Source organism: Arvicola amphibius, chromosome X (assembly GCF_903992535.2).
Source record: "Arvicola amphibius chromosome X, mArvAmp1.2, whole genome shotgun sequence".
Lineage (NCBI taxonomy): Eukaryota > Metazoa > Chordata > Mammalia > Rodentia > Cricetidae > Arvicola > Arvicola amphibius.
Genome location: NC_052065.1, coordinates 110,243,434 through 110,304,381, shown reverse-complemented (window position 1 = coordinate 110,304,381; position 60,948 = coordinate 110,243,434). Strand labels below are relative to the sequence as shown.

Sequence of the window (60,948 nt, the reverse complement as noted above, 5' to 3'; positions counted from 1 at the left end):
CTCAAGAAATCTGAGACAAACATTAGCTTATAGAACCATGTCCACTCAATTCATAGTTCTTGCAGTGTGCACCCAGTGAGATACAGAAGCTAGAGTTCTCCAGAGGTTCATCCAGAGGCCATGCAGTTGCTGTAAATGCTTGTCCTCATCCCTACTAGCACCTGTACCATCTTGCTTGCTCCTCTACTCCCTTCCTCAAGGCTTTTGTGGACTTGGTTGGAATCCAAGTTGGATCCATTCTGCACATGCTCCCTAGAATCACTTTCAATGGGCATGTATCTCCTATAGGTATTGTGGCATGGAAAGAGGACAGATGTGAAACTTGCTAAAAACCCACATGATGCAAAATCATTTCAATCCACAAAGCTTTTATGGTGATGACACTATTCTTTTAGGTCTCATCATGGCTTTCCAATCCCAACATGTGGACCCCAATTTCTACAAACTGTATGAAAATGAGATTGAGGTGACCCTTGATTTTGAAGAAGAGGCCACTGCAGCAACAGAAAGTGTCATCTTTGGTGAAGGTTCTCTAAATGGTTCAGACAAACTAGAGAACCAGGGAATCCCACACAGCAAGGATGATGTGACCCAGGTTGTTAACTTCAACTATGTTGGTGATGACATCAAGCATGAGAGCCATGGGAGCCACCAAGGGTACAGGAACCCACAGTTGAAGGAGCAGGAGGACGTGGCTGTTGCCAGAGGGCCACAGGTCCGGCGCACAAGGCCACGGATCCAGTTTGGTCTCACACCCAGGCAGCTGAATGAGTTGGAAGACGTTTTTGAAAAAACTAAGTACCCCAATGAGATCATAAGGTATGTCACTTGTTTCAATAGCTATTCAACCTCCCATCCTTCAGCATCTCATTTGGAGGTGGAGGTGTGTTCTTCCCACTGTGGAACCCTATCTGCTTTGAGCCCCAAGCATGAGGTCTTTGAATGTTTAGTTGCTGGGTATGGGAAGGATGTTTTGGGAGGTCATAGTCAACATATATATTGCAATGTTGATTCTAGAAACTGGTTGGTGCCTCTCAATTTCTTTTTTATGTTTTCTTTTTTTTCTCCTCCTACTTATCCTCTTCTTCTTCATGGACTGTGTTTTATAATGGGAATTGAACTCAAGACCTAGTGGTTTCTAAGCAATCCCTCTACTAGTATAGCATATCCACCTTGTGTCTATTAATGTGGTTATTTTTTGCAATACAATAGAGATCAATGAAAAGCCACTTCCGTACTTTAGAGCTCACCATCTCTATATAGATTTGTGTTGGACTGTGATCCATCTCCAGAAGTCTCTTCATCTTGCCAAGCTGAAATGCTGTATTTTACTAACAGCTCCACTTTCCATCTTCTTCCCACAGGAAGGACCTTGCAAAGCGCTTGTTCCTGGGAGAATCCAGAGTGCGGGTCAGTAAATCTGAAAAGGCTTTGGGCAGGGCACTCTGCTTCAGGGCATGGGCCATTTTCTTGTACCCATTATGAAAAGCGAGTGTGGGTGAGAGGTGTCCTTGTCTGGTTTATAATAGTAACTGAGCACTGAGTCTTGAAGTTTTCCAGAGGTACAAATGGAAAGGGCACCCATTATGTATCCTTTCCCATTATTTGAGACAGCATAGTCTCTTTTTTCATTTTTCTTCTTCTTGTTGTTCTTCTTCTTCTTGTTCTTCTTCTTCTTGTTGTTGTTCTTCTTGTTTTTCTTGTTCTTGTTCTTCTTGTTGTTCTTGTTGTTCTCTTTCTTGTTCTTGTTCTTGTTCTTCTTGTTCTTCTTCTTCTTCTTCTTCTTCTTCTTCTTCTTCTTCTTCTTCTTCTTCTTCTTTCTCCTCCTCTTGCTCTTCTTCTTCTATTTTATGTCTTTATTAAGGTCTAAGAGAGTGGATTGGTTTTTCAGCAATTGCTGTATACTTCTTTCCCATTTTTTTTACAATATGCTCCCTGATTATTTACATGAATTAAAACATGCAGAGAAATTACGAAATCATTGCCCCTACCACAACCAGGTTCTTTGCACAATGTTGACTCCAGCAGCTGATTGCCTACCCCATTCCTTCTGCAATGTACACAGTAAACTATTCTTCCCATTTTGGTCTGAGGAAAGAATGCTCCACATGCAAAGCCTTTTCCTGTGACTGCACTGGATAATCATCTACATGAATCAAACGGATCATTTTAATACTCTGAGGTGGTACAGTCATAAGAGTTTTTAACATTAATATAGCATAGAGGACAGCAGGGACATTTGCCTGGAAATTAACAAAGTCAAACCAAGGCCACCTGAGTCAATATAAGAGACCTTGTCTCAGGAATATTTTTATAACAGGATCAAAATATAGCTGCTCAGAACTAATTTGCCTTCCCATTGAGAAATCACTTCACACACATAGCAGATTACTAAGAAAACTATCTTTAAGTGTGGTACACATCCCTCTCTGGCTAATCTGGATACAGGAACCACCTTAGACAGATTTTGCATTCCATATCATCAAGTGTCTTTTATGTTCAGGCTCCAGGTTACACTTTGAACAATTTCAATAGTAACAGGCAACTGACCAGTCTAGACACTTAGGCAGATAGGAGAGTTACAGAGCAAAGATGGACCCAGAATAATTTCTTTTCTTATAAGTTTTTTTTTTTAAAAATTTCTGCCTCCTCCCCGCCTCCCATTTACCTTCCCCTCCCCACCTCTACTCTCCCTCCCTCTCCTGTCCGAAGAGCAGTAAGGGTTCCTTGTTCTGTCGGAAGTCTAAGGTCCTCCCCCCTCCATCCAGGTCTAGGAAGGTGAGCATCCAAACAGGCTAGGCCTCCACAAAGCCAGTATATGTAGTAGGATCAAAATCCAGTGCCATTGTCCTTGGCTTCTCAGCTGCCCTCAATGTCCGCCATGTTCAGGGAGTCCAGTTTTATCCCGTGCTTTTTCAGTCCCGATCCAGCTGGCCTTGGTGAGCTCTGATTAGATCAGCCCCATCATCTCGGTGGGTGGGTGCACCCCTCGTGGTCCTGACTTCTTTGCTCATGATCTCCCTCCTTTTGCTCCTCATCTGGACCTTGGGAGCTCAGTCCGGTGCTCAAATGTGGGGCTCTGTCTCCATCTCCATCCATCGCCAGATGAAGGTTCTATGGTGATATGCAAGATTTTCATTAGTATGGTAATAGGATCTGGCCATTTCTGGCTCCCTCTCCTCAGCTGCCCAAGGAACTAGCTGGGGGCATCTTCCTAGACACCTGGGAACCCTTCTAGAGTCAAGTCTCTGCCAACCCTCAGATGGCTCCCTTAATTAAGATATGTATTTCCCTGTTCCCACATTCACCCTTCCTATATCCCAACCATCCCATTCCCCCAAGCTCTCCCCATCCTCCTCTTCACACTTTTCTCTCCCCATCCCCCCTTACCCCTATCCCACCCCACCCCCAAGTTCCCAATTTTTGCCCAGCAGTCATGTCTACTTCCAATATCCAGGAGGATAACTATATGTTTTTCTTTGGATTTACCTTTTTATTTAGCTTATCTAGGATCACGAATTATAGGCTCGATGTCCTTTATTTATGGCTAGAAAACAATTATGAGTTAGTACATCCATCTTCATCTTTTGGGGCCTGGGTTACCTCATGCAGGATGGTGTTTTCTATTTCTATCCATTTGCATGCAAAATTCAAGATGTCATTGTTTTTTACTTGCTGAGTAGTACTCTAATATGTATATATTCCACAGTTTTTCCATCCATTCTTCCACTGAAGGGCATCTAGGTTGTTTCCAGGTTCTGACTATTAAAAATAATGCTGCTATGAACATACCTGAATAAATGCTTTTGTAATATGATAGGGCATCTCTTGGGTATATTCACAAGAGTGGAATTGCTGGGTCCTGGGGTAGGTTGATCCTGAATTTCCTGAGAAACCGCCACACTGCTTTCCAAAGTGGTTGCACAAATTTGCATTCCCACCAGCAATGGATAAGTGTATCCCTTACTCCACAACCTCTCCAGCAAAGGTGGTGTTTTTGATTTTAGCCAATCTGACAGGTGTAAGATGATATCTCAACGTTGTTTTGATTTGCATTTCCCTGATTGCTAAGGAGGTTGAGTATGCCCTTAAGTGTATTTTGGCCATTCAAACTTCTTCTGTTGAGAATTCTCTGTTCAGTTCAGCGCCCAATTTTTTAATTGGGTTAATTAGCATTTTAAAGTCTAGTCTCTTGAGTTCCTTATATATTTTGGAGATCAGACCTTTGTCTGTTGCGGGGTTGGTGAAGACCTTTTCCCAGTCAGTAGGCTGCCTTTTTGTCTTAGTGACAGTGTCCTTTGCTTTACAGAAGCTGCTCAGCTTCAGGAGATCCCATTTATTCAATGTTGCCCTTAATGTCTGTGCTGCTGGGGTTATACGTAGGAAGCTGTCTCCTGTGCCCAAATATTGTAGAGTACTTCCCACTTTCTCCTCTAACAGGTTCAGTGTGTTCAGATTGATATTGAGGTCTTTAATCCACTTGGACTTGTTTTGTGCATGGTGATAGAAATGGATCTACTTTCATTCTTCTAAAGGTTGACATCCAGTTATACCAGCACCATTTGTTGAAGATGCCCTCTTTCTTCCATTGTGTACTTTTAGCTCCTTTATCAAAAATCAGGTGTTCATAGGTTTGTGGGTTAAGATCCGTGTCTTCTATTTGATTCCATTAGTCAACTTCTCTGTTTCTATGCCAGTACCAAGCTGTTTTCAATATTGTAGCTCTGTAATAGAGTTTGATGTCAGGGATGGTAATGCCTCCAGAAGTTCCTTTATTGTATAAGATTGTTTTGGCTATCCTGGGTTTCTTGTTCTTCCATATAAAGTTGATTATTGTCCTCTCAAGATCTGTGAAGAATTTTGATGGGACCTTGATGGGGATTGCATTGAATCTATAGATTGCCTTTGGTAGAATTGCCATTTTTACTATGTTGAACCTCCCAATCCAAGAGCAACGGAGATCTTTCTATTTTCTGGTATCCTCTTCAATTTCTTTCTTCAAAGACTTAAAGTTCTTGTCAAACAGATCTTTCACTTCCTTGGTTAGAGTTACCCCAAGATATTTTATGCTATTTGTGGCTATCGTGAAAGGTGATACTTCTCTGATTTCCCTCTCTGCTTCCTTATCCTTTGTATATAGGAGGGCAAATGATTTTTTCGAGTTGATCTTGTATCCGGCCACATTACTAAAGGAGTTTATCAACTGTAGGAGTTTTTTGGTGGAGTTTTTGGGGTCGCTTATGTAAACTATCATATCATCTGCAAATAACCAAAGTTTAACTTCTTCCTTTCCAATTCAAATCCCCTTGATCCCCTTCTGTTGTCTTATTGCTATTGCTAGAACTTCAAACTCTATATTGAGGAGATAAGGAGATGGTGGACAGCCTTGTCGTGTTCCTGAATTTAGTGGGATGGCCTTGAGTTTCTCTCCATTTAATTTGATGTTAGCTGTCGGCTTGCTGTAAAAAGCCTTTATATTTAGGAATGACCCTTGTATCCCTAATCTTTCCAAGATCTTTATCATAAAGGGGTGTTGAATTTTGTCAAATGCTTTTTCAGCATCTAATGAGATGATCATATTTTTTTCCTTCAGTTTATTTATATGATGGATTACATTGATAGATTTTTGTATGTTGAACCAGCTCTGCATCTCTGGGATGAAGCCTACTTGATCATAGTGGATAATTTTTCGAATGTGTCCTTGGATTCGGTTTGCCCATATTTTATTGAGAATTTTTGCGTCAATATTCATGAGTGAGATTGGCCTGTAATTCTCTTTCTTGGTTGAGTCTTTGTGTGGTTTAGGTATCAGGGTAACTGTAGCTTCATAAAAGGAATTTGGCAATGACTCTTCTGTTTCTATATTATGAAATACCTTAAGGAGTATAAGTATTAGGTCTTCTTGGAAGTTTTGGTAGAATTCCACATTGAAACCATCTAGTCCTGGGCTTTTTATGGTAGGGAGGTTTCTGATAACAGTTTCTAATTCTTTGGGACTAACGGGACTATTTAGATTGTTCACCTGGTCCTGGTTTAACTTTGATATATGGTACTTATCTAAAAAATGTCCATTTCTTTTACATTTTCCAGTTTTGTGGCATACAGGCTTTTGTAGTAAGATCTAATGATTCTCTGAATTTCCTCTGTGTCTGTGGTTATGTCCCCCTTTTCATTTCTGATCTTATTAATTTGCTTGTTCTCTCTCTGCCGTTTGATTAATTTGGATAGGGGTTTGTCAATCTTGTTGATTTTCTCCAAGAACCAGCTTTTTGTTTCATTGATTCTTTGGGTTGTTTTCTGTGTTTCTATTTTGTTTATTTCAGCCCTCAGTTTGATTATTTCCAGTCTTCTACTCCTCCTAGGTGAGTCTGCTTCTTTTTTTTCTAGAGCTTTCAGGTGTCCTGTTAAGTCTCCAATGTGTGCTTTCTCCGTTTTCTTAAGTGGGCACTTAGTGCTATGAACTTTCCTCTTAGCACTGCTTTCATAGTGTCCGATAGGTTTGAGTATGTTGTGTCTTTATTTTCATTAAATTCAAGGAAGACTTTAATTTCTTTCTTTATATCTTCCTTGTCCCAGGTGTGGTACAGTAGTTGACTGTTCAGTTTTCATGAGTTTGTAGGTTTTCTGGGGGTGGCATTGTTGTTGAATTCTAATTTTAATCCATGGTAATCCGATAAGATGCAGGTGGTTACTAATATGTTTTTGTAACTGTGGAAGTTTGCTTTGTTACCGAGTATGTGGTCAATTTTCGAAAAGGTTCCATGAGCCACAGAGAAGAAGGTATATTCTTTCCTATTTGGGTGGAATGTTCTATAGATGTCTGTTAAGTCCATTTGGTTCATTACCTCCATTAAGTCTCTTAATTCTCTGTTAGGTTTCTGTCTGATTGACCTGTCAATTGGTGAGAGAGGAGTGTTGAAGTCTCCCACTATCAGTGTGTTTGGTTTGATGGCTGCCTTGGGTTCTAGTAATGTTTCTTTTATATAAGTGGGTGCTTTTATATTAGGGCCATAGATATTCAGGATTGAGACTTCATTCTGATGGATTTTTCCTGTTATGAGTATAAAGTGTTCCTTTCCATCTCTTCTGATTAATTCTTGTTTGAAGTCAACTTTGTTAGAAATTAGTATGGCCACATCTGCTTGTTTCTTAGGTCCATTTGCTTGATAAACCTTTTCCCAACCCTTTACTCTGAGTAGATGTCTGTCTTTGTGGTTGAGGTGCATTTCTTGTAAACAGCAGAATGTTGGATCCTGTTTTCGTATCCAATCTCTTAGCCTGTGCCTTTTTATAGGTGAATTGAGTCCATTGATATTAAGTGATATTAATGACTAGTGGTTGTTAAATCCAGTTATCGTGTTTTTTTTTTTTTTGGTAGTAGAGTTTGTGTGTTTCCTTTCTTTGAGATGTGCTGGTGAAGGGTCGCTAGATGTCTGATTTATTTTGGTCAATTCTGGACTCCTAGGTTTGTGATTTTTCTTCTTTTACTTTCTGTAAGGCTGGATTTGTGGCTACATATTGTTTAAATTTGTTTTTATCTTGGAATATTTTGTTTTCTCCATTTATAGTGAATGAAAGCTTGGCTGGGTATAGTAATCTGGGCTTGCATCCATGGTCTCTTAGTTTCTGCGTAACATCTATCCAGGACCTTATGACTTTCATGGTTTCCATAGAGAAGTCAGGTATAAGTCTGATTCGTTTACCTTTGTAAGTTACTTGACCTTTTTCCTTTGCAGCTCTTAATATTCTTTCTTTATTCTGTATGTTTTTTGATTTGATTATTATATGACGAGGGGATTTTTTTTGATCCAGTCTATTTGGTATTCTGTAAGCTTCTTGAACCTTCATAGGAATGTCTTTCTTTAGGTTGGGGAAGTTTTCTTCTATAATTTTATTCAATTTATTTTCTGGACCGTTGAGCTGTAATTCTTCTCCTTCTTCTACCCCTATTATTCTTAGGTTTGGTCTTTTTATTGTGTCCCAGATTTCCTGAATGTTTTGTGAGGAGAATTTGTTGGATTTTGTAGTGTGGAGCTGCGGGCCGCCTTCCCGCCGCCCCAGCTCCCAGCCACCGGCTAGCTTTACCCGAAATAATTACACGGAAACTGTATTCTTTTAAATACTGCCTGGCCCATTATTTTCTGCCTCTTACTCACATCTTGATTAACCCATATCTAATAATCTGTGTAGCACCACAAAGTGGTGCCTTACCGGGAAGTTTCTAGCGTACATCCATCTTGGGCTGGAGCTTCATTGCGTCTGGCATCTCTCTGAGGAGAGGCACGGCAGTCTGCCTAACTTAAGAGAGGCGTGGCATCTGACTGAGCCATCTACCTCACTTCTTTCTTCCTGTTCTGTCTACTCCACCCACCTAAGGGCCGGTCTATCAGATGGGCCAGGCAGTTTCTTTATTAATTATCCAATGAAATCATCAGATAGATAGAAGACACACCTACATCAGGATTTGCTCTTTTCTTTGATCAGTGCGTTTATTTTCTCTATAGTATCTTCAGAATCTGAGATTCTTTCTTCTCTCTCTTATATTCTGTTGATTATGCTTGTTTCTGTAGTCTCTATTGTTTATGTAGATTTTCCATATCCAGCCAGCCCTTGGCTTGTGTTTTCTTCCTTGCCTCCATTTCAGTTTTCAAGTCTTGCACTGTTTCCATTATCTGTTTGATTTTTTTTTCTTGGATTCCTAGGATATCATTTACGGATTTACTCAATTCTTCAAACTTTTGGTTATTCTTCTTGTCCATTTCTTTAAGAGAGTTTTTCACCTCCTGTTTAAGGGACTCTATTACTTTCATAAAGTCAATTTTTTCTACTTCTTCTTGATTAGTGTGTTCAAGTCCTCCTGTTGTAAGTTCGCTAGGTTCTGGTGCTTTCTTGTTGTTTTTCAAATTGTTGGAGGAATTCTTGCATTGGTGCCTGCCCACTTCTTCCTCTAAATAATCCCCTATGGGTCTTCTTTTAGAAGTTCAATTCTCCTTGCTGGCCAAGCGGCTTGCTGACAAAGGGCCTACCTTGCTGCAGGCAGGCTATTGAAACAGAGGACCTCCCACCCGCCTGGGTGCACTCAATTCCTGGTCCCAGCACCCAAACAGGCTGAGCTATGGGATTTTATGGCCCCAAAGATGGGAGGATGAAGGGGAGGTTCTCAGTGCAAGCTGGGAAGGGATAGGAAGAAAGAGGCAGTATCCGGGGAGAATAGCCCCTGCAGGAAGACCAGGGAGTGTAGGGGGATTGGGGGAATGTCTGTGGTCCCTCTCTGGGCGGCTGCCGCGGTTCAGGCACTCACTCACCCCAGTGAATGATGGATCTTCTGGTAGACAATCAGGTCTCCTTGCTGGCCAAGGAGCTCACTGACAAAGGGCCTACCTTGCTTCAGGCCGGCTATTGAAACAGAGGACCTCCCACCTGCCTGGGTGCACACAATTCCTGGTCCCAGCGCCCAAACAGGCTGAGCTGTGGGATTTTATGGCCCTGAAGACAGGAGGATGAAGGGGGGTTCTGGGTGCATGCTGGGAAGGGACAGGAAGAGAAAGGCAGTATCCGGGGAGAATGGCCCCTGCAGGAAGACCAGGAAGTGTAGGGGGCGGTTGGGGAATCCTCCTCTTCCTCCTTTTCCTCCTCCTCCTCCTCCTCCTCCTCCTCCTCCTCCTCCTCCTCCTCCTCCTCCTCCTCCTCCTCCTCCTCCTCCTCCTCCTCCTCCTTCTTCATAGTATGAGTAAAAACCACTTAAGAATGAGTACATATTTTATTTGTCTTTCTGGGTCTGAGTTACATCACCCAATATGGTGTTTTCTAGATCCATCCATTTGCCTGCGAATTTCAAGATGTCATTATTTTATTTTACTGTTGTGCAAATGTACATTTTCTTTTTTCCGTTCTTTCTTTGAGGGCCATCTATGTTTTTTCCAGGTTCTGGCTCTTATGAATAATGCTGTTATGAATATATTTGAGCTGATGTTCTAGTGGAATGATGGAGTGTTTGGGGGGTACATATCCAACAGTGGTAGTGCTGGGTCTGGAGATGGATTGTTTCCTAATTATCTGAGAAATCACCATACTTATTTCTAAAGCGGCTGTACAAGTTTACACTCCAAGCAGCAATGTAGGAGTATTCCCATTACCACAGATCCACTCCAGCATAAGTTGTCATCAGTGTTTTGATCATGGTCATTCTTACAGGTGTAAGATGGAATCTCAGAGTTGTTTTGATTTGCATTTCTCTGATGACTAAGGATGTTGAACATTTCCTCAAGTGTCTTTCAGCCATTTGAAATTCACAGACTACTTATAATCAGTATGTAAACATCATATATATAGACAGCATTGAATATTATAAGGTCATGCATATAAGAAAACATAAATGTTTACTGGTATGTGTACAGTGATTAATACTGAAGTCCTGACACTCAAGTCATTTCAGGGTACTTATGTGTAGGATTGTAGTAGGACTCTAAGTGACCTTGGGGACATTCTAATTGATGTAGCAAGCAGTAGGAGAAAAAGAGGGCTCAGTTTTAACAAATAAACAGTTATAAGTGAGGTCAGAGAGAAACTCAGTGTAACTAACCTGTGTTTAATTTATCCAAGAGTCATGTGGGAAGACACTCACAAGTGCACATGGTTGGCCCTCCACCTTTGTTGAACTTTAATGTTCCCCCATGCTGTGTTTAGGGTATCTAAAATAATGCCAAAATAGTCATGTCAGTGTTTGGAGAAGTCTGGTGCTGACAGTTTTAAAGATTTAATTTTGTTACAATTTAACAGAAAGAATAACATTTAGTTCATTTCAGTTAATCGAGTTAAGAGAACGTGATGAAGGGAAGTTATAGAAAGTCAAAATGCAGGTTGGGACTGAGGAGAAGGCCCGAAGGATAAAGCGCTTGCCACATGAGTCTGAGGATCTGAGTTGGGACCCTCAGCATAAAGTTTAGCAGGTGTCAGCTCACCTGTAGTCAGAATCTCTTATGCAGGAGGCAGAGACTTTAGATCTTTAGGGAGACCTAGATTAGCTTAGTTGCTGAGCTGAGGTTCAGGGAAGACCCTGCCAACGTAAATCATGTGGGGAGCAAGCTAGGAAGATGCTTGACTGTGACCTTGGTCCTCTCCAAGCACGAGTGAGCATGTGCACATAGATCCACATACACATCACATATCTTTGCAAGCTTTCATGTGTTTGCACATACATAAAAAAGCAAAGGTACCAATACATGGTCAAGTGTGTCTTCTGTTGACTAACTTGAAAACTGAAAGAATTCTTTTCCTTTAAAGGAGACTATGTTGAAGATGTGGGTTTTTTGAAAGTGTGAAAAGATAGAGCTCACTTGAAGGAAGAGTTGTAGCTATCTCATTTTATAACAAATTTCTTTCCTTCAGACAGTAAAGACTAATGTTTAGATCATGGAATAATAACTGAGGTCATGAACCCAGAGAAACTGACTGCTACATGGCAAAAGAGAAAGGGGAAAGGCAGTGCAGAGTGCTATTCATGCTAATTTCCTTCAGCATGTATCAGGGCAGTCTTGATGTAAGTGAGCTCCCTACCTGCAGTAGTAGCCTGTGCCGAATAGCAGTCCTGCCTAGCAGCCCCTGAGTGCTGGCATCCTAACACCACGAGGTGTAAACTAGAGTAGGATCACGCTCAGGTGAGAGAAACTGGGAGAGAAGAGGGAGTTTCCCCCAGGGTGGAGAGGAAGAGTGAATGGAAAAGAAAAGCTGAAAGAGTGAGGAATTCTCCCTGTGTTGAGCGGATAGGACCCTCTACTTCAGATCCAGAGAGACAGAGGTGCTGCAGCCCCAGAGAGTGATGTGAGGCAGCTGTGGAGACACAGATGCACTGCAGCTCCAGAGAGGCTGATGCACTGCAGCTCCAGAGAGGCCGAAGTACTGCAGTTCTAGAGGCTGCTGCACTGAAGCTCTAGAGGCTCATGCACTGTAGCTCCAGAGAAGCTGATGTACTGCAGCTCTAGAGGCTGATGCACTGTAGCTCCAGAGAGGCTGATGCACTGCAGCTCCAGAGAGGCAGATTTACTGAAGCACCAGAGAAGCTGATGCACTGCATCTCCAGAGAGGCTGATGAACTGCAAGTCTAGAGGCTGATTAACTGCTGCTCCAGAGAAGCTGATTTACTGCAGCTCTAGAGGTTGAAGCACTGTAGCTCTAGAGGCTGATACAATACAGCTCTATAGAGGCTGATGCACTGCTTCTACAGAGGGGCTGATGTACTGCAGCTCTAAAGGTTGATGCACTGTAGCTCCAGAGAGGCTGATGCACTGAAGCTCTAGAGATGTTGATGCACTGTAGCTCTAGAGAGGCTGATATACTGCAGTTCTAGAGGGGCAATGCACTGCAGATCCAAAGAGGCACATACACTGCAGTTGTAGAGGCTGAAACAATGCATCTCTGGATGGCAAGCACTGTGCTCTAGAGGCTGAAGCACTGCAGATCCAGACAGGCTGATGCACTTCAGCTTTAGAGGATTATGCACTGCAGATCCAGAAAGGCTGCTCCAGTGGCTGATGCACCACAGCTCAGGAGAGGCTGATGCACTGCAGTTCAAGAGTTTGATTCACTGTAGCTGCAGAGAGACCAATGTACTGCAACACTAGAGGCTGATGCACTGCTGCTACTTAGAGACCACTGGTGATATGGGAATACCCTCTGTGTGTGATTGAAGGTGTAAGTCACAAAAAATCCCACACAAGTTTGGAATTATGATTAATAGGATGGTTATTTATTTAAAGGGGAAAAACTTACAGATCACCGTCCCAGCCAACAGCCCTCTGCATAATCAGGAAGGGAGCCTAGTCACCAGAAGCAGAGCTGGAAGCCAGAGAGCGAGCGGAGGGAAGTGACTGCTTTTTTTTAAAAGAGAGAGACAATGCCCCAAGGGACTGGTATCTCAGCGGCTATTGGCTGAAGGAGCAGAAGGAGCTCCTGCAACATGTGGTGATTAACATTAATGAATAAAGAAACTGCTTTGGACATATAACAAGGCAGAAATTAGGTTGGCAGGAAAGCTATGCTGAATGCAGGGAGAAAGAAAGGCAGAGTCAGAGGGAGAAGCCATGGAACAACCACCAGAGTCAGACATGCCGAAATTTTGCTGGTAAGCTACTGTCACATGGAGATACACACATTAATACAAAGTGGTTAAATTAATATGTAAGAGTTGGCCAATAAGAAGCTAGAGCTAATATGCCAAGCAGTGACTTAATATAGTTTCTGTGTGATTATTTCTGGGCTAAGCTAATCAGGCAGCTGGGAACCAACAAGCGGCCTCCTCCCAACACACTGGGGCTTTGGTTGAGTTCATGGAGGCATCATGTTGGTAGCTTCGAGTTCCCCTCATGGCTTCTGGTCCTTTGGTTGGTCTTCTTTAGACCATACATTCACATAATATAAGGGGCCAGGCAGGGAGAGAAAGGACATGGACTCAAAGATGTGCAGTTTGAGAACTTCCCAATATAATGGACCCTTATTCCCTAGATCCTGAGAGGATGGTGACATCTAACATGTAATGTGACTGTATTTCCATAGCTGGCTATGTATTAAGGAGGAGGCAGTTTTACTATCTATTCTCCACATTGTTGCAGATCACATTCCTGAGTGGAGGTTCAGCCTAAAAACTTTGGATCTCCTGGTAGAAAAACAGAGCCCAGGATGTCCTTCATGTTGGGCAGGAAGTAGGGCATCACTATCTGTAGTGAGGAGCTGCGGGCAGGCCTGTTTTTCATCCTGCATGGTTTCCGGCCTCCTGGCTAGCTTATGCCCCGAAATAACAACACACAAACTGTATTCATTTAAACACTGCCTGGCCCATTAGTTTAAGCCTCTTATTAACTAATTCTAACATCTTGCTTTAACCCATATTTAGTAATCCGTGTAGGACCACGAGGGGTGGCATACCAGGAAAGATCTTAACCTGCATCCATCTTGGAGAGGAGAGGCATGGCAACTGCCCGAGGCATCTGCCTCACTCCCAGCAATCTGTTCTGTCTTTTCCACCAACCTAAAGGCTGGCCTATCAAATGGGCCAAGGCAGTTTCTTTATTAATCAATGAAATCAACTCAAACAGAAGACCCTCCCACATCATTTCTTCTTTTTCTGTTTAAACAAATAAAAGAAGGCTTTAACTTTAACATAGAAAAATTACATATAACCAAACAGTTATCAAGTAAGAATTACAGTTACAATATTTATATCTACTTTATCTTTTATCATAACTAAAGAAAACTATAACTATCTATTATTCTTCAACTCCATCAAAGATTCCAGAAGGACACAATATTACTTAGGTGAACAAGAAGTAAGCTACTCCCAAAACTCTAGAAATGACAGTGACATCTCGCTGCCTGGAAAGTCACCCAAAGTTCCTCTGTACCATTGGGGCATCCATCTTCAACCTTCAGGCCCATAATATCCAGCAGACATTTCCATGAAGCAGGAAAATTCAAAGACAGTTCAGTCACTATCTGCCATGTCCTGAAGAATGTCTCACAGACTCTTTCATGAATCAGGAACCCTGAAAGACCATCTTACCTCTAGGCAAGTTCAGCAGTCCTCTCTCTACGGGTTCTCTGTGTCCAGTTTATGCAACAGTCCAGGCAAGAGCAGTTTCTTGCCCAAATGGTTATTAAACTCAATAAGGAGCCTCTTCAATGCCCATCTTCCTTTTGAAGTAGATTGGTGCTGCCAGGAGCAGAGGTGTCTCATTGTCATGAAAAGCTCTAAGTTATTAAAACATTAAAATGCTCTATTCTGTAGTCTTTGAAAGATATTAGGAATGCCTATCTAACTGAAATATATCTCTATATATCTAGAAAATCTAACTAACATGACTATAAGCTTGACTATTATCGATGATTATCCATTAACAACCTATATACATTACTTTTTTAAATGAACTACACAATCACAATACCTTAATCAGTATCAGAAATACATATACATATAACAAAATTGACCTTAAATTTATATCAATAGAGTAAATTTATACCAATGTAAATCATTCATATCTATATCATTTCCCCCTTTAAATGTAAAAGAACATTTATAAACAATATTTGGGAATATGGACGTAGTTATTTCTCTCCAAACTGCTTCCTGCTGAATGGGGGCACTGTTAATCAGATCTTTTATGGTGTAACCTGTGTGCTAGATTCATATCAGTCGGCAGTTGAGCAAAGTAATTTCTTGAGGGTGTTCATAGTAATTTTTAGGAGGGCGTGGTCTATCATACCATATTGGGATAGATGCAATCCACAGAGTCTCATCCTCTGTGAAAACAAAAGAAGAATCTCTTCCAAAGTATCACATCCTTAGATCCAAATTCTGAAGTCAAGGTATTTTCAAAATGTCTATGTTGTATTAGTACAGCAACATTTATTAACAAATATCTTTTAGCATCTGTTGCTCCTTCCTCAGCATTCGAACAGTTCAAAGAGAGCATAATAACATACAGTATCAAGATTCTCCATGTATTTTCCATCTTTACATGGCTTTACTTAACCTCTATTTCTTTTATTTTTACTTTTACTTTTTGAGACAGGTTCTCTGTATATCTTTGTCCTGGAATAACTCTGTAGACCAGGCTGTCCTTGAACTCACTGATCCCTCTGTCTCATCTCTGCCTCCCAGGCATTGGGATTAAAGGTGTGTCCTCCCACACCTTGAAGTCACAGAGGTCAATCTACCTCTGCCTCCCAAGTGTTGGGATTAATGGTGTGTACCATCACACCCAAACTACTTTCTTTCTTTCTTTTTCTTTTTTACTTTTAAGAACTTTAACCTTTAGCCTGCATATACTTTTAACACATAGTAAACCATTTAGGGGTTTTCTTCAACTTTGAATCTATCTTTACTGTATATCTCTCTCTTTTTCTAATCACATGAGTCTTTAATTTACCAAGCAATATTGGTAGGACTAAAGCTGTGGCTTTGGCAGCTGGATACAGCCCATTTCTTAGCTTTCTGCAGTCTCATGGAGGTGGGTACCAGCTGTAGCCATGTTTATTGCCACAACTCTATAGTGTTTCAAGGTCCTTGCTAGCAAGCAAGTGTTAAACAACATTCAAAAGCTCCATAGTCAGGACCGCCTGCTTGAAAGAGTCAGAGTTTGCCCTGACAGGACATCTTAAAAGAGCTGCAGAATTTTACAGCTAAAGCTGAGTCAGGAAGCCTCTCTTAGATGAGAGTGCTCTCCTCCCTCTAGAAAGCAGAGCAGACCCAAGAAATTGCTGCTACCAAGAAAACATGCTTTACTTTATTCTTTCCCAAGCTTTCTCAGGCTTTCTGTGGATTCAGTTATCCATGTGGGCACCATTCTGTAGTGAGGCAGGCCTGTTTTTTATCTGCATAGCTCCCAACTGCATGACTATCTTATGCCCCAAAATAACAACACACAAACTGTATTCATTTAAACACTGCCTGGCCCATTAGTTTCAGCCTCTTATTAACTAATTCTAACATCTTGCTTTAACCCATAGTTATTAATCAGTGTAGCACCACGAAGGGTGGCTTACGAGGAGAGATCTTAACCTGCGTCCCTCTTGGAGAGGAGAGGCATTGTGACTGTCTGAGCCATCTGCCTCACTTCCTTCTTCCTGTTCTGTGTACTCCACCCACCTAAGGGCTGGCCTATCAAATGGGCCAAGGCAGTTTCTTTATTAACTAATGAAATCAACACAAACAGAAGATTCTCCCACATCAACTATCAAGCTACAACTCTCATTGAGAACATTGCCTTTGACCTGAGCCCAGAAAACTTAGGAGGGCATGGAAGAGCAGGAGTGCAAAAGTCCAGAGGTGACAGTGACCTCATCCTATTACCTATTTTATAGAAACAGGGAGTCCCAAGATACCTGAATGATGTGTCTGAATTGGCTCATTTCCCTAATCCTATAGATGACAACATCACATCTCTGTGCAGGCCTCCCTTGGAGTAGTGTTAGCTCTCCCAAGTCAATTTAGGAGGGATGTTTGTTTGTTGTTTGTTTGAGCTGGGGCTAGGATGTGACTTTTCACACTCTTTAGACAAGTGTGATTCCTTGTAATAACCCTACTGCCTTAAGGTGCTGGAGCAATAAGAAGCCATCCAGCCATATATGGTGAGCCAAAATCATAGGAGTAAAGCAGTTTACCGGGGAGAAATTATGTGTTTTGATAAAGAAAAATATTCCAGAGGAGATCCAGAAACACTGGAACAGAAGGACAAGATGCTGGAGGGAGAAAGAGGAGAGAGGAATGAGGAGGAAGAAGAGCTGGAGGAAGAGGAGGAGACTGGCAATGAAGGAGATTGTTTTCTGACAGTTAAGGGGAGGTAGGAAGCAGGTATCCCACTATCCTAAGTGGTGAATCTCACAGAACCCCTTGTCCTTCCTGATATGGGCCACTTGTGAGCAGCCCCACTGGGAGTTAGGATTGAGCTGTCTATATATGGCAGCACAAATGAGTATATTGTTGAAGTGCATTGATTTCATTTTGGTTTTTGACCTTTTGTACAGAAAATATATTTTGTTCCCTTAGAGTCATCCATCACCTTTGGATCTTCCAGATTTTCTGCTTCCACTTCTGCTTTGATCCCTGAACCTTGACAGTAGGAGGTTATGAAGATATTCCCTTGAGGATAGAGTACTCCAAAGTTGTTAGCAGAAATGACCACTTACATGGTCTGTAGCTACTGCAAAGATTTTATTCCAATGACTAGGATGACACCCAGGTATCTGGGAACCTAGGCATGGCCCCGGGTGTCTAGAACATGGGGGGTATAAGGGCATCTTAAAACCTAGATGTCCTAGTATTTAGCTCAGCAGCTGCAAATGCCTTTGCAGAGGTAAGCACTTTGGAGCAAGCTGTTTACTGAAACTAAGATAAGCAGTTAGCTGCGGGAGGGATACATATAAACAGGCCATTGAACCACAGCTAAGTTAGCTAGAACATTCCTGATCTTTTGTCCCTAGAGTAGACTTAATTAATTTCACGTGGGATTCTCCATCACAGAGATCAAAATTCTATATCTACCTGAAATGGCTTCAACAAGAATAAAAGATGGAGGAACCTCTTCACTGGCTTGCACTGTCACATTTCCCACTATGACAAATCATTGACTCATCCTGTTCTAGGAGAGCATAGTTGTTTCTAGAAACCAGTAAATTAGATGAGTTGATTTTCTGTTTGAGGCAGTTGGCCAGGCAGGTGAAGAGGGAGGGTTCCACCGTTAGTCTGATAAGGACAAGAAGCAATGGTCCAGCTGATGCTGACAGTAATCTATAGGGACCCAGTCACCAGAGACTGATAACAATGTCCTGATCTATGTCTTCTTTCTTTACTTCCTTTGAGCTTTTCTCTCTCCCTTTCTATTCCTCTTCGCCTTCTGTTCTCTTCTGCTTTCTTTCTTCTTTCTATCGACTGTTCTTGTCCCCTCACTTACCCATCCACCTTCTTTTCCTCATAACCCCCAGTCCTTTCTCCTCTACTTATTTAAAAAGCAGTTAATCATGCATGCACTCCAGGGCACTGGCAGCCCGTTCCCACCACCTCACCTTCACTCTCCTCTCCTTCCTTAGAGCAATAGGCTTCAGAATTTCCAGGAAGCCTGCTGAAAACCAGACTTGGACCAGGCATTGGCCCATCACTTCCCAGCAGCTTCCTTTCCTGTGCATAGGAGATAAGAGGTCTTTATGGGAGGCCACAGAAACCTCCACAGTCAGCCAGAAAGGTGATCTATCATGGATAAAACTGGACATGGTCAGACGGAAAAAAATAGAAATAGTTTCATCTTTCTTGCTCTTCAACTTAGGTCAGAAGTCTCGGGATCATCTCCAACAATCCAAGTTGAGGAATCTATGGCAGTTGTTTCAGCTGTTCCTGAGCCTATTTAATTAGAACCAGAATTGGGACCCATTTGGCCTTTGTTATCATTGATTCAAGGCCAAATATGAGCTCTCCCTTCTGCTCTATTATAGGCATATATCATGAGGATTACATAGACAAGAATACATGCAATGGGGTGTGACTTTCCAGGGCGCCAGGGAAGGTACATATAGTCTAAGCAGTAGTCCACATAAGCCTTATAATTCAAGGGCATGATGCAAGTACCTTGTCCTTGGCAGAGAATGTGTAGATTGAAATCCCTGAAGACCTTTTCCTATCCGGTCTTCTCCATATCCAGATTTACTGATCCCTGGTCTCTTTCTTAGATCCGTATTTTCCCATTTCCTAGACAGGACATAAGAGAGGAAAGGTAGACCCTAAAGAATTTCATATTTCTGGTTGTTCTGAAATCTGATTTCCAGGGTTGGGGTTCCTAAGGATTTTGTGTGTCGCTGTTTAGAAAACTCTGGTCAATCTAAAGCCTCACTGGCTCTTACTGTTACACAGAGTTGTTTTTTCCACTTGTGATACTGACTGTTGAATACACCAAAGCCATCTCTTTCACTGTGTTATTGCAGCACTGGTTTAAGCAAAGAAGAGCCAAATACAGGAAACACCAGCAGTCTCAGGAGCTCCAGTGTGCATCTGCTGATGGCCAGGACACCTTGCAGGAAAGCTTTTGGAGGAGTCCTGAAGCATCACCCTGTCCAGACCCCAGATGAAGACAGGATCTTCAGGTGTCACTGACACCTTCTAATGGCTGTGAAACTGTATCCCTTCAGCAATAAAGAGTTGTGTTGTAGTGATGAGGCGAGCAGGCCTGCTTTTCGTCCTGCCTGGCTCCCACATGGTTATTTTTACACACAAATAACAACACATATATTGTATTATTCTAAACACTGCCTGGCCCATTAGCTCTAGCCTATTACTGGCTAACTCTCACATCTTGCTTAACCCATTTCTAATAATCTTTGTAGTACCACGAAGTGGTGGCTTAACAGGAAGATTCTAGCCTAAGTCCATCTTGGGTTGGACCTTTATCCTGAGTGCCTCACTGCCTTCTTCCTCCCAGCATACTGTTCCGTTTACTCTGACTACCTAATTTAATGTCCTATCAAATGGACAAGGCAGTTTCTTTATTAACCTATGAAAGAAAAACATAGACAGATGACCCACCTACATCATTGTGTATTCAAAATATTCCATGTGCCTTTTGAGGGTCAGTAAGGTGTGGATGTCCATTATTGAGAAAATATTTAACAAAAGAAAAAAGAAAGGGAACAAACTCTGAGACATCTTTACCACTCCACAAGTCATGAAAGTTTCTCAAGACCCACAGCAATCCTCTCTCAGACGTATATTCTTCTCTGTTGTGACATTGTACCATCGTCACCTTAACACGACCCTGTGGGAAGAAACACATAAAATCAGGAACAGGACAAGTCCCCAGTGAGAAGATTGTTCATGACTAAAGCTGTTTCCCCCAAACCTATGCGGCCACTCTTAAACTGCAACAAATACAGAAAGACAACTTTCTGAGCCTTCATCAGAAGGGAGTGTGACCAGTCACCTAGGCTGCCTTCAGGTCTGTTCACTGTCCCTCCTATCAATGGCACAGTTATGGTACTAGGAGTCCTCCTGCCACAGGTCCTACTGTTTCAAAGGAAACACAAGAGTCCATCCCATGCCCATTAGAAAGAGGCTTCCTCTCTTCCTCCCCACCTATGCCCGAGATGCACAAGAGGCATATCGATCAATTCCTCCAAGGTCAGGCAGGAGAGGCAAAGGATTCTCAGCAGGTGAACCAGGCCAAGTTACTGGTAGACATAGGTTGCAGGGAGCATACAGGGAGCAATCGGCTGTGTTAGCCCAAGGTTGATTAGAGGAGAGGCAGTGTTGAAAGCCTATAGAGAGAGTTATGCCGGAGTTCCAGCAGGGAGGACACATCAGGGTGGCATTAGCATGGTGGTGTATGTCGTGGGGTTAGAGCACATGACCTGTGAGAACGTGGCCAAGGCATGAGCTGCTTTTGATGCTGTGACTACTTGTGAGATGTGGCAGACTCTAGAAAAGAGGGTGCAGTAGGATGTGTTAAAGCCGCTTTCTAAACTGAGTACAGGTAACGAGGGAATCTGGACTTTGCAGTAGAGAAGATGGGTAAACAGGGCTGTGTACTGAGGACACACATCCAGAAGTCTGGTGTGACAGAGGAGGGGCAGATAGACTGGCTGTAGTACAACCTTGTATTAGGAAAGTTTGTGGATGATAGAGGCACGGCAGAGAGATGGAGGACGTGATCCTCACAGCAAGAGTGTCCAGATGCCAGATAACATGTATGATTTTGTGTGTCATCCTGACAAAGGCTAGAGCCATCAGAGAAGAAGGAGCCCCAGTTGAGAAAATGCCTTCATGAGGTTTAAATCTAAGGCATTTTCTCAATTATTGATCAACAGGCAAGAGCCCGGATTTCAGAGGGAGGTGCGATTCCTGGGCTGGTGTTCCTGGGTTCTATAAGAAAGCAGCCTGAGTAAGCCATGGAAAGCAATCCGGTAAGCAGCACTCCTCCATGGCCTCCTCATTAGATCCTGTGTCTGTGAACCTGCCCTGTTGGGGTTCCTGTCCCTACTTCCCTCAGTGATGAACAGCAATGCTGAAGTGTATGTCATATAAAACCTTTCCTCCCCAACTTCCATTTTTCATGGTGTTTTGTCACAGTGACAGGAACCTTGAGACAACATCCTTCTATTCTAAGAGGAACTGGGAACACTGGTGCTGGGATTATAAACACCGAGGTGGATGCTGGATTAGGGACAGGAAAAGGAACTAGAAGGAAGGTAGATTCAGAACAGATGTGGGGTGTGTGAGTTGGAGCTGGAGAGAAAGACTCCCTGTGGTCTACACAGAATGCAGTCAGGCTCTTAATATTTTCCTGAGAAATTGACAGTGCCTGGCCACACAAAGTAGGCCTATGGATCAGGGCCCTACAAATGCAGAGGAAGATTCCTCTGTAGAGAACAAAGCACAGTGAGGGAGGGGCCCATTGCTCCTAATCAGGTCTTGGTTTGGGGCCAGATAGAGCACCCGCAGCTACTCATTCATGACAGTTGGTCACATTTGTGTCTAATATACACATGAGAAGATGACCCCATTGGGATGTGTATCCTTATCCAGCAAGTGTCAATCCTACAACATAACATTCCAAACTAACGCACATCTCTTGGGGCCATAGAAATCCCAGAATAAAGGCATAGAAAAATGGCACAGCAATTATGTGATGTGGGATTCCCCTCTGTATGTTGTGGATATAATTGGTTAATGAAGAAACTGCGTTGGGCCTATAGCAAGTTATATGAGAACAGAGCTAGGCAGGGAAAACTAAACTGAATGCTGGGAGAAAGAAGAGCAGAGCAAGAGAGAAGCTATGTAGCTCCTCCAGAGATGGATGCCAGAACTTTAGCTGTTAATCCAAAGCCACGTGGCAATACACAGGTTAATAGAGATGGATTAGATAAGGATATGAGTTAGCCAGAAATACGCTTAGGCTATTGGCCAAACAACATTTGTTTCTCCAATTCCCTCTGCCCAGCTTCAAGAGCCTCCCTTCATGTTAGTTTGATTTCCCCACCTTCAAGGGAAACATTGCCTGAAGCAGTTGTCCCCAAGTATGGGCCATGAACCAAAGGAAACCTAAACTACCACCTGATTTTCCCCGATGGCTGCATTCAGGCCCGTGCATCCTGATGCATCTATACAGAAGTTCCAAGAAGACCCGACCCCATGAAGTGCCAAAGCCTGGAGTAAATCTGCAGGAGACCCTGATCCAGACAGCTGACTGCAGGGAACCCACAGAAGAAGGCCTGAGAGCTGAAGCCAGCGGCGTTTGTCTCCCCCTGGAGGACCAGATGTGCTACAACAAGACCAAGAGGGGCAAAGACAAATCTCCTGCTTGGAGCCCAGACAGCCTCAGGAGGTTTCCTGTTTTAGTCATGCTCTTTCTTCACAGTCATATGACACATTACCTGAGCCACACTGTAAACAGTGACTTCCTCAGGTAGAGCATCAGAGAACAAATGCCTCTCTGCATTATTCCTTCAGCAGCCCCCATTGCAGCCTGCCAGCATGAGACTGTACTTACAGATGGGTGGAACTAAATGGAGATGCTGTACCTGGGCTGGGCCGGGTTCCGAATGTCCAGCGCCTTTTCCCACTTCTAGTGACTCTGAGCCCTTGGCGTCCCCTCTGACTCCGTGGATGAGAAGCCTGAACAGGAAGAGAAGCTGGCAGTGTTTTTGAACTCCAAAGCCTACCTTTCCTATCTTCGTCCTGATGCAGTTCAGGGGTGTGACCATGAGAGGGTGTGCCCCATACTTTCCCATGGGTACCTCTTCTCTCGGTGTCCTTACTCCATCTCCTTGAGGAGAAGCGAGAACAGCAATGAGGGGTCAGGAAGAAGGTGGAGAGGGTCGTAAGTGTTTACATCCTTTCTCATCGCGCTTTTAGAAAAGCCCCCTCCCCCAAGTTCCAGGGGTTCAGACAGAAATAGAAGCCAAGGCAGAGGGGCTGAGACAGCTGAGGCAGAAATGCAGCAAATATACTGTGTCTCCATCATCACCGTAGGTGGGACAGGAGCTGTGTGCACTAGTGTTGTACTGCAGTGCAGAGAAACCTGTTTTATAAGGAGAAACAGCTTGGAGATGGTAGTGGGGACTGCCAATACTGATACACAGGTCCTTGTCCCAACAGCTTCAGTTAGGGGTCACTGTCATCCGCTAAGTTTCCTTCTGCCTTGTGTATTGTCACATGGCATTGGGCTTCCAGGGCAGCAGATCACCCTGCCCGAGTTTCCCTGGATTGTCAGTGTTCTCAGTCCCTCACTGTGACTTTCTCAGGTCTGAACGTGGCCTGGGACATGATTTTAGGGAATCGTGTTCTCTTCCTCCTGCATCCCATTGTTCCCATAGTTTCCTTGTCACCTGCCTGTCCCTGCTTTTTCTCTTGATTAACAGAAATAAATCTTCTAAACCTTTATTGAAGTTCCAGGGCAATAAGAGAGACCAAACAGAAAAAAACCTTCCATGACAGAGTCCACCGCGGAGATTGGGCAAGTGCAGAAGAAAGGATACACAGAAAATTCCTCGGAGGCCTTTACCAAGGAGCTTGTCTCTGCTGTTTAATCCTTGATCTCCATGAAATTTTCCTCGTGCAGAAGAACCCAGTAGATCATTCAGGCAGGTTGTACATTAGAGAAGCAGATGCCAATATAAATACTACAAAGAAAATCATGGAAATTGGAAGGCATCTGAAAGTAAACTGAACTTGAAAATATGAATACATTATTGTATGTGAGACATCATTTTTATGTGTAGCCACATGGTCGGGTGCACGGATGCACATTGCTGTTGTGAGTTCCTGTATGTGTATGCTTTGTGGATGTGGAGAGGACAGGGTAGATTTTAGTGTCATTCTTCAGGTGCAATCCACATTTAAAAATGTTTCATTGAAAATAGATTCTTCTCTCATACAATACATCCTGACCACAGATTTTCCTACCTCCACTTCCTAACTTTTCGACCTCACATCTCCCCCAGATCCCCTCTCCTCCATTTCCTTTTCAGAGAATAGCAAGCCTCTAAGAGAAAACAGTCAAACAGGATAAAATGAGATAGAATAAGTCTAGGCAAAAGCCGTCATACAAATGATGGACAAGACAACCCAACAGGAGGAAAACATTCACAAAAGCAGGTTAAAGAGTCTTCCACTCTAAGGAGCCCCTCAAGAACACCAAGCTAACAGCCACCAGATTCACACAGGTGACCTAGTACAGACCCTTGCAGGACCTTTGCTTGCTGTTTCAGTCTGTGAGCGCATCTGAGCTATGCTTAGTTGATTCAAAGGACCATGTTCTCCTGGTGTTGTCCATCTTCTCTTATAGTCCACATTCTTTTCCAACAGAGTTTCTCACAGCCCCCTGCTGTGTTTCCCTCTCAACTTGCTGTGTGATTTTTGAAACATAGATTTACCTCTCGGTTTTATTCTCCCCAGGTATAAGATTAGGGGATGAAGGCAACATTCTCATTCCTGGCTACATGATACTAGTCACTGCTTCAGACTGGCTTGGTGCTCCATTTACTAATGAGCCTTGGCAATCTGACAAGGCTGGCCTTTACCTGTTCACTGGATATACCCTTATAGCTCTCAAGTACAGCTACCTGTACAGACTGAGGCTAATTTGTGAACTTTCTTTGAGTTTCACTTCTCAAAACACCTGGTGCAGGTACCAGCAAATAGGTCTACATTCATCTGTCTACTGTAATCATGACCCTGCCCCTGTTGACCACTCACCTGCCTTTGGGGATCAAGTGCTGTCTCTTGGTTTTAGTTACTCTAAAATCCAAGTAGATTCATTGCCTTTGACTTATTCTCTTGAGAACCCTGACTTCTACTGGGAAGTGTGACACGTGAGCAAGAGCCATGTTGATACTCTTCAGTCATGCTATTCGCAAGTCTGCTTTCTACAGTATTCCAGAACAACAATCCTCTGGGTCTTCCCTGCATGCAGATGTCTGTTATAGAATAGACTGGTGCCAGCATTCCAATCTCCCTCCACTGTTGATTCCCTTTATCAACATGGAGTAAGACATGCTCATGCACAGTGGCCATCTCCTTACACTTGTTTCTAAAACAATTAATAAACACCAGCACCTTCTTTTAAGGATTTGATTATTTTCATGTGTATGAGGGTTTTGCCAGCATGTAGGTGTGTGTGGCATGTATCTGCCTTGTATCTGTGGAGATCAGAAGAGGGTGTCAAATCCCTTGGGCCTGGAGCTTAACTGAAGCTATAGATCTCTCTAACTCGCCATGTGGGTGGTGGGAATGAGCCTGTGTCCTCTACAAGAGCAGTAAATGCCATTAACCACTGAGCCATCTCTCCAGTCCATACTATCATTTAAAAAGATGTGCAAACTGATCCATGAAATTCAGGACGATTTCTCAAGGGACCATTGATGATTCCTTTACTTTGATGTAGTTTTTGTTCCCCTCCAAATTATCCCCTCCCCTCAAAGAATGTGGGTGTGTTCTCTGCTACCATGCATGAGGAAACTTCAGGATTCGACACCTGCCTATTGTGGAACATTTCTTTACACTGTGGACATGTGTCACTTTCATAGGTTTAATAGAAAGCTAAGTGACCAGTCGCTAGGCAGGATATTCAGGGTAGAGAGAATGCTAGAAGAAGAAGGGCAGAGACATTGTGAGTCACCAGTCAGGTGCATAGGAGGCATCATGGGCACCAAAATGTATAAGCAATTGACCCACATAAAAGAATGTAGATCAAAAGGAGTGGGTTAATTTAAGTTGTAAGCGCTAGTTAGAAACAAGCCTAAGCTATTGGCTGAGCTTTCACAATGAATAGTAATTCTCAGTTTTGTGATACGGGAGCTGGCAGGAGAGACAGAAAAATCTTCCTACACCTACCTGCCTTTTCTGTTTCTCCTCAGTACTGTCATAGTGGTCCAGAGCAGTGTGGATGAGGATGCAGATATTAGAGATGACCTACAGCTGCTGTTCTCAAACTGTGAGTACAACTCCTTTTGGGACCAAAGAGCCTTTTCACAGAGGTTGACTGTGTAAGACCATTGATAAATAGAGGTATTTCCATAACTACTCATAATAGTAAAAAATGACAGTTATACAGTAGAAATGGAGTAATTTTATGGTTGGGGGTCACAACATGAGGAACTGTATTGAAGGGTCACAGTCTTAGGAAGGTTGAGAACCCCTAGCCAGACACATATATAGTCAATTCCCAGGCTTTTCTCAGCTCCAGTTTCTTATTAGAACCGTGCTTACTTTAACTATGTGTGAGCATGGCACACGTGAACATGTGGATGAAGAGGGAAATCTGAGAGTCTGTTCTCTCCTTCCCTCATGTGAGTAACAGGGCTTGGAATCTCATCTTCAGGAATGCCATCGGGTCCTTCTAAGCACTATGCGATCTCCCCTGGCTGCACTAGGGGTTCTTTATCTCTTTGAACTATTAATTATTTTTCCCAGCGTGGCCACATTTTCCTCTCCTTCCCTCCTTTTCTCCCAGTCCCTCTCCTCAACCTCCCCCCTCCTTTCCCTTCAGAAAAGGGCAGGCCTTCCATGTGTATCACCAGCCATGGCATAACAACACTAGGGGGCCCTTAAACAACCTTTAATGTTTTGACAAGATTAGGTCACTTCTAATCAGTTCTCTCTGAAAAATGACAAAATGAGAATTTGCTGGAAGAGGCCTTTATATTGCCCAGGCTGCACCATGACCCTCGAATACCAACATGACCTCAAGTGTTGGCCCACAGTACAGTTTCTGCACAGACCTTGGTGGCAACAGGAGCCACAGACATCAACACAGTCCCCCTCAGCTTTGTTAGGGCCTTGCCAAAGATATTGCCCCTAAAACTTGTATCAATATGCAAAATGTCCTAAACTGAGGTTGAAACATGTATATATACAATCTGACAAGTTAACTTGCATAGGTGCACAAATATTGTAAACAGAGATAACAAATATAATTTGATCAATGTACATATAATTTGTATCACTGTACAAAAAGTATACCAATTAAAGTATACTTAAATAATAGCTCACAAGAATTCACTCTATTACCCATTATTATTATCCCAGCATTTAATTGAACAAACTTTTTTCCACCCCAACCCTCTGCCTAATACAAGTAAAAATCAAAAACCCCTAAATGGTGTTCTCAACCCCGAGGACAAACATTTTTGGAGAGGAGGCATTGTCCTCAGAATTGCTTCCCGCTGTCATGGGGGCAATGTTCTCTTTATGGGATCCTGCAAATGTAAAGTCATGGTTAACTTTCACAATTAACGTTGACTATAGTTGTTATCGATTTGTATGTAGTCAACAGAGTATTGTTCCAAAGTTCTTATTTGGAGTTCGGGCTGGAACACCTTGAAAAGGTGCACCATTTAAGCAGCTGGTACCCAAACAATCAGTCTTACAGTAGGGCTATCAGCATCATGATGTCGTCTCAACCAGGTGGAATTGTTGCTATGGTGCCTCATCATCATCCTGGAAACTTCAAAGATTACTGTAGGATAAAACATTGTAGGAAAATCTATTGTTCATCCTGGAAAAGGTGAACAGTAGTCATAGACCCTTACATTCAATAAAGAATAAGATATAGACAAAATAGACATGGAGAAAGTAAAATTTTTCCTAAAGTCTTCTTTCTTTGCCATACCATATGGATCCAGATATGAGATAGAAACTCTGAATGTTCCTTTCAACAACAGGCTTGGATTTAAAGACATACAGAGCCATTGTCAAACTACAAAAATCATGTACATATATATATATATATATGTATATATATATATATGTGTGTGTGTGTGTGTGTGTGTGTGTGTGTATCCATTACCTGATATCATAAACCATATATTTTCATGACGATCCTTATTTGATAGTTATTTTTCCTAATAGGCTGAGAATTATTATAATTCGGCACTGTGAAGGCTAATTTTTCTCTATCCTTTTCTTGTAAAGGTATAGTGAAAAAACAATCCTTTAAATCAATAACTATATGAGGCCATCCCTTTGGGAACAGAGAAGGTAGAGGAATTGAGAGTGTAGAGGGCCTATAGGTTGAATAACCTTGTTGATAGCTCTAAGATTTGCTATGCCTTAACCAAGACCCACCTCTTAAAGATGGTTGGCTAACAGGGTTCCCCATAAAGCCTGAGACTGTGGGGGTGTCTCATTCAAACCACCACATCATTTTATAATCCGTGCCATATAATAAAAGCTGACCATCATCTGAGTGAAGAGATATGCATTTGCTACATGCATTGCTACATGCTAAATTTCCTTCCCTTGAGCAATAGCCTCTGACAGACCCAATGTCTTGTACTGTTGGTGCCAAAATCAACAGTAACCTTGCAAATTCTTATTGTCTTGTTGCACGGCAATATAGAACCAAGGTATTGAGAAATATTTTCATAGAGCACATTTTCTTCCTTTCATATTATCTATCTATCTATCTATCTATCTATCTATCTATCTATCTATCTATCTTTGCTTTTTTGATACAGGGTTGCTCTGTGTATCTCTGTCTTTGAACTCTCTCTGTAGACAAGGCTGGCCTCAAATTCACAGAGATTCTTTTAGCTCTGCCTCCCAAGTGCTAGGACTAGAGGTGTGTGTCACCACTGCCTGGCACACATTATCTTCCTTAACTACAGCCATACTGGTGATTTTTATGCCCCAAGAAGCTAACATGAACTGGCTCTATGTTTTTGCCATCACATAAATTCATTACATTTCCTATCATGCTTTAGAGACACAAGCAAGTGGGGAGCATATAAATAGCATAGTGATAGAGTGATAGCAGCATTTTATTCCACACAGAGAATCATAAGAATGAAACTAATAGGTTTCCCTAATCAGGGAAAGTCATGTATTTTCCAGCTGTCTTGATGACAGGGGGTGTTGGGATTACAGTCACCTGTGTTGTGGCATATAAACGGTACAAGAAATGCAAATTCCTCCCAGTGTCCCATTTATCTATGCAATCCAACTGGTCTGGATAAAAGTCCAATTTATCTCCAAACTCACCAGGTGATACAGAGGCAGCATTACCATGCAGATGTACAATGGAACACCTATTAAAACTCCATCCCCTGTAGGAGTGCATCAATCTCCTTTGAGATAGTGTTTGTTACAAAGTCATCCGATCCAGAAGAGGGAGCCCGATGATTATTTTACACTATTTTGAAGGTTATTTTCTCCCTATTTTGTCATTGACCTCTTTTTCTCTCTCAGGAATTTTTTCATTTATGATCAGATTGTATCATGGACTGACAGACCTGATTTTAAGTGGTTTGATGAGATGCAATCAACAACAGAAGCAGCATTACACAAAGAGTCCTGTAAATCTGACTCTTGTTCACAACTTCAACACAGACTGGTCTGCCTCCTTCATAGTTGGGCAAAAGACCACTGGTAGGCTAAGGAACTCAATAACCTCTGTCAGCGTGGCTCAAGCATGTTTTCTAGTGACATCTCAATGGAGCTGACTAGATCCCCTCCAACAGAGAAATAAATAGAGAAAGTATGCCACCTCTACTAGAAGTCATGTTTTCTAAATCAAGGATACTTCATTTTGACTTCTGATGGTTTCCTGGAGATGTGCTCAAGGGCTGAGCTTTGTTTCTTTCCCTCCAGGCTGGTGTTATGTTCTCTAGAGCAGGCATCTTTTGAGAGGTTTTACAGACGCATGTTGCCCATACCTGCCAGAGACAGGCCAGGAATTCAGTAGATAGGGAAAAAGCAAACAGACTCCAAAGCCTGGGGAAAAAAGGTAAAGACACAATTCCCTGGGAAATGAGGATTTGGAAAAATGGAATGCTATATCCATATTCAGGACATATGCACAGAAAACATACTAGAGGGACCTGAGTTTTCTACCACTGCCAGGCAGTGAGCTATGTCTAATCATGGAGAGACTTGGCCAATAGATTTGAGTAAACAGGACAAAACAATGGTCTGCCAAAAGGAGAGGGGACGCAGATGTCAAAGGAGAAATAGATTGTAAATAGAATGAAGAATAAATGTCCTTTGTATTTAGTTCCTGAAGTGGAACAAAAGATGTCCTGGTATCAGGGAAGTATGGAAGTAACAGATATTGTAAGAGATAATGAAAGATGTTATAATTGATTAAAGTGTAGACATGCAAGTGTTCATTGTAATGGGTCATTTGTCTGGCTGAGGCCTCTTCTTTGTGCTCTACCATTGATGATGGGACCTCGCTGGGACTCCTTTTTAGATATCCTGTCATTGTCCTGTGTTGTGGAGATCCTGCAGCTTTGGGATCTGCAGGTCTGACACCTTTAAATGCTGCAGCAGATCTCTTCAAATTATTCTCTTCAAATATTCATCCCCAGGGTCATCATGCACACCTAGTAGGATTATGTCTTCCTGAGAAGAGATTCAGGACCTGATTGATGACAGACCAGGACGTACTGACAGCTGTTGCCTGCTGTCTCCACCTTAAAGCACAGGCATCCTCTTTTGAAGGTTGTCCCTATTACTTTTGATAAAGAGGCCAGAAATACAGTCTGAATAAAAGATAGCCTCTTCAACAAATGGTATTGGTCAAATTGAATGTCTGCATGTGGGAAATCAAAACAGGAAATTACTGGTCCACAGCAGTTGTAGATGACTACTAGGTACCTTCAGAAGTGAGGCACTTTGGGGGAACCCAGGGCCTACCTGGTGATGGGGGAGATGAAGGGCAGATCCAGCAAGGGAGGACTATCACTAAGGTTACTACCACAGCTGATGCTGCCCTACTTGCCTGCCCTGCCTGCTTTGGTATTTGATAACCAGGTCCCTGCCTGGTTACTGGATTCCATTTTACAGTGATCTGAATATTGTTAAGATATTATTAATACTGGAATATTATTTTATGCTGGTCTATTTTATTAATGAGTTGGCTCTGGGGTTGGCTTATGGCTCTTGACCTCAACATGATTTAAAAACAAACATTCCTCTCCATCAGTTATTTGGTGATCCACCTGATTTTATGACAGGGGAAGGAAGGCAAAGCAAAACAGTAAAGAAACTGAGCTATTGGCTTAATTTAACTCTATAAGATTCTGCAACTGCAAGACATATATGTTACATTTAGACCCGGCCTATGTGCAGTAGAATACATTGTAATCTTGTGGTTTGACTCCATAAGCTCTGTCCAGGGACTACATCTAGGGAGTGCTCTCAGTTGTAGTCCTGGGGTCATGAGCATACAGCACTAGTATTTATTTGATAAAGCCTCTTCTTATTAAAATTTATTCATGGTCACGGTGAATCTCTGAATGATCCCACACCCAGAATATTTTCTTCAATATTAAAATGCTAAGTTCCATTTTACTTTTTATATTTTCTTTTATTATTACTCCATAGAAGCCTGCATGTTTGAATACATTATACATATAATATATAAGTAATTATTTATTCTTTGGGAAATTCACAACATGCATCCCAATTCTGTTCATTTCCCAGTCCCTCTATAGACTCCCTTTACCCATGTGGTTTCTTGCCAGGAAAAAATAAATAAATAAATACCAAACCAACCAAACAAACAAAAAACTCACTTCACTCCTCTGACTTTCCTGCCACTCCAATTATTTTAGTGGCATTGGAAGCCACTGTGTGACATGCAGTAAACCTTTTTGTCCAATCAAATTCACCTGAAAACGTTCATTGTGATGAGTCATTGGTCTGGTTAAAGGTCTCTTGTATCTGGACCCTCACTGAAACTCCTCTCCATTATCCTGAAGCTGCCCCACGTTGTGGAGATCCTGAAGAACCTTCACATGTGCCAGCAGGTCCTAGATGGGCAGATGCTAGGGTGGGCAACTCAAAGCCCTGATTTTGCCCTGTGTGGTAGGGGACCTAGTCAGTCTTGGATCCTGGAGAAAATCCCTCAGGTGATCAGTGGATCTTCTCTCCTACACCCATTCCATCAGGGTCAGCTGTTGCATGCCTGTGTTGAGGGGTGGGGCAATCTCTCCTGAGTGCAGGGACCAGCCCCCCATGCCTGGGCCAGTGGGGCCAGCTCGCCTGTGTGTGTCAGGGTCAGCTCTCTTGCTACAGTGTCTAGCAAGGTTCAGGGACAAATTTGCCAGGGCTATTGAAGGGCAGGGCAGGCTCAGCACGGCGCTTGGATTTCAACATGCGTGCCCTTGTATGGTAACATAGACCACAGACATCAACACAGACCCCAGCTGCAGCAGGACCACAGATCCAGACATGGCCTTCCTTCTGCATCATCTCTGGCTCAGATGTCACCATGGCACCTGTGGCAGCTCAGGTCATCCAGATCAGTATGGTCCCAGTAGCAGCATGGCTCTCAGACACCAACATGGTTTGAGGTAGCTAACCAGACCCTAGTCATCTGCATGACCCTGGGTGGCAACAGATGCCATGAGCATTGACTCAGACCCTGGCTGCTGTGGGACCATGGACCCAGAGATAGCCCTAGGCTGCAGCTTAGGCCCTGACATCACCAGAGCCCCACGTGGTGGCACAGGTCACTCAGATCAGTCGCTGGAGGTGGCTTCACTCTGGGAAACCAGCATGGCCTCAGATGGCAGACCAGACCCCAGACAACTTCATGGACCTCGGTGGTAACAGGAGCCATGGACATCAACTCAGACCCTGCCTGCCATAGGGACACGGACACACACATGGCCCTCAGCAGCTACTTGGGCCTGTATGACACCAAGGCCCTGGGTGGTAGCACAGGTTACTCAGATCAGCATGGCTCTGGAAGCTTGGAAACCAACAAGGTCCCTATTGCAGTCCAGGACCTGAGCATCCATGTGGCCTTAGGTGGCAACACAGGACATGGACTTCAACACAGACCCTGGCTGCAGTTCTGACATGGACCCAGGAAGGTCTTCGGCAGCAGCTGCACATGAACGAAACCAAGACCCTAGGTGGTAGCACAGGTACTCAGATTGGCATGGTTCTAGCAGCAGCATGACCCAGGGACACCAACACAGCCCCAGGTGATAGCCTAGATACCAGGCATATGCATGGCCTTCAGTTGTACCAGGAGCCATGGACATCAACACAGAGACCCTGGTCACTGACCCATACATGGCCTTCAGCAGCATCCTATTCCATGATGTCACAATGGCACTGGTGGCAGTGCAGGTCATTCAGATCAGTACAGCCCCTGAAGTGGCATGGTCTTCCAACAGGTGACAACTCAGACACAGGGCATCCTGTGGTCTTTGATTATGGCAAAACCCATGCATGTCAACACAGTTCCCGCCCGCAGTAGCACCATGAACCCACAAACCCTTGGTAGCAGCACAACAGGGTCTGGTACCACCAAGGCCCTGGGTGGTTAGCAGGCTGCCCACAGCAGCCTGCTCCTCACCACCTTCGCTCCTTCTGTTCTGCCTCTTTCTACAGAACATGAACCGTTCTGATTCGTTCCATCCAATTTCTCCTCCTCACATTTGCTCATCACATTGACCCTTTCCTGCACATGAATGTCTTTAGCTGGTCCAGGCCTGACTGTGGGCAGCTTCCACCCACCTGAGATGTTTTCAAAGAGGGGCAGAAAGGGGAATGTATCCAGATGGGAGGGTAAGTGGGGTTGACCTGAGAAGAGTAAGGGGAAGGGAAAACATAAGCAATATATGATTTTTAAAAATCTATTTTCATTGAAAGGAAAAAAAGAATTGTTACTATCCCCCAAATAAAAAGTATTCATCACCATCAATATTGTCTGTGCCACATTCTCCTTAGATTTCTTGTTTGCAGGATTACTTCTGAATCTCTTGCTCAAAGGATCAAGTGAGCCTGAATCAAGAAGGCTCATGTGACCCACTGTCTCCCAATTACCATGTATTGGGGATATTCATTTATGCAAGAAACACTCATGATTTAGAAACGCTACCCCATGAAACTAGACTTTGTCATTCTGTTTAAATGGAATTTCCTGGAAAGTCTATATCATATCCTACAAAATACCAGAAAGCATGTGGAGGTTATGTTTTTATTCTTAACATGAGTATTCAATTTTAGTTAATCTTGGCAATGGGCACATGGGTCACCAATTAGCTATTTGGCTCCTGAACGAAGGATGAATGCCATCTAGGAAGAATCTTCCTTTATGTCCCTAAGTATAATTATGTCTTGAACAGGAGGTGTGTTTTCTAGATGTACCAGTGTTGCCTTCTTCCTCTCTTTGGCTCGTCGGTTGGCGAACCACACCTAAAATCAGAGGCAGACAAGATTGTTTTAGCATTGGCTTCCACCCCCAGAGCCAAGAGAGAGACCTCACTTAAGGCACCTAACATGGAACTTCCTACACAGCTCACAAAAGCAAGCCCCGGCTGTGTGTTAACCTCTGCAAACAGGGTCATGATTTTGTCTTTTTCCCATAGAATAAACGCTTCAGTGGGGACTTCCACAAGTGGTAAATCTGACCAGCATATTCTTTCATGTTATACAAATTTCTCCAGCATCAGGATGAAGAAAACTATCTCTGTTTCAGCAAGACTTCCAGAATCTTGCTCTGCACAATATTAACCTTTGTGTTTTAAGTGTTGTTCTTCCATACCTATCAGTCCCTGCCTCATCTCAACCCTTACATAACTATTTGGCAATGTGTTTGGCTAGACACAACACAGAATGCCAGAAAAATTAACATTAAAGGATGCCACTATCTATTACCATCGTCCCAAGATATGATCATTTTTTTCTTTATGCAGTGTAGCACTTTTAACCCTGATATTCCAGACACAAAATAGAAAGATCGGGGCAATTTAAGAGGTAAAGGGGCAAGGAGTATTTCCATAGGAGGCTAAGTGTGTGGCCAGCAGAGGGTCAAAAATTGCATCCCAATGAAAAACATAAGTTATATAGGTTGTCCACCTAGAGATAATGGCCCTTTTATGTAGAGCTGTTTCAATTAAGGTTTAAATAGAGTTAAAGACAGCTCAGTTTGTCAAGTGCTTTAATCTCAGCAATTGGCGGGGTGGAGTCAATAGAACCCTGAGATCTAGGAGAGCAAGGGTTACACAGAGAAACCCTGTGCCAAAAAACCAACATTCAAACAGGGAAAAAAGGAAATAGAATCCATTCATTTAAAAGTGCCTAGGCAATGAACATGAACTCTACAGGATGGACGGGCTCACCGTGAGCCTTGTCAGTTTGGTTGCTCACCTTCCTGGACTTAGGGGGAGCTGGGAGGACCTTGGACTTAACATAGTGAAGGGAACCCTGATGGCTCTTTGTCTTTGGAGAGGGGTGGAGTGGGAGTATGGGTGGAAGGGAGGGGAGGGACGGGGGAGGAGGAGGGGAGAAGATGGAAATCTTGAATAAAAAAATGAGAAAAAAAATAAATAAAACTGCCTAGGACAAGGCTAGCTAACACCTAAAGAAGGCTATAGATTGTCCAATTGCTTTGTTTGGATTCACTGACCTTCAGTTTTGCTTCAGGCACTTTCAGAGCTCTTGCAAGTTCTTCCCTGTGTAAAGAGAACCACGGATGTTTATCATGCAGTGTTTTACATGCAATACAATGTCCTACATGAATTCTATGCCTTCTAAAATATCAACATCTTCCCTCACACTCGGCATTAACTTTCATTCGCAGAGGCAGTCCTACTTTTGAAATGAATTCATCTCCTGCAAAACTTTCTAAATGATAGAGACATATAATTGTAACAAACTATCAAAAATTTAAAAAAAAGTCAAAGTCTATGCTGAGCAAAGTGCTAATTTAAAAACAACACTAGGGGAGGGGAAAGAGAAATCAAAAGGGGTTGATGACTAGGTGCACAGTCCCTGAAAAGAAGAGGAGACTACTGGAGAGGAGGTCACCCAACAAAGTATAAGCCCAGCACTCGTGAACTTGATGCTAGTGAGTTGTTTGGGCCACTAAACTCTGGTCTCTATATTTCACAGAAATTAAAATGTGACTTGGAATGAGAGGTGTTGACTAAGGACACTTGCTTCACGCCCGCACTACATGTTGGTACTGAGCTCGGCCCCACATGGGACATCCTCCCGTACCCACCACTAAAGAAGAAGACCCCTGTGACTTGAAGAGGGCCTTAGGGAATACAGGGCCTTGAAGAACGAAAGGACACCTCAAAATGAGCCATAGGCCAGGGAGGTTGGGGTGCTCTTGGTCCAAATCACATACCTGGCAGCCAAATCTGGATACTGGGATTTTTTAAAGACGCGTTCCATTTTCTTGATCTGGCGAGGTATGAAATGGAAGAGGTTGTGACAACCCCGGTGACTCCGAGGAATCCTTGCCACACCAGCCACTGAGGTGTTCAGTTCTTCCGGGTCAAGCTCCAAAGAAGAATCCGGGTGGCTACTGCTTTCTCTCACGTTGGCATCACTTTCCTCAGAGACACTCTCGCTATCCTGGCCCTGGCTGCTCTCATAGATTTTGAAATTTAGGCGGCCTATGAAGCCTCCACTATGGCCACCATCTGCCTCCATGGCCGCGGCTGAGGTGGAGGGCACAACTCCGTTCTCATTAACTATTTCCTCCTTGCAATCTTGCAGAGTATAATATTTATGCTCATAATAAAGCTTCTGGACCATGACTACCACTGTGGACTACAAACAAAACTAGGATCCCGGGAATGACTGACCTCAAGGTCTAGAATCTCGGCACCGCTACCGACAAAACAAAATGGTTGCAAAGAGTGACTTGACGTCATTGCGTCAATGCGTCAATGCGCAGGTCCGCGCATGCGCCCCAATTCTCTGGGGTTCTTACGCTGGACGTCCAGGCGCTTGCTTGCACGAAGGAGCTGAGGACTTCCGTGACCGCCACTCACTGCCCTGGCTGACTGCACTGGCCTTTCTGCCCACTTGCTGAGGTAGGTGCTGTCTGTTTTAGCGCCCAAGGGTGGGTGTGGCCCAAACGAGCATGACCTGAGGGAGACTGAAAGGGGTGTGAAAATGAAGCATGGAGTTAAATCTTGCTCCTAGGGCATGCTTCCAGAATGAGCTTTAATGCATGTCTGCATGCTGCCTGTTTCTTCTAGGATGTAGTGAGGAGATGACAGGTGGATTGTGTGGAAGTACAAGATAAGTTGAAATGCAGCATGGGAGGAAGGCACATACTTGACTCCAGGATCCTCGAATGAACATGTAAAAATTTCTGTGACCCTCACCTGCCACCCAGCACTAACGGGTGGACATGGTCAGCTTTAGTGGCTGCTGGTTCAGGAGTGCCGGTTAGCACACTGGATGCTATCCAGCCATTGCTTTTCAAGTACAACATCAAGGTTTTAGGACTGGGTTTGAATAGAATTCTAGCTTATGACACTGTTGAAAAGCAAACAAACGATGTGATCCCCCAAAAGAAAAAGGATCTGCTTAAGAAGTAATTACATCGCTGGGCAATAGTGGCTGAGGCAAGCAGATCTCTGAGAGTTCTAGGCTAGCCTGGGCTACAAGAGCTAGTTCCAGGACAGGTTTCAAAGCTCTGGAAAAACACTGTCTCAAAAAAAAAAAAGAAAAAAAGAGCTACTTCCAGGACATCTAGGACTATTAGACATTGAAATCATGTCTCAAAAAGCCAAACTAATAACAATGATGATAATAATTACCTCAGATATTTAATAATTTCGGTTAAATTTCACGTGTAATATTTGCATCAGCTCTTATCACTGATTGTGTTCATCTGGTCCCTTACTTCTGTTGGACTGAAGGTAAATACATAAATATTCAGGCAATATTTAGAATAATATTTGGCCTATGACATATAGCTTGTGACACATTTTCAACAAATAATAGGTGTCTGTATTATTCAAGGTTGGAAGTCGGGGAGGTTCAGTATTATTCTTCCTGACAGATTCCCTAGGGGTTTTCTTGCTCTGAGAATTTTTGGGATCAGTATTCATATACCTTTACAGTATACATACAATATAGATGTAAAATGAATGGCTAAATCTGTTTCTGGTTATTGAATAGGGACTCATTTGATTCTTTCCTTCTCTTTTTAAATGAACATTTCCCTTTATTTTACATACTGATCACAGTTTTGCCTTCTTCCTCTCCTCTTATCCTCTCCCCTCCCCAACTCCAATCTATCCCCCTTCCCTTCTACCCACTGCTCCTTGGTCTCCATCCAGAAAGGGGCGGGCCTCCCTTGGTCTTAAACATAACAAGGCACATGAAGTTGAGGGAGGACCAAGCTCTTCCCCCTGTATAAAGGCTGGGTAAGATAATCCAGCATGGGTAATAGGTTCCAAAAATTCAGCTAAGCACCAGGGACAGGTCCTGATCTCACAGCTAGGAACCTTACAAACAGAGCTAGCTGCACAACTGTCACACACATGCAGAGGGCCTAGGTCGGGTCCATGCAAGCTCCCTAACTGTTAGTCCAGAGCCCATGTGGTCCCATGAGCTTAGATCAGCTGTGCCTGTGGTTCCTCCGTCATGACCTTGACCCCCTAACTCCTACAATGCCTTCTCCCTTCCTCAGGAGGACTCCCAGAGCTCAGCCCAGTGCTTGGCTGCAGATGTCTTGGAATCATTTGATTTTTGTTTCTCTTGTGAATCTCTGTGAATCATGAGATTTAAAAAGAGGTTTCTTTTGAGTAAGTGCCAAGATGGAAGTCTTTAAATCGCTTTAAATTGCTTACACAAAAGTTTTGCTAAATACAAACAATGGGGGACTGGATAGAGAGATGGTTCAGTGATCAAGAGCCCTTGCTGCTCTAGCAGAGGACCAGAGTTCGGCTCCCAGAGCCCACATAAGCTCGCTGACAACCACCTATATTCCCAGCTGCAGGGTATCCAGTGTCCTCGCCTGGACACTGAAGACACCCACACACATGTTCAAATACTTACATGAGAACACACATATACATAAATAAAAACTAAAATAAATGTAAAAATTGAACTGAATCTTTAAACCTGAGCTGCAAAACTTTCAAGAACCACGAAAACCCTAGGGAATCTGTCAGGAAGAGGGGTAATGACCCTTCCCATTTCCCACGCTGGTTAACTCAGGCACCGATTATTTTCCTGAAAAGGTGTCATACACCTTATGTTGTGTGTTTATATAAGTTGATTACTTGACTTTTTGTGGATTTGGCAGTGTAGATGAAGAGACAGAGACCCTGAGTCTGCAGTATGCCAGTGCAGGAAGCTGGGGTCTTTCTGATGACATGGAGTCACGGGATGATACTTGACATTTGTACTTGGGCCTCAGAACAGTTTCCCCGTCTCACTGACTACCAAGCACTTTCTAGGAGACCTCTGGATTATAACTTCAGAGGAAGAATAGAGTAGACGGCAAAGAAAGAAGCAGCCTAAGAAAAAGAAAATGGGATGGGCAGTGCCAGCTCTGTCTAATAGGAAGCTAAATCCCAAAGCCTGAGCTCTACATATCTTGGGACCCTGAATGAAATGCTTCATTCACAGCTTCCATAACCATGAATGGGAATATCATCAATGGTGCAGGACAGGGATACCATCCGGGTTCATTAATTACTTGAGGAATTTTGGCATCCTTTTTCTTCATCTTCACAAACCAGTGTACCAGCAACTGCAGTTTCCTTTGCCTGGAAAGAAAACCCTCAAACCTCCTGAATTCTCCCACAAAGCCTAGTAACTCGCCACCTAGGATAGATTTTATATTAGCTTCCAGCTTCTGGCTTGAACCTTTTCTTCCTTGAACCTCCTTCCATTCAACAGTGATGGAGGATGGACCTATGGATTCAGCCCTGTTGGTGCACCTTATTACACCTTATGATGTATGTCCTTGGGTTGTGCTCGGGAGAGGCACTTAATATTTGCAACTGAGTTTGGTGTCATCATTTTCATGTATATAATAAAACATGTTGTAGGCCACAAAAGCAACTGTACCAAGTGTGTCAAAGAGATGATTTCCTGGCAGAGTTTCTGGCAGTGCTCACCCCTAGAGCAGCCAGGTAGAAGGACGAGACAGAGGAAGAGTTGAAACTCAGCCAGTTCCATTGCAGGAGCCCTGCTCAGGTATCACCAGAGGTTTGGGAGTCAGCCTGCAACAGGAAGTGCCCTATTGGAACACAGCTCAGGTCATATGCTGTTGGACACAGATCTCATGCAGTGTGGGTATTGTTGGATGCATGCAGCACCATGCTGGGTTCCACAGGTGCACTTCAGAGTTCGAGACATTGCTCCGAATCAGAGTACCTTACCTGAATGATAGTCTCAGCACTAAGATAGTACTTTCAGAGCTTTTGTCAACATGGAAGCTGCTGACTTCTGTAGTACTGTAAATAGCCCAGTGAAAGTGACTTTAACAATTCATTTTGCCTTATACACAGCACTAAATGGGATGTCTCCATCAAATCCCTCCCTCCAGAGCCCAGGGAACCCCGTGGAAGAGGAGGTAGGAGGGTTGTAAGAGCCAGAGGGGATGGAGGACTCCAGGATAACAAGTCCCTCCATGTGGCCTGAGCAAAGATCATAGGAACTTTCAGAGACTGTGCAGCCAGCTCAGGGCCTACACTTGTGTCTGCTAGTCCTCTACATATAAACTGTAGCTTTCTGTTTAGTGTTTTTATGGGACTGCTGAGTGTGAGAACAAATGGTATCTGATTCTTGGGCTCTATTCCTTCTATTAGTTTGCCTTGTCCATCTTCACTGTGATAATTTTTTAGCATATTTTATTTTATTTCATTAAAAAGAAAGAAAATGTACTATAGGCCAATCTGTTGAGGGTACTCTCTTAGTTCAAGTTTCCTTTTCCAAATGACTCTAGCTTGTGTCAAGCTGACATAAAACTAGCCAGCACAGCAGTCAAGACTCTAGCTTATCTGTATTGTATTCATTTATATTACACATGGATTTTTAAATTCTGTTTGTTCATTTGTTTGTTTGAGAAAAGATCTTATTATGGAGTCCTTTCTGACCTGGAATTTACTACCTCGACCAGGAGAGCTTCAGATATGTGGTGATACTGTTGCATTTGCTTTCTTATTGCTGGATTTATAGGTATGTGACACCATACCCCACATTGTTGAACTATTTCTTATAGAAGTATAAATTATTAGGCTTGACTTTATATATGAAAATTAGAATTACAATTAAATTACTGATACAGTTGGAATGACCAGAGACCAGATCCCCCTCCGTCTTCACTGAACAGCATTGTTAGCTCACAGAGGCTTTCTTCCCGCTCATGGAAGCCTCAACTCCTCGCCCCCGAAAGGCAGTCCCTTCATCTAGTGCTAGTAAATATATTTGGAACCTGTAGCAGACATGCTGCCACCAGAAACAGACATGTCACGAGGGGCAGATCCTATTAAGGACAAAATCCCTAGACCCACATGACAATTGTTGAGGACCAAAGGACATGCTTGGCAGGGACAAATGCTTTGTTCACCACATTCAGGCCATGGAGTCAGCACAGTTAGGTGACAGCTGACACTTGGATGTCAGTCTGAGCATGACCGAGGACATGTAGATGCTTTGTGGTCAGAGCCAAGATGATGGCAGGTGCCCCAATGAACTCTGGGATATTACATTTCTCTGGGGATAGCCCAGTGTACTTTTCTTGTTCTAAATCTGCAGCTTTTAACTTCACCCACTCTTGCACCCCGGGTTCCAATTCCTCTCCCCACAAGTGTGTGTGTGTGTGTGTGTGTGTGTGTGTGTGTGTGTGTATGTGTTGTGGTCATTTTTTTTTCTTTTCCTTTTTTTGTATATTTGAGACAGGCTTTCTATGTAGCTTTTAGTGCCTGTCATGGAACTTGGTCTTGTAGACCAGACTGGCCTTGAACTCACAGAGATCCGCCTGCCTCTGCCTCCTGAGTTCTGGGATTATGCATGTGTCACCACTGCCCGGCAATGTGTTCATTTTTTGTTCGTGGATGACCAGAGAGACCATGAGGGCAAACACTGTCAGGAACAGAGAGCCCTGCCATAGTAGCTGTAGCAATGGAACATAATGGAAAGTGGAAGCCGCCAGGAGCACAGGTAACCTGCGGTCAGTCCAGAAGCTTCATGCTTTCACCTTGTGATTGCACAACTGGGAGAATATTTCCCTAATATTCCTAATGTTCCTAGTCCTTATGTTTTCGTTAAGCACCATGCTCATGGCCTGAGCAAGGGCTGTGCTCAGACCTCAATCCCTACTCCTTGGCTCATTTCAGCTCCTGACACCACACTTCTGAGTCTTGATATTTGTCTCCCGCCAGCCTCGTGCCCCTTTCCATACTTCCCTTCACTCCATCAGGGTGCAGGCCTTTCTCCACCCTACTCCTGAACATTATCAGCTTCCTCTCTCTCTTTCTCTCTCTCTCTCTCTCTCTCTCTCTCTCTCTCTCTCTCTCTCTCTCTCTCTCTCTCTCTCTCTCTGGACGTGTCCTACTTCCATGTTCTCCCTCACAGCCCTGTCTAAGCAGCCATGTCTATCACCTCAGACTCACTGGAATGTTCCTCCAATTTTCCTGCATCGTGTTCTTCCGTATTACTGCTATCTATCTTGAGGTCACGGAGGGGAGAAGCCTGACATCCAGACTCTGCTGAGTTCTTTGAGACTGGGCGTGGACTCTGAACTTATGAGTTTGTGTCTGCATGGTGCAGGTTAAGCAAAGCTCTCACTCTGTCAGTTGAGTTGTCCTGCCTAGCCTAGCACTGCCAATGACTGCTCTGCATCCATATCCTTGTGCACTCCCAGCAGAAGTCTATGCAGCCTGGCCTGACTTAGGCAAAGTCTTATTTTCTCTAGTCATCCAGAATTCTTCCTTATTTGAAAAATTTCTGTGAATAGGATTTCCACCCACTACTCTACCCTGCTCTTAAGCTGTGAATTCCCACATTCCCGGGTTGCCATTTTTCTTACATTTACTTTTGTTAGTTTATGTGTGTGACTGTTTTGCCTGCCTGTATATATGTGTACTATGTTCCTTTCTAATGTCCGTGGAGGTGAGAAGAAAGTATGAGATACCCTGGAAATGGGGCTCTAGACAGCTGTGAGCCACAGTGTTGGTAACCGTAACTAAACCTGGGTTCTCTCCAAGAGCACCAACTGCTCTTAACCCCTGAGTCACCTCTCTAGTCCCAACCAGGCTTCATTGTAGTGACAATGACCTCAGTTATAGCCCTAAATACGTGGCATAACTGAAGAAGAAGAAGCTAAACTTCTCTTTCTCTTCCACAGTCCAGTTCAGAGCTCTGGTAGCTTGGTGTTTAGGCCAAAAAGTACAATTGTCTACAAGCTGTGTTGACTTTGTCCCACCCTGAACCTCATCTCAGCTCCTTTCCATATTTCTGCCTCTATGCTACCCAGGAGTAGACTCTGTCTCTACCGCTGGAGATTAAGTAAATGTTTTTCTTTCATAGTTGTGATGTTGTAACTTTGCCATCCCTGAGCTCCTGGGCCTCTCCTCTGTGACCCCAGGTACTCACACTTCCACGTTGAGCCTTCACTCCTGACCTATATACTTGACAACGACTCATTCATCGTTCCAGAAACGTTGCTTCAAACAGATTCTGTGAAGCTGGTCAGGATGGACTTAACTGCAGAGACATAAGCCTACTAGGGGGCTGGCTCTCCATGGATGGGTTGGAGTGCTAAGCTTCTGTCGAAAGACTCCTCCTGGATGCAAGCTCTTTCCTCTTGTAGCTTTACCTTGTGTGGGCATCAGTACCAGATTCCTTGTTCTTGGAAAGCTTTTTTTGGTGAGAAAGGGGTCTTTTTGTTCTATGACATAGTATAAGTGAACTCATCTAAATGGAACTCTATTCTTGAGCCCCTACTGACAGGGACATACTTTCTGGCAGGATTTGTTGAAGGCAACTTGAACATTCATTGCAGTATTTGAGATACAGAAGTCACCTCATTGGATATACCAGGTTCTGTTCTCTGTTTTGTCCCTCTCCCCAATCTGGTCATCCTCAATCCATTTTGTTTCTGGTCTTGAACACGTCAGTACTACTTGAAAAGCCTTCCCTTCTCCATCTGCCATACCCTGCAATACTCTTTCCTTCCCACATCAGATCCTGTGCTGTCTACAATCACTGGCCATTGTAGGCCCTCTTTTTCCTAAAGGGATTCATATTGTCCACAACACTAGCATAAACCTCTAATGGAAGAAAGCCCACTGGCCAAATACAGAGTATTTCATAACCTCAGAAGGGCTTTTAAGACATTCAAATAAAGCCTTCGTTACAGAAATTTTTACATGTTCACTCGAGGATCCTGGAGTCAAGTATGTGCCTTCCTCCCATGCTGCATTTCAACTTATCTTGTACTTCCACACAATCCACCCGTCATCTCCTCACTACAACCTAGAAGAAACAGGCAGCATGCAGACATGCATTAAAGCTCATTCTGGAAGCATGCCCTAGGAGCAAGATTTAACTCCATGCTTCATTTTCACACCCCTTTCAGTCTCCCTCAGGTCATGCTCGTTTGGGCCACACCCACCCTTGGGTGCTAAAACAGACAGCACCTACCTCAGCAAGTGGGCAGAAAGGCCAGTACAGTCAGGCAGGGCAGCAGTGAGTAGTGGGCATACAAGTCCTCAGCTCCTTCCTGCAAGCAAGCACCTGGACGTTGAGCTTGAGGACCCCGGAGAACTGGGGAGCATATGCGGACCTGCACATTGACTCATTGACACAATGACATCACCCTTTGCTCCAGTCCTCTCATTGTTTTCTCCGTAGTAGTGCGGAGATTCTAAACGTCGAGGTCAGTGATTCCTGGGATCCTAGTTTTGTTTGTAGTCCACAGTGGTAGTCATGGTCCAGAAGCTTTATTATGAGAATAAATATACTCTGCAAGATTATGAGGAGGAAATAGTTAATGAGAATGGAGTTGTGCCCTCCACCTCAGCCGCGGCCATGGAGGCAGATGGTGGCCATAGTGGAGGCTTCATAGGCCGCCTAAATTTCAGAATCTATGAGAGCAGCTAGGGCCAGGATAGCGAGAGGGTCTCTGAGGAAAGTGATGCCAACGTGAGAGAAACAGTAGCCACCCGGATTCTTCTTTGGAGCTTCACCCGGAAGAACTGAACACCTCAGAGGCTGGTGTGGCAAGGATTCCTCAGAGGCACCTGGGTTGTCAAAACCTCTTCCATTTCACACCTCGCCAGATCAAGAAAATGGAACGCGTCTTTAAAAAATCCCAGTATCCAGATTCGGCTGCCAGGTATGTGATTTGGACCAAGAGCACCCCAACCTCCCTGGCCTATGGCTCATGTTGAGGTGTCCTTTCGTTCTTCAAGGCCCTGTATTCCCTAACACCCTCTTCAAGTCACAGTGGTCTTCTTCTTTGGTGGTGGGTACGGGAGGGTGCCCCATGTGGGGGCCGAGCTCAGTACCAACACTTAGTCAACACCTCTCATTCCAAGTCACATTTTAATTTCTGTGAAATATAGAGGCCAGAGTTTAGTGGGCCCAAACAACTCACTAGCATCAAGTTCACGAGTGCTGGGCTTATACTTTGTTGGGTGACCTCCTCTCCAGTAGTCTCCTCTTCTTTTCAGGGACTGTGTACCTAGTCATCAACCCCTTTTGATTTCTCTTTCCCCTCCCCTAGTGCTGTTTTTAAATTAGCACACTTTGCTTAGCATAGACTTTGACTTTTTTTTAAAAATTTTTGATAGTTTGTTAAAATTATTTGTCTCTATCATTTAGAAAGTTTTGCAGGAGATGAATTCATTTCAAAAGTAGGACTGCCTCTGAGAATGAAAGTTAATGCCGAGTGTGAGGTTGGATGGTGATATTTTAAAAGGCATAAAATTCGTGGATGACATTGTATTACATGTAAAACACTGCATGATAAACATCCATGTTTGTCTTTACACAGGGAAGAACTTGCAAAAGCTCTGAAAGTGCCTAAAGCAAAACTGAAGGTCAGTAAATCCAAACAAAGCAATTGGACAGACAATCTATAGCCTTCTTTAGGTGTTAGCTAGCCTTGTCCTAGGCACTTTTAAATGAATGGATTTCAGTTCCTTTCTTTCCCTGTTTGAATGTTGGGTTTTTTTGGCACAGGGTTTCTCTGTGTAACCCTTGTTGACCTAGAACTCATCATTCTTTTTCCTTCAACCCCCAATTGCTGAGATTAAAGCACTTGACAATCTGAGCTGTCTTTAACTCTGTTTTAACTTTAATTGAAACAGCTCTACATGAAAGGGCCATCATCTCTAGGTGGGTAACCTACATAACTTATGTTTTTCATTGTGATGCAATTTTTGACACTCAGCTGGCCACACACTTAGCCTCCTATGGAAATACTCCTTGCCCCTTTAACTCTTTAATTGTCCCCATCTTTCTATTTTGATTCTGGAATATCGGGGTTAAAAGTGCTACACTGCATAAAGAAAAAAATGATCATATCTTGGGATGATGGTAATAGATGGTGGCATCCCTTAATGTTAATTTTTCTGGCATTCTGTGTTGTGTCTTGCCAAACACAGTGCCAAATAGTTATGTTAGTGTTGAGAGGAGGCAGGGACTGATAGGTATGGAAGAGCAACACTTAAAACACAAAGGTTAATATTGTGCAGGACAGGATTCCGGAAGTCTTGCTGAAGCAGAGATAGTTTTCTTCATCCTGATGCTGGAGAAATTTGTATAATATGAAAGAATATGCTGGTCAGATTTACCACGGGTGGAAGTCCCCACTGAAGTGTTTATACTACGGGAAAAAGACAAAATCATGGCCCTGTTTGCAGAGGTTGACACACAGCGGGGTCTTGCTTTTGTGAGTTGAGTCGGAAGTTCCATGTTAGGTGCCTTAAAGTGACATCTCTCTTTTGGCTCTGGGGGTGGAAGCCAATGCTAAAACAATCTTGTCTCCCTCTGGTTTTAGGTATGGTTCGCCAACAGAAGAGCCAAAGAGAGGAAGAAGGCAACACTGGTACTGGTAGAAAACACACCTCCTGTTGAAGACATAATTAGACTGAGGGACATAGAGGAAGATTCTTCCTAGAATGGCATCATCCTTCCTTCAGGAGCCAAATAGCTAATTGGTGAAAAATGTGCCCATTGCTAAGATTTACTAAAATTGAATACTCATGTTAAGAATAAAAACAGACCAGAAGATACATCCAGGAGGTGAGTGAGTTCCTGACCCCAAGGCAGCAGCCCAGGAGCCCGGGAGTGGAACACAGCCTTTCCTGAACACCCTACACTTCCCTGGTCTTCCGGCTGGGGTTACTCTCCCTGGCTACTGCTTCTCTCTTCCTATCCCACCCAGCTTGAATCCAGAAAAACCCTCCCTTCTTCCTCCCCTCTTCGGGTTCATCACATCTCCAGCTCAGCCTGATCGGGGCGCTGGGACCGGATAGGGAGTGCAACCAGGTTTCTTTGTTTCAATAGCCTGCCTGCAGCAAGGTAGGCCCTTTGTCTGTGAGCTCCTTAGCAAGCAAGAACACCTGATCTCAGCACCAGAAGATACATCCGGGAGGTGAGTGAGTTCCTGACCCCAGCAGCAGCAGCCGGGGAGCCCGGGAGCGGAACACAGCCTCTCCTCAACACCCTACACTTCCCTGGTCTTTCGGCTGGGGCCACTCCCCCTAGCTACTGCTTCTCTCTTCCTACCCCACCTAGCTTGCATCCAGAAAAACACTCCCTTCTTCCTCCCCTCTTCAGGTTCATAACATCTCCAGCTCAGCCTGATGGGGCGCTGGGTCCGGATAGGGACTGCAACCAGTGGACGGGAGTTTCTTTTAGCCGGTAGCAAGGTAGGCAAGGTAGGCAGGCCCTGTGTCTTTGAGCTCCTTGGCAAGCAAGGACACCTGATCTCCACACCAGAAGATACTTCTGGGAGCATCAGAAGTTATATACAAGAGGCAAGCAAGGACACCTGATCTTGTAAAAGAAGATCCATAGAGGAGCATTCGGAAGAAGAGATGGGCAGGTGCCAATGCAAGAATTCCTCCAACAATCTGAAAAACAATGTGAAATCACCAGAACCCAGCAATCATACAACAGGAGGATTTGAACACCTCAATCAAGAAGAAGTAGATAACCTTGACTTTTTGAAAGTGATAGTGGCCCTTAAACAGGGGGTGAAAAACTCCCTTAAAGAAATGGATGAGAAGAATAACAAAAAGTTTGAAGAATTGAGTAAATCCGTAAATGATATCCTAGGAAACCAAGGAAAAACAATCAAACAGATAATGAAAACAGTTCAAGACTTGAAAACAGAAATGGAGGCAAGGAAGAAAACACAAACCAAGGGCCGGCTGGATATGGAAAATCTAGGTAAACGAATAGAGACTACAGTAACAAGCATAACCAACAGAATACAAGAGATAGAAGAAAGAATCTCTGATTCTGAAGATACCATAGAGAAAATAAATGCACTGATCAAAGAAATCAGCAAATCAAACAAAATCTCATCACAAAACATTCAGGAAATCTGGAACACAAGAAAAAAGACCAAACCTAAGAATAATAGGGGTAGAAGAAGGAGAAGAATTACAGCTCAATGGTCCAGAAAATATATTTAATAAAATTATAGAAGAAAACTTTCCCAATCTAAAGAAAGATATTCCTATGAAGGTTCAAGAAGCATACAGAACACCAAATAGACTACATCGAAAAAAATCCCCTTGCCATATAATAATCAAAACACAAAACATACAGAATAAAGAAAGAATATTAAGAGCTGCAAAGGAAAAAGGTCAAGTAACTTATAAAGGTAAACCTATCCAACTTACACCTGACTTCTCTATGGAAACCATGAAAGCCAGAAGGTCCTGGATAGATGTACTGAAGAAACTAAGAGACCATGGATGCAAGCCCAAACTACTATACCCAGCCAAGCTTTCATTCATTATAAATGTAGAAAGGAAAATTTTCCAGGATAAAAACAAATTTAAACAATATGTAGCCACAAATCCAGCCTTACAGAAAGTAATAGAAGGAAAATCACAAACCAAGGAGTCCAACAATGCCCACAATAACTCAGACATCTAGCGACCCTTCACCAGCACATCTCAAAAAAGGGAGACACGCAATCTCTTCTACCCAAAAAACAATCAAACAAAAAACTGATGACCGGAGTTAACAACCACTGGTCATTAATATCACTTAATATCAATGGAATCAATTCACCTATAAAAAGGCACAGGCTAAGAGATTGGATACAAAAACAGGATCCAACATTCTGCTGTTTACAAGAAACACACCTCAACCACAAAGACAGACATCTACTCAGAGTAAAGGGTTGGGAAAAGTTTTATCAAGCAAATGGTCCTAAGAAACAAGCAGGAGTGGCCATACTAATTTCTAACAAAGTTGACTTCAAACTAAAATCAATCAGAAGAGATGGAAAGGGACATTTTATACTCATAACAGGAAAAATCCTTCAGAATGAAGTCTCAATCCTGAATATCTATGCCCCTAATATAAAAGCACCCACTTATGTAAAAGAAACATTACTAGAACTCAAGGCAAGCTGCTATGAACATAGTTGAGCACCTGTCCTCGCAGTATGATTGAACATTCTTTGGGTATATACCCAACAGTGGTATTGCTGGGTCTTGAGGTAGACTGTTTCCTAATTTTCTGAGAAATTGCCATACTGATTTCCAATTGGCTATACAAGACAAAACAGCAACATACAGAATGGGAAAAGATCTTTACCAATTCTACACTGGACAGATGACTTATCTCCAAAATTTGAAAAGAACACAAGAAATTTGACATCAAAATAACAAATAATCCAATAAAAATGGGGTACAGACCTTAAGAGAACTATCAACAGATGAATCTCAAATGGCTGAAAGACCATTAAGGAAATACTCAGCATCTTAACCTTCAGAGAAATCCAAATCAAAACAACTCTGAAATTTCATCTTATACCTGTCAGAATAACTAAGATAAAAAACACTGATAACAGCTTATGCTGGAGAGGATGGGGGGTAAGGGGAGCACTTCTCCATTGCTGGTGGGAGTACAAATATAAGCTGAATTTTAATGACTTATTGTTATACAACAGATTAATGTATCTCTAAATCCTCATCAGAAAAGATTATTTATGCAGTGGATGATAGTTAGCATGGAAATCCACAACTGGTCAAGGTTCAGAAAATAAGAGACTGAGCAATGCTCATCTGTAAATGGCCCATTTATATCACATCGCTTTCCTACCAAGGCTCAGAGATAGATATGGAAGAAGAGAATAGAAAATTGTAAGACTCAGAGATTGTGGCTATCTACAAGGAAACAGCATGGCCACACAAAATGACAGCAATTGAGACTATATGTATAAGAACTGTGCAAGATCAAACTAGACAAAATCTAGCATAGAGATGTGAGAATGATGCGAATTTCCATCCACATCTATTGAGATATTGGTAACTGATAGCTGTGGAGAAAGGGTAAAAATATGTGGTCTCTGGTACATTAACCATGCTTCATTGGAAGACCACATATCCAAGACTAAATTGGACTTGATGGATTTTAAAACAAAACAAAACCAAAAAGGACACAAAGTTGATCATGTAGGGATCTAAGAAGAGTGGGGAGGGGTGGATAAAATCAAAACATTGTACAAAACTCTCAAAAAACGCCTTTGGTCTGGGCAGCGTCCCTGGGCTGCCTGGAATCCCTGATCCTGTGCCCTGAAGTTCCATCTGAACTGGTGAGTGAGTGTGGACCCTGGGGCAACCTGCCCTGGAAGAGAGCACAGACCACTCCCCCCAGCTCCCTCTGCAGGCTTGTCTTTGTTTCTCAAGTCCCTGCCTCTCCCAAGCCTTCCCTAGTGTTTTCAGGTGTCCTGCTCCTGTACTAAGGCCATCCACCCAAAGGGGTCAGACTTTGGCCTCCAGGCAGGTCTGAGGATTCCTGCAAGGGAGTGCGGTCTTCTTCAGAGTGTGACACAAGGAATAGGTCCTCCTCTGGCACTGGGGAGATCCAACCAGTTTCAGTCACAGCAAAGATTGGTCTAGGAAACCAAGCGCCTCCCGGCTCCTTTTGAAGGAAGAGATGGGCAGGCGCCAATGCAGGAGCTCCTCCAACAACATGAAAGGCAACATGACATCACCACAATCCAGACATCCCGAAACAGCAAGAATTGAACACCCTACCCCAGAAGATATAGAAGAAACCGACCTTAAACAGTACTTTATGAAAATAATAGAGGACCTTAAACAGGAGGTAAAAAACTGCCATAAAGAAATGGAGATGACAAACAAAAAGGTAGACAAAATAAATAAATCTCTCAAAGATACCCAAGAAAAACAAGAAAAAGCAATCAAACAGGTAAGGGAAACAGTAAAAGACCTGATAAATGAAATGGAGGTAATGAAGAAAACACAATCTGAGGGAAGACTGGAAATGGAAACTCTGAGTAAATGAACAGAAACTTCAGAGACAAGTATTTCCAACTGAATACAAGAGATGGAAGAAAGAATCTCGGACTCTGAAGATACTATAGAGGAAATAAATTCACAGATTAAAGAACTAAACAAATCTAACAAATTCTTAACACAAAACATCCAGGAAATGTGGGACACCATGAAAAGACCAAACCTAAGAATAATTGGGGTAGAAGAAGGAGAAGAATTACAACTCAAAGGCCCAGAAAACATATTCAACAAAATTATAGAAGAAAACTTCCCCAACCTAAAGAAGGATGTTCCTATGAAGGTACAAGAAGCCTACAGAACACCAAATAGACTGGATCAAAAAGAAAGCATCCCCACGCCATATAATAATCAAAACACAAAACATACAGAATAAAGAAAGAATATTAAGAGCTGCAAAGGAAAAAGGTCAAGTAACATATAAAGGGAAACCTATCAGAATTACACCTGATTTCTCAATGGAAACCATGAAAGCCAGAAAAGCTTGGATAGATGTTCTACAGACACTAAGGGAACAGGGATGCAAGCCCAGACTACTATACCCAGCAAAGCTTGCATTCACCATTGATGAAGAAAACAAGATATTCCAGGACAAAAACAGATTTAAACAATACGTAGCCACAAATCCAGCCTTGCAGAAAGTAATAGAAGGAAAATCACAAACCAAGGAGTCCAACAATGCCCACAATAACTCAGGCATCTAGCGACCCTTCACCAGCACAGCTAGAAGAAGGGAAACACACAAACTCTACTACAAAAAAAATGACCAGAGTTAACAACCACTGGTCATTAATATCACTTAATATCAATGGAATCAATTCACCTATAAAAAGGCACAGGCTAAGACACTGGATACAAAAACAGGATCCAACATTCTGCTGTTTACAAGAAACACACCTCAACCACAAAGACAGACACCTACTCAGAGTAATGGGTTGGGAAAAGGTGTATCAAGCAAATGGACCTAAGAAACAAGCAGGAGTGGCCATACTAATTTCCAACAGAGTTGACTTCAAACTAAAATCAATCAGAAGAGATGGAAAGGGACACTTTATACTCATAACAGGAAAAATCCATCAGAATGAAGTCTCAATCCTGAATATCTATGCCCCTAATATAAAAGCTCCCACTTATGTAAAAGAAACACTTCTAGAACTCAAGGCAGCCATCAAACCACACACACTAATAGTTGGAGACTTCAACACTCCTCTCTCACCAATGGACAGGTCAATCAGACAGAAACCTAACAGAGAATTGAAAGACTTAATGGAGGTAATGAACCAAATGGACTTAACAGACATCTATAGAACACTCCACCCAAATAGGAAAGAATATACCTTCTTCTCTGCAGCTCATGGAACCTTTTCGAAAATAGACCATATACTTGGTAACAAAGCAAACTTCCACAGTTACAAAAAAATATTAGTAATCACCTGTGTCTTATCGGATCACCATGGATTAAAATTAGGAATCAACAACAATGCTACCCCCAGAAAGCCCACAAACTCATGGAAACTGAACAGTCAACTACTGAACCATACCTGGGTCAAGGAAGAAATAAAGAAAGAAATTAAAGTCTTTCTTGAATTTAATGAAAACAAAGACACAACATACTCAAACCTATCGGACACAATGAAAGCAGTGCTAAGAGGAACGTTCATAGCACTAAGTGCCCACTTAAAGAAAATGGAGAAAGCACTCATTGGTGACTTAACAGCACACCTGAAAGCTCTGGAAAAAAAGAAGCAGACTCACCTAGGAGAAGTAGAAGACTGGAAATAATCAAACTGAGGGCAGAAATCAACAAAATAGAAACACAGAAAACAATCCAAAGAATCAATGAAACAAAAAGCTGGTTCTTGGAGAAAATCAACAAGATTGACAAACCCTTAGCCAAACTAATCAAACGGCAGAGAGAGAACACACAAATTAATAAGATTAGAAATGAAAAGGGGGACATAACCACAGACACAGAGGAAATTCAGAGAATCATTAGATCTTACTACAAAAGCCTGTATGCCACAAAATTGGAAAATGTAAAAGAAATGGACAGTTTTTTAGATAAATACCATATACCAAAGTTAAACCAGGACCAGGTAAATGCTCTAAATAGTCCTGTTAGTCGCGAAGAATTAGAAACTGTTATCAGAAACCTCCCTACCAAAAAGAGCCCAGGACCAGATGGTTTCAATGTGGAATTCTACCAGAACTTCCAAGAAGACCTAATACCTATACTCCTTAAGGTATTTCATAATATAGAAACATAAGAGTCACTGCCAAATTCCTTCTATGAAGCTACAGTTACCCTGATACCTAAACCACACAAAGACTCAACCAACAAAGAGAATTACAGGCCAATCTCACTCATGAACATTGATGCAAAAATTCTCAATAAAATACTGGAAAACCGAATCCAAGAACACATTAGAAAAATTATCCACTATGATCAAGTAGGCTTCATCCCAGAGATGCAAGGCTGGTTCAACATACGAAAATCTATCAATGTAATCCATCATATAAATAAACTGAAGGAAAAAAACCATATGGTCATCTCATTAGATACTGAAAAAGCATTTGACAAAATTCGTCACTCTTTTATGATAAAGGTCCTAGAGAGATTAGGGATACAAGGGTCATTCCTAAATATAATAAAGGCTATTTACAGCAAGCCGACAGCTAACATCAAATTAAACGGAGAGAAACTCAAGGCTATCCCACTAAATTCAGGAACATGACAAGGCTGTCCACTCTCTCCTTATCTCTTCAATATAGTGCTTGAAGTTTTAGCAATAGCAATAAGACAACATAAGGGAATCAAGGGGATTCGAATTGGAAAGGAAGAAGTTAAACTTTCGTTATTTGCAGATGATATGATAGTGTACATAAGCGACCCCAAAAACTCCACCAAAGAACTCCTACAGCTGATAAACTCCTTCAGTAACGTGGCAGGTTACAAGATAAACTCCAAAAAATCAGTCGCCCTCCTATACACAAAGGATAAGGAAACAGAGAGGGAAATCAGAGAAGTATCACCTTTCACAATAGCCACAAATAGCATAAGATATCTGGGAGTAACTCTAACCAAGGAAGTGAAGGATTTATTTGATAAGAACTTTACGTCTTTGAAGAAAGAAATTGAAGAGGATACCAGGAAATGGAAGGATCTCCCCTGCTCATGGATTGGGAGGATCAACATAGTAAAAATGGCAATTCTACCAAAAGCAATCTATAGATTCAATGCAATCCCCATCAAGGTCCCATCAAAATTCTTCACAGAGATTGAGAGGACAATAATCAACTTTATATGGAAAAACAAGAAACCCAGGATAGCCAAAAAAATCTTATACAATAAAGGAACTTCTGGAGGCATTACCATCCCTGACTTCAAACTCTATTACAGAGCTACAGTATTGAAAACAGCTTGGTATTGGCATAAAAACAGAGAAGTTGACCAATGGAATCATATAGAAGATCCGGATCTTAAACCACAAACCTACGAACACCTGATTTTTGATAAAGGAGCCAAAAGTACACAATGGAAGAAAGCGGGCATCTTCAACAAATGGTGCTGGCATAACTGGATGTCAACCTGTAGAAGAATGAAAGTAGATCCATATCTATCACCATGCACAAAACTCAAGTCCAAATGGATTAAAGACCTCAATATTAATTTGAACACATTGAGCTTGATAGAGGAGAAAGTGGGAAGTACTCTACAACAAATGGGCACAGGGAACCGTTTCCTACGCATAACCCCAGCTGCACAGACTTTAAGGGCAACATTGAATAAATGGGACCTCCTGAAGTTGAGCAGCTTCTGTAAAGCAAAGGACATTGTCACTAAGACACAAAGGCAGCCTACTGACTGGGAAAAGATCTTCACCAACCCTGCAACTGACAAAGGTCTGATCTCTAAAATATATAAGGAACTCAAGAGACTAGACGGTAAAATGCCAGTTAACCCAATTAAAAAATGGGGCACTGAACTGAACAGAGAATTCTCAACAGAAGAAGTTCAAATGGCCAAAAGACACTTAAGGTCATGCTCAACCTCCCTAGCTATCAGGGAAATGCAAATCAAAACAACTTTGAGATATCATCTTACACCTGTCAGATTGGCTAAAATCCAAAACACCAATAATAACCTTTGCTGGAGAGGTTGTGGGGTAAGGGGTATACTCATCCATTGCTGGTGGGAATGCACACTTGTGCAACCACTTTGGAAATCAGTGTGGCGGTTTCTCAGGAAATTCATGATCAACCTACCCCAGGACCCAGCAATTCCACTATTGGGAATCTACCCAAGAGATGCCCAATCATACTACAAAAGCATTTGCTCAACTATGTTCATAGCAGCATTATTTGTAATAGCCAGATCCTGGAAACAAACTAGATGCCCTTCAGTGGAAGAATGGATGAAGAAACTGTGGAATATATACATGCTAGAATACTACTCAGCGGTAAAAAACATCTTGAATTTTGCAGGCAAATGGATGGAAATAGAAAACACTATTCTGAGTGAGGTAACCCAGACCCAAAAAGATGAACATGGGATGTACTCACTCATAATCGGTTTCTAGCCATAATTAAAGGACATTGAGCCTATAAATTTGTGATCCTTGAGAAGATAATAAGAAGGTGAACTCCCAAAAAAAGATATAGTAATCCTCCTGGATATTGGAAGTAGACACGATCGCCAGGCAAAAATTGGGAACTTGAGGGTTGGGCGAAACGCGGCCAAGGGAAGATGGGGAGAGAAAAGCATGAAGGGGAGAATGGGGGGAGGTAGGAGGAATGGGATGCTTGGGATACAGGAAGGGTAGATATGGGAGCAGGGAAGCATATATCTTAATTTAGGGAGCCATCTGAGGGTTGTTATGAGACTTGACCCTAGAGGTGTTCCCAGGTTTCCAGGGAGACGCCCCCAGCTAGTTCCTTGGGCAGCTGAGGAGAGGGAGCCTGAAAAGGCCAGTTCCTATAGCCATACTGATGAATTTCTTGCATATCACCATAGAACCTTCACCTGGCGATAGATGAAGAAAATGACTGAGCCCCACATTGGAGCACCGGACTGAGCTCCCAAGGTCCTGATGAGGAGCAGAAGGAGAGAGAACATGAGAAAGAAAGTCAGGACGGTGAGGGGTGGGTTCACCCATGGAGACGGTGGGACAGAACTAACGGGAGATCACCAACTCCAGTTGGATTGGGACTGATGGAACATGAGACCAAACCAGACTCTCTGAATGTGGCCGATGGTGGAGACTGACAGAGAAGCCAAGGACAAAGGTGCTGATCTGATGGAAGAGAGTTATCTGTCTATGTTACTTTCATTGGTTAATTAATAAAGAAAACTGCCTTGGCCCTTTAAGAGAACAGAAAATCAGGTAGGCGGAGTAGACAGAACAGAATGCTGGGTAGCAGGAGTGGGGAGATGCTTCAGGCAGTTGCCATAGTGAGTCACCATGCTTCTCCTCTCCGAGATGGACGCAGGTTAAGATCTCTCCTGGTAAGCCACACCTCGTGGTGCTACACGGATTACTAAATATGGGTTAAAGGAATATGTGAGAATTAACCAATAAGAGGCTGAAACTATGGGCCAGGCAGTGTTTAAAAGAATACAGTTTCCGTGTAATTATTTCGGGTGTAAAGCTAGCCAGTGGCCGGGTGGCGGGAGGCAGCCCCGCCGCTCTTTCTACAGATTGGCGCTCCAACGTGGTGACTAAAATCCACTTAAAAACCTGAAAAAGCTTTAAATAAAGGAGAGAGAGTGTTTAACACAGCTTTTTGCTGTTTGCTAGGATGCGCTGTAGAGAGATTTCCTGTTTTGGCAATAGCGGCAGAGAAAAAAAGCTGAGTCATTTTAAAAGGCAGCTTCCTGCACTGTGCCGCCAGTGCAAACTCTGGCTTTAAAGCATTTCAATGGCTTTTATCAGACTGGATGTTTATGTGCCCGCTCGGGATCGGAAAGAAAGTACTCTGAGACCATGCCAATGGCTCACTGCTCCCTGCCTGCACCTGGGCAGATGGAGGAATCAGGCTTAGGCAAGCTGGAGAGCATGGCAGATTCCTGCTGCCATAGAGAGAGATGTTTTCAGACTGTGCGGTGCTCTGCGCGTCAGATTTGGCTGTAACTTGGATGAAAAGAGTTTCTGTGCTGCATGCTCAGTCTCAGAATTAAACTGCTGAGTGCGGCTCCAATGTGGACTGCTGTGTGCCTGAAACTGTGTGTGGCTCAGGGGCACCAAATGACTGAGACAGGAGCGGCTCTGGCTCTGCTCCACCATGCTGAACTGTGCTGATCTCAGGCAGGATCTATTGTAATTACCATGATAACAGCTCAGTTAAGGTTTAGACTTGGCTGGAAACAGGCGGTACCGTATTACCTCTACGTGGCGCAACTTAAGTTTTTAAGAAGTGCTTGACCTTTTAAGAAGTGCTCCTGGATATTAAAAAAATTACAGATTCACAATAGGACAGATTCAGACAGAAAAGACTTTTAAATGAGTCACAATGTTGGATGACTGTAGGTAGGCTTGAGAGAGAGAAAAAATAAATATATAGAGAATAAAGTTAATGCCTTAAAAAGGGGGTAAAGTCTTTAAAGAGACAGAATAAAGTAAGTGATAGAGTAAAAATAAGCCACGTAAAAATGGGAAATTCACAGAGAGTCTGGATGATGTATTTTATTGTGTTTTCCTTGAAATTTTTGACTGTAAAGGAGCTAAGTACAGAGAGACATTTCATTATATGGGCTGCCAGGCTAGACCAGAATGGACATCTTAACAGTATGACTTCAGGATTTGGATCTAAGAACATGATGCTTTGGAAAAGAGTTTCTTCTTTTGTTTTCACAGAGGATGACACCCTGTGGATTGCTTCTATCCCAATATGGTATGATAGACCACGCCCTCCTGAAAGGTTGCTGTGAACACCCTCAAAAAATTACTTCGCTCAACTGCCGACTGAGATGAACCTAGCAGACAGGTTATACCATAAAAGATCTGATTAACAGCGCCCCCATTCAGCAGGAAGCAGTTTGGAGAGAAATAACTGCACTCACATTCCCAAATATTGTTTATAAATGTTCTTTTACATTTAAAGGGGGATATGATATAGAGATGAATAATTTGCAATGGTATGGATTTTAAGGTCAATTTGTTATATGTATATGTATTTCTGATCTTGATTAAGCTATTGTAATTGTGTAGTTCATTTAAAAATGTAATGTATAATTAGGAAATATAGGTTGTTAATGGATAATCATCGATAATAGTCAAGCTTGTAGTCATGTTAGTTAGATTTTCTAGATGTGCATAGATATATTTCAGATAGGCATTCTTCATATCTTTCAAAGACTGCAGAATATGGCATTTAATGTTTTAATAACTTAGGGTTTTTCATGACAATGAGACACGTCTGCTCCTGGCAGCACCAATCTACTTTAAGAGGAAGATGGGCATTGAAGAGGCTACTTATGGAGTTTGTTAGCCATTTGGGCAAGAAACTGCTCTTGCCTGGACTGTTGCATAAACTGGACACAAAGAACCCACAAAGAGAGAACTGCTGAACTTGCCTAAAGGTGAGATGGTCCTTCGGGGTTCCTGATTCATGAAAGAGTCTGCGAGACATTCTGCAGGACACAGCAGAAAGTGACTGAACTGTCTTTGGAATTTCCTGCTTCATGAAAATGTCTGATGGATACTTATGGGCCTGTAGGCTGAAGATGGATGCCCCAACGGTACAGAGGAACTTTGGGTGACTGTCCAGGCAGCGAGTTGTCTCTGTCATTTCTAGAGTTTGAAAGTTGCATATGACTTGTTTACTTAGGTAATATTATATCCTTCTGGAGTCTTTGATGGAGTTGAAAAATAAATAGATAGTTATAGCTTCCCTTAGTTATGATAAAAGATAAAATAGATTTAAATATTGTAACTGTAATACTTGCTTGATAACTGTTTTGTTATATGTAATTTTGCTATGTTAAAGTTGAAGCCTTTCTTTTTTGTTTAAACAGAAAAAGGGGAAATGATGGAAGAGAGTTATCTGTCTATGTTACTTTCATTGGTTAATTAATAAAGAAAAGTGCCTTGGCCCTTTAAGAGAACAGAAAATTAGGTAGGCGGAGTAGACAGAACAGAATGCTGGGTAGCAGGAGTGGGGAGATGCTTCAGGCAGTCGCCATAGTGAGTCACCATGCTTCTCCTCTCCGAGATGGACGCAGGTTAAGATCTCTCCTGGCAAGCCATACCTCGTGGTGCTACACGGATTACTAAATATGGGTTAAAGGAAGATGTGAGAATTAACCAATAAGAGGCTGAAACTATGGGCCAGGCAGTGTTTTAAAAGAATACGGTTTCCGTGTAATTATTTGGGGTAAAGTTAGCGGGGTGGCGGGACACAGCCCGCCGCTTCCTTCTACACTGATCTTTGACTCTTCTGCATGGACAGGCTCTGTGGGAGCCTTCTCAGCTTGGTTGATCACCTTCCTGGACCTGGGGGGAGTTAGGAGGACCTTGGTCTTAACGTAGAGTAGGGAACCCCGATGGCTCCTTGGCCTGAAAAGGGAGGGAGGGAGGGTATGGGGGAGGGGAGGGGAGAGAAGGGGGAGGAAGAGGGGAGGAGATGGAAATTTTTTAAATAAAAAAATAATTTAAAAACGTCTCAAAAAACTCATAAAACTTTAATATTTATTTTTTATTTCCATAACTATAAAACTTCATAACATGTACATTTTCAAGAGTAAGATGGGTCCCCTAAATGCTGTATAAGTTTCACTTCTCAAAACAATTGATGTTCCTCTTTACTGTGTAATCATACTGAAGTTATTTTTGATATCTGTTCATGTCTGGGTTCCTCCCTTTTCCAATGGTGTAGCAGCCCAAGGACTAACTTCATTTAAATATTTAGTAAGTGTTAACTTCTCTTTTTTCCTGTCTCCTTGTACTATAGAATGCTATAGAAGGTTTCCCAGCATTTACAGTGTCTATCTAAATCCTTGTGAGATCTGTGAGTCCAAAAAAAGAACTTGTAGGTATCAGCAAGGAATCTCATGTCTGGTACTGACGCTCATATAATGATTGTGAAGGGGAAAGTGATTGATTATATGGATAGCAGAAGAGCAATTGTTACATTTACAAGGCATTTGGGAGAGATAACACAATCTAGCATGTAAAAATC

The 60,948-nt window shown here is 42.8% G+C and overlaps 2 protein-coding genes across 2 annotated transcripts; one reads left to right on the top strand and one right to left on the bottom strand.

Moving 5' to 3' along the window:
- The first annotated feature begins 403 nt into the window (after window positions 1–403).
- On the top strand, window positions 404–19,608 carry LOC119804428 (rhox homeobox family member 1-like). Its single transcript, XM_038315845.1, has 3 exons — window positions 404–819; window positions 1,365–1,410; window positions 19,465–19,608. Exons 1-3 carry the CDS (start codon window positions 404–406, stop codon window positions 19,606–19,608), a joined length of 606 nt encoding a protein of 201 aa, XP_038171773.1.
- A 14,959-nt stretch (window positions 19,609–34,567) lies between these two features.
- On the bottom strand, window positions 34,568–37,039 carry LOC119804427 (homeobox protein Rhox13-like). The gene is made up of 3 exons (XM_038315844.1): window positions 36,627–37,039; window positions 35,901–35,946; window positions 34,568–34,687 (listed from the first exon to the last, which is right to left on the bottom strand). The coding sequence occupies exons 1-3, from the start codon at window positions 37,037–37,039 to the stop codon at window positions 34,568–34,570; spliced, it is 579 nt and encodes a 192-aa protein (XP_038171772.1).
- Window positions 37,040–60,948: the final 23,909 nt, after the last annotated feature.

Excerpts from the sequence above, each read along its gene's own strand:
- LOC119804428 (XM_038315845.1), top strand. The coding sequence starts at position 404 with ATGGCTTTCCAATCCCAACATGTGGACCCCAATTTCTACAAACTGTAT. Across the intron at positions 820-1,364 it reads TACCCCAATGAGATCATAAG|GAAGGACCTTGCAAAGCGCT; the intron begins GTATGTCACTTG and ends TTCTTCCCACAG. Across the intron at positions 1,411-19,464 it reads TGGGAGAATCCAGAGTGCGG|CACTGGTTTAAGCAAAGAAG; the intron begins GTCAGTAAATCT and ends GTGTTATTGCAG.
- LOC119804427 (XM_038315844.1), bottom strand. The coding sequence starts at position 37,039 with ATGGTCCAGAAGCTTTATTATGAGCATAAATATTATACTCTGCAAGAT. Across the intron at positions 35,947-36,626 it reads TATCCAGATTTGGCTGCCAG|GGAAGAACTTGCAAGAGCTC; the intron begins GTATGTGATTTG and ends CTCTTTACACAG. Across the intron at positions 34,688-35,900 it reads TGCCTGAAGCAAAACTGAAG|GTGTGGTTCGCCAACCGACG; the intron begins GTCAGTGAATCC and ends CTCTGATTTTAG.